Genomic DNA, 67,774 nt, shown 5'->3' on the forward strand with positions numbered 1-67,774 from the left:
ACACCATCAGGTGTGTCCTTGAGTGTGCACACCCACCGTGTAGAGATGCATTTCTGACCTTCATCATTCACCTCTTCAAACACCTCGTTCTGTTTCCAGTTGCTAAGTTCAGCATGTTTGGCTGGCATGAAGGCATCATCATTCACAATCAGTATATCCTCTGTACGGCAGTCTGCACATAGCTCAGCATGCTCTGATGGAACCACCTGAAGATTGTCTACTTGTCCTAGGTCAACTGATCCCGTGGTGCCAGCAATTTCCTCAGGATGTGTGTACTGTAGATTGTACCAGTTTTTATATGTTCCGGTGGCCTTTCCTGCCCGGCTGAGGATTTTTCCAGTGTGTGCTTGGCCACTTTTGCTGTCTGTTTGCTGTATGTTACTAATTGTCCAGTTGTCAGCTTAAGTCCTTCACAAGTAGTGTTTGGGTGTGTTTGTGATGAATTAGATTGTCCATGATTACCATCTCCAGGGTGTGTTGATCTGTGAGGGGGCTCATTGTTAGCCTCAGCCTCTTCCTCACTGTCATGTTCGGTGTTATTGTTATTTTCCTTGGGTCCAGTGGAGGACCATGAACACTTATCCAGCAGTGAATAAAGTGCTTTATTATCTCTTTGGGTTTTTTGGTGGTAATAACACTACCCGCACTGAAGCGTGTGAAGTGGTCAATAGCGTGCAGATACCACACTCCTGGTTCTAGCTCATGTAAGTCCAAAGCTACAGTTTCATTGTAGGTTGAGGCCATGGGTAACCCTACTGCTGGCTTCGGCTTAGGTTTACTGTATCTGATGCATGTCTCACAGTTCTTTACAATGTCTTTCAGGATTGTGGTGTACTCCACATCATTATTACCTGAGCAGGTCAGTAGTTTTTTCAGTCTGTCAACTGAGGCATGTCCAAATTGCTTGTGCAGTTTCAACAGGATCTTTTGTTTTTCCTGTGTTGTCATGCTTTCTGTCACAATGAGGACGTCTTCTTCATTTTGGATGTCCATTCGATCTGGGTTACTCTCATCCCTCAAGTTCACACAATAATGTCCTGACGATGTCAGTTCAAGTTTCACAGGTTGCTTAAACATTGTGGCTTTGTCATTCTCAATGTCCAATACTGCACCTGCTCTTTTGAGTGAAGTTTTGCTTACGGGATATCTGCTGGGACAACTTCTGTCTCAATTTTACATCTAGTTTGTGCTATTACAGCTGGGATTTTCACTTTCTTTGTTGAAAGGACAGTTCTTCCATCGCCAAACTTGAATGGTCTTGTACTTTTTATGTCTTTAATTTTCAGCAACTCATCTTGTGTCAGCTTACTGACATAATGATCAAGCCATTTTTCTCCACACACTGTTCTGGTGCAGGCTGTGTCAGTCACAGCAGATCCAAGGGACTCTACCATGAAAATCTCTGTGTCAGACACTTCTTCTTTTGACAACAAAGTAATGTTGCATTCTTCAACCTCTGACAAACATTCATCTTCTGTTAGTTTTGCATGTTCATTTTTGTGGGGGCAGTCCTTTGCCCAGTGATAAGTGCTTTGGCAGACTGCACATCTTGATCTCCTCCCATATCTATCTAGTGGATTGGTGCCTTGAACAGCTGATTGATTTTGTGGATCTAAACCTTGTGTAGTATGCAGCATCAGTTGCATCTCTGCTCATCTGCAGTCCACTGGCGCCCCCCCTGCGGCCAGACATCGCCAAAGATCCTCTTCAAGGCTGACTTCATGTTATCAAACGTGAGGCTTGCGCAAGCAGTGAGCACCAACTGTTTGTCTTTCACATTAAGTCCTGCGGTATCTAGCAGCTTGAGTGCTAACACCGCATCCGCTAGCTCCATTTTGAACTGTCGAATTCTGTTGTACCTCCGTTCAAACTCAACAATGTAATCTACCATCAAAGCGCCATTTTCCCTCGCGATCCGGTCAAACTCCGTGTACGTCTCGTATTGCCGGTCCGTTTCCTCTTTCAAAAACATAGAGTCCAGTTTTGTGAGAAGTGTAGTCATGCCATCATCTTTGTTTAAATCCACTGCGGCTATTTCCAGCGCGCTGTCCCTCGCTCTTCCCGTTAGCGATAGGGTCACCGCAAGGGCTTGTTTCTTTTTATCCAAGTCGGTAACCAGCCTCCATATACCGACCTCATTTTTCCAGCTTTCATACGATTTCTTCGATTTCCGGTGGAACTTTGTAATTACCGGCGGCCATCCTCTGCTACCAATGTTAGTTCAGTTACGACAACTGAATGGTTTCAAGCTTTTTATTCAACTTCTCTCGGCCATGTCCACAACAACAACAACTACAACTCGAGCCCCTTTCTATTTCACCCCACCACAACATACACAGCGCCACCTCCTGCGCAATGGGAAACATAGCATATAGCATATAACAGTTTGTGCCCAAGATCGTTGTAGGCGTCAGTTTTCAACATGTTCAGGTTTCAAAAAACATTTAATAAGTTCTCATGAAATGGAGTCTTGTCAAAGTGGAGATGCAACAAGGCCAGAGTCATTTCAAACCAATATCCACATGCTCCAAGATACCTCAGAAGTTGCTGGAACAAGTGTGATGCAGAACCCAGAATCTGAGTGTTTTGAGGACAATTGATCAGGTCAAAGAAACAAAGAAAATACAGAAAATATTTGTCCTTCAATTATTGCTAAACTACAAGGAAGTGGCATAGCAAATAGAGTTGTTTCATCAGTTGTTGGTGATTTTGAAGAACTTGCTAGTGGACTGCACTCTCAGGTTAAGCAGCAAGTACTGTCTGCTGTGCCTAAAGATAATCCTGTAAGAGCTACATTGGAAAAAGATCTGGAGACTTTTGAAAACCCATTTATAACTTCAGTACTGAAAGTAAAAGATTGAAGTATTTCAACAAGAAATGGGGTGTTGAGGAGCCAGTCGAAAGATTTCTCGGAATTCGATTTGATGCAAGGCGAAATAAACAAACGGGCACTTATGGTCAAGTCCCAGTGAACGATACATTTGTTTATATACCATTTTTGGAAACGATAAAATTAATGTGCCGAAATGCTGAAATTTGTAAACTTTGGGGAAACTTGTATATCAAAACCTGACAGATACGAAGACTTTTGTGACGGAAGTTATTTTAAGACACATCCATTGTTCTCTAAACACCAGAATTCTTTACAAATCCAGTTGTCCTATGATGACTTAGAGACTGCTAATCCACTGGGTTCAAAACGTGGTGTTCACAAAATAGGTGCTCTGTATTTTGTCCTCAGAAATTTGCCACCAAAGTTTAACTCTGTCTTGATGAATTTTCATTTGGTTGCATTATTTCACACCGAAGACTTGAAAAAATATGGCTTTAATACTATTCTAGAGCCGCTTAATGACATCAAAACACTTGAGAGTTCTGGCCTTGATTTGCCATTTTCTGCTGAAAAAGTCCATGGCACCATATGTCAGATAACTAGGGACAACTTAGGGGAGCATGGAATTCTGGTATTTACAGAGTCTTTCAGTGGACGTTATTTTTGTCATTTATGTTTGATTGAAAAACATGATGCCCACAATGTTTACAATGAGGATGACCCAAAGATAATCTTGCGTGGAAAGGAACTTTTTGAAATGCACTGCAATGAGTTGCAGTCAGACCCACAGAAGTTATCTATGTTTGGTTTAAAAAAGAACTCTACTCTTAACACCACCATGGGGTCCAGAGCCTTCAGCCGTTCTGCTCCACATCTCTGGAACTCCCTCGCCACTGACCTCCGGAACATTGACTGTCTTTCATTGTTCCAAGCCCAGCTCAAAATCCATCTGTTTTAACTGGCATACTGTACCTAAAATATCATATTACAACCCAATTATGTTACTAAAGAAAGAGAGAGAGAGAGAGAGAGAGAAGAAGAGTTTCATGAAAGTGATGAAGATGATGGTGTCACCATATGTGTGAGGAGGGAAGAGACAACAGATTCCAAAATACACAGAAGGGAAAAGGAGGGTGGGACGATGAGGATGTGAGAGAGGTAGATCAGTTACAAGCTGCCAGAGGTGCAGCTATCTGCCGATCTCTGAAGATGGAGGTTGAGGATGGTTGGGTGCACTGTTTCCCAGAATTCCCCAATATCTCCTGCTGGAGGGCATCGTCTTTTGGACTTGAAACATTTTTAATTGACTTTACACTGTACTCCATCTCTGTGCTCACTGCGGCCCTCAACCTGCTCATCATCATCTCAGTCTCCCACTTCAGGCAGAGATTAACATTTTAGGTTCTCTTGTTGCTCCTCTAACACAAGTCTTATCTTCTGTCTCCCTGACTGCACAGTAACGCAAAAATCCACTGTGACCTCTATATTGTAATTTAAAACGTCTACACTTAGATATGTTCACTTTCTATGTTGCTGATCAGAAAGCATCTACATTCATAAATCTGTTTTTATGAATAGTTGTATACATTTTTGGACAGTTAGTTATGAGGACTGTTTTGTAGAATGATGCTTTTCTCTTTTCCTCCAGGCAGCTCCACACACCCACCAACATCCTCCTCCTCTCTCTGGCTGTCTCAGATTTTCTTGTGGGCCTCCTGGTGATGCCAGCCGATGCAATACAAGGAACACATTGCTGGTTGTTTGGTGACCTTTTGTGTTCTCTTTTTAGGTTTGTGTCCTACATAATTTCCTATGTCTCAGTCGTAAACATGGTCCTCATATCAGTTGACCGCTATGTGGCTATTTGTTACCCTCTGCATTACACCACCAGAATCACTGTGAATAGAGTTAAAGTCTGTGTTTGTCTCTTATGGTTTTGTACAGTTGTCTACAATAGTTATTACTTTAATTTACATCTTAATCAACAAGAAGAAAACACTGATTACTGCTATGGAGATTGTCCAGGTGTAATTGATTACACTGCTGCTGATCTTCAACTTGTTTTCAACTTTATTGTTCCTGTTACTGCCATCATAGTTTTATATACAAGAGTCTTTGTTGTGGCTGTGTCTCAAGCTCGAGCCATGCGCTCTCATATTATGGCTGTCACAAAGAAGATTTCAGTGACTAAAACAGCAAAGAAATCTGAGCTGAAAGCAGCCAGGACTCTTGGTGTTGTGGTTGTTGTCTTTCTAATGTGTTTCACGCCAACATACTTTGCAACTATGGGAGGATCTGATTCCATGAGTTATTCAACTACATACTTTATTATGTATCTGTACTATTTTAACTCTTGTCTTAACCCTGTGATTTATTCCTTGTTTTACCCCTGGTTCAGAAAAACAGTTAAAATCATTGTTACTCTTCAGATACTGCAGCCTAGCTCCTGTGAGGCCAACATACTGTAGAGAAGCTGAGGAAGGATGACGTAATGAAATTGGTGGGAGAAAAGAAGTATTTCTGTATTTTTCCTTTCTGCTGCAGATTTTTTTTTACGATTTTACGATTGAGGAAACTGCTCAGAACCCTCTCAGAGGCAGATGTAGATGCTGGATGTGTTGTATCTCTGCAGGTCTGTTTGATAAGAGTCACATGTTTGGGGTGTTTGTAAGACTGAACGTAGCTGTTTGTATTTAATTCAACTGCTTCTCAGCCAGGAGACATCCACTTCTGATGCTGTTTTATTTAAGCTTCACAGACTGATTTTATCTATTTATATTAAGATGCACTCACAAAAACATTTCTGGCTGATACGATAACCGATATTAACATTGCTGCAAATTAATAATAACAGATATTTACCAATGTTAAATTGAGCTGTATGACAATAATTTCTATGATGATCATATTTTCTACATGCTGAAAATCTGAATTGAAAAAATAAATGTCTGTTATTTTCAAAACATTTGAAAGAGTTCCTCTAAAGAAGTTCCCAAATAAAGAAAAGTTGCGAGTGTGTGACACGACAGTCCAGTTTAATCAATCTGTCAATGAATCAATCAGTCAAACTTTCAATTCAAAGGTTATTGTCATATTCACTATAGAAACATGTTACCTTGCACAATGTAAATCTTACTTTGCTGTTTGTCAGATGCCAGAGAAGAGAGAAGTAAGATAAATCGAATTAAAAAAATTAAAATTAAAAAAAGGATAGAAAAAGAACAATATGTGTAATATTTTTAAACTGGCCCCCAATGGGTCATAGGTAGGTAAGTGACATGTGATGTATGTTATGTTATGTTATGTTATGTTATTTCTACATGTATTGACTGTCATTTTTATGTTAAAGCTCTGGTTTTGCAATGCTGTAAAAATTTCTAATAGTAATGCAAAAACACAGTTCAGATCCTTTACTTAAGTAAAATTTCTAATACCACACTCCACAAAATTACTCCAATACAAATAAAAGTCCTGCATTCAAAACACACTTCACTAAAAATACTAGGTATCAGCATCAAAATGTACAAAGAGTATCAAAAGTGAAAGTACTCATTATGCTGAATGGCCCCACTCAGAATGTTTTATTATTCCAAATATATTATTGGATTCATATTACGATGCATCAAGCATCATTTAATATGGTCAAGATAGGTCTCATTTTAACTAGTTAATATACTGTTATGAGATTTAATTTAAAAAAAATAAAAAAAACAATTCAAATCACTTTAAATGTATTCTTTAGGTTAAATCTTGACCTGAAATGTAACTAAAGCTGGCAGCTAAATGTATTGGAGTAGAAGTACAAAGTTACTTTAATTGGAAATACTCAAGTAAAGTACAAGTACCTCAAAATTGTACATGAGTACAGTACTTTAGGAAATGTACTTAGTTAATTTTGACCACTGATAAACACAATGTTGTTTTAAAAGTGTTCAACAACTCAAAGATTTGCATATGGTAGACTTGATATTATAAAGTAATGTTTTCTTTTCACTAAATTACTATCTAGATAATAATTTCCCTTTCATATGAACTTATAGTTTATATTACTCCTCTCTTCAGATATACAAGGCTACACTGTATCACAGTCAAAGCAGACTGCTGTAAGTTCTGCTTTGGTTTTGAGATGAATTTTGTAGTTACTGCAATTTTTATAATATTATTTACCTATAATAAAGCAAAATAGAAATCTGAAACTCGATACACTTGTCACAAGATAAAACAGACATCAAGGAGTTCCTTTTTAGTTATAACTCAATTTCAACCAAAAATGTAATTACTGCAGTTAGGCTTTGTAGGGCAGTAAGCCCCTTTGTCTTGTCTGTGTTGAGGGTGAGGTTATTGTCCTCACACCATGACACCAGGTTGGCTACCTCCCTACTGTAAGCCGCTTCATCCCCACTGATGACACGTCCTATCACTGTGGTGTCATCCACAAACTTGTGATGTTGTCCTTGTGAAAGGTGACACAGTCATGGGTGAAGAGGGTGTGGAGGATAGGGCTGAGGCAAACCCCTGTGGAGTGCCCACATTTGTGATGATGCTGGCTGAAGTCCTGTTGCCAAACCTCACAGTCTGGGCCCTCGGTTTCAGGCCAAGTGTGTACAGTTTATGGCTTAGTTCGTGGGGGATGATGTGTTGAAGGCAGAGGGAGTATTGGAGGGCAGCAGCGACAGTGTCTGAGGTGGATCTGTTGAGGCTGGCAGGCATACTGCAGGGTGTCCGGCATGGTGCTCTGAATTTGCGCCAGCATTACTCTCTCAAAACACTTCATATTGATTGGAGTGAGTGCTACTGGTCTGTAGTCATTTAGGCAGGTGGGTGGGCTCTTCTTGGGGAAGGGAATGATAGTTGTGGGCTTGAAGCAGGAGGGGACGGTGCTCTGGATGAGGGAGAGGTTAGAAGATGGAGGTGAGGGAGTCATGTGGGACCGCAGGGAACCTGGAAGCACAGTAGAAGAGCTCCTCACGACCATCAGCTAATTGTGTAAATTTGGAGACATACACTTCGTTTTTCGTCTGAACATTGAGGCCCTGTGTTAAAGACAAGAATTAATATCAGTTTCTGACCAGAAATTTGTACTTCCCCGGCGAAAAATCAAATCTAACTTTCTCAGAGGTGCGGTGACGAGAAGTAAGCTAGCCTAACAGACCAGCTCAACACCTGAACACACCTCATATTCGCCGATACCTGCATCTGGCAGCGAGTTTGAAATTGAGCGTGCCCACCGCTCTTGGCACCCATACCAGGCCCGAATCCACTGCCCATGACCATACTGATGCGTATCTCATCGGCCCGAGACAAGGTGCTGCAGGTGGCTAAGGAGAGATGTGGGATCGACTGGGAGGACTGTGAGCTGTCCTTCTATGAGGTTGTGTCCAGAGAATTGGACTTTGGACCGGGGACTTTGTGGAGTCAGACGAAGTGTGTGTCAATCTGTCAGAATAAGGTAACTTTGGTGATGGTTTGTGGGAGACAGGAAGAGCTCTGCTGTCACAAGGTGACAGGATGGGCCGCACGGACATTTTATGCCCACATCGCTAACATCATCCGTTCTGCTTTCTTCCATTATCGTAACATTTACTGCCTCCATCATCCCTCACACCCAATAGCACAGCTCAAACTCTAGACAAGATACAGAAGTGTGCTGTTAGCTTTTTTCTTCCACAGGGCGGTGTCCAGGAGCTGTAGCACCAAGAGGCTAGGACTAGCCTGCGTGCCAACAAAATGGGTGGACCGAGTCCAAACCATGGTGCTACCCAACAGTTTTGACCAATTAGATAGTCACACATTCACATTATAAATCTCTCTGTAAAAGTAGGAATAGGCATCCTTTTCTGGGAGGTGCTAACAGCTAACTGCCTAGCAGCCTGTGATTTCTGAACAGAGAAGGTCCATGTACATCACTGACTCTTTCATTATTGTCTCAAATAAATAGTCAAAAGGATATTACTCTCCTCTCATCTGTTCTGCAAAAAAACAAACTAACAATTGATGCGGAAACCCAGGATTGAAGTGCAGTTAAGGACCTGAGAGGAGAATTGGGACATCCGCACTGGACTTTTCTGTCCAGGACTGGACATCATCCTCCGGCGACCCTCCGTTTACTCACGGAGGCGCCTCAAATAAAAGGTAACCTGTTATTCTTAGAATCAAATTCCTGTGAATTGATTATTCTAAATTTTTGTGAGTGGAAAGGAGTTGACAGGAGGATGATACAAATTTTAAGCACACTGAGCGGTGGCCTGGAGGAAACCATACCACTGGCAGAGAAACTACATCAGTACAGTCTTTCCAGTGCCTGGTTTTAATGTTTTAACGTTTTGAAAGCAGAGATCGTTTTAACATTTGATTTTGATGTTTTAACGTTTTATTGCAGAGATCATTTTAACATTTGTTTTTAATGTTTTAACGTTTTAATGCATGATTCGTTTTAACATTTTATTCTGATGTTTCAATGCTTCTGTGCAAAGATCGTTTTAACATTTAACTCGGACTGGAAAAGGATTTTAATCAGCGGACGTCTGGATTTTAATCATCCAAGTAGCGACACAACATAAGTGGCATCATGGGTCCACTCGCTGCGTCGCCTGGCTGTGGCAGCTGTGCCCGTCTGGCTGACAAGATCGCTGAGCTGGAAGGTAGGATCTCTACCCTGTATGAAATCCGGAAGGCAGAGGGGCTGATGGACATAATGACTCTCCTGGCGGCGCTGACCTGCCGCCCCGCTGCTGACGCCCGCTGCTGACGCCCTCTTTCCGTGGCTTTCTCCCGGATAAAGCCCTGGGTACCTCCACTCCAGCCCACTCTGAGCCCTGGACTCTGGCTGGTGCCTGCGGTAGGAGAGGGAGCCGCTCCTCCCGCGTGCCACCGAGCTGTGACACCCTGTTAAAAAACAGGTTTGACTTTTTCTCCCAGCATGACTTCCCTCCGCTGCCCGCTCCATACCAATCTTCAACCCAGCACCGAGAAGCTCATCTCCATCCTGCTCGCCCACCACCTCCTCCATCCCCCCCCCACCACGTCTGTTGAGCGCACGTCCAGCACGAACATCAATCTGGCCGTGCTGAACGTGCGCTCCCTCTCTAACAAAACCTTCATCATCAACGATTTAACTACAGATCATAATCTGGACATCTTTCTACTGACAGAGACATGGCTTGGCACCGATGCACCAGCTGTTCTCACTGAGGTCTGCCCACCCAATTTTAATTTTTTATTTGCCACAAGGGGGGTCAGGAGGGGAGGCGGTACTGCGTCACTTTTAAAAGAAACACTGAACCCGAAAGAGGTTTCTTTTAACAGTTACACATAATTTGAATATCACGCCTTTGTTTTTAGCAGCCCTCCGATTACCTGCATCACAGTTTACAGACCACGCCAATATTCTTCCTGTTTTATCAGTGAATTTTCTGAATTTTTATCAATCATTCACACCACTTACAACAGGGTTTTAATAGCTGGTGATTTTAATCTATTATTTGACAACATCTCGGACACAATGTCCAGAGAATTTTTAAATCTTTTATGCTGCCTAGATTTTAAACAGCACGTTGCACAGCCAACTCACACTCTGTTGTGGACCTGGCTGTGTCTGACCACTACAGTGTGTATTTTAACATCGCCAGTTTTAACCCTCAGGAGGCCCCGGTGAGAACAGTGAGGAAACGTTACCTGACTTCTGAAGTGGCTGCAAATTTTATCGAGATTTTACAGAACACCCCTGCTGAGGTTTTACCTGCACCCTGTGATTTTATTGTTGACAATTTTAATTCCAAACTAAAATCAACACTGGACTTAGTGGCTCCACTTTTAACTAAAACTGCAAAAACAAAACCTGTACCACTGTGGAGAACCGTCAATATCAAAAAACTAAAAAGAAATTGCAGGAGTGCAGAGAGAAGGTGGAGAAAAACTAAATTGACAGTGCACCATGAAATATTACGTGAACAACTCAAAACTTACAACAACGCAGTCAAACAGGCAAGAATTTCCCATTTCTCGAAACTCATCACAGACAATAAAAACAAACCTAGGTTTCTTTTCTCCACCTTCGATCTTTTAACCAACACCAGTTTTAATAAAGCTTGCATACATCATCAGAGGCCCTCTGCAAGGACCACTTCAGAAGTAAGATCGATGGTATCAGATCCAGTCTTTTATCCCAGAATGTAATTTTTTACACACCTGAACCATCGCTCCTATCTGAGGAAACACTGGAGAGTTTTGCCCTGGTTGATGCGACACTTGGTCGAGTTTTCTCCCAAGTAAACCCAACAACCTGCCTTTTAGATCCTATTCCCACATCCCTCTTAAAATCATTTTATGCTTTCTTTGAGGAACAGATTTGAAATGTTGTGAATTGCTCTCTTCAGACGGGTGTCTTCCCCACTGCCTACAAAACGGCAGTGGTGAAGCCCCTTCTGAAGAAGAGTAATTTAGACCCCAACATTTTAAATAAGTACCGGCCTGTATCCAACTTAACATTTTTAGGTAAAATCTTAGAAAAACTGGTTTTCAACCAGTTTAATTATTTTTAAATAGAAACAACATTTTAGAGAAATATCAATCTGGTTTTAGAATGAACCACAGTACCGAGACAGCTCTTTTAAAGATTTTAAATGACTTCAGGTGTCATGTAGATTCACAAAAATAAACAGTCTTGGTTCTACTGGATCTCAGCACCGCCTTTGATACAGTAGACCATCACATTTTATTAAACAGACTCCGAACCCTGGTCGGCCTCTCTGGTACTGTTTTTAACTGGTTCAGTTCATATCTCTCAGATCGAAGTTTTTTTGTAAGTATGGATACATGCTCCTCCCGAACACATGAAATCAAGTATGGGGTTCCCCAAGGGTCAATTTTAGGTCCAATTCTTTTTAATCTCTATATGCTTCCCCTTGGGGACGTCATCAGGAGAGACGGCATCAGCTTCCACAGCTACGCTGATGACACACAGCTGTACATCGCCGTGTCTCCAGATGACACAGAGCCAATTGATTCCCTTTTAAACTGTATTTTAGATATCAAGTAATGGATGGACTTTCTACAGCTCAACCAGGACAAAATAGAGGTTTTAGTCAGTAATTTCAGCTAGAGACTCCATTTAAACTTTAAACAATAGACACAAGTCTTGTGTATTGGTGTATTACTCCACATTTCCATAGGCCATATAGTTTTTTATCAATCCCTGTTCAATGACCATGATCATTTTTGGAGAAATTCTGAGATTATAATGGGTGTGTATTGCACGGAATGTTCGTGTCACAGTGTGTGATGTCATCGCTCAGAGTGTAGAGGGAGAGAAAAAATTGTCAAAAAATAAATTTGAAAACTGCGCTCCAGGCCGCAAATTCCACTCTACACTCGAAATAATTGACACATAGAAATTTAGGAAAATTTGTCTTCTCACTCACAATCCTCTGGTAAAGCTGTCAGAGTTATAGTTTGGCCGTACGATGCAAAGATGCACTACCAACACCACCAACAGCCTCATTGGGTCCCATATTAAAAACGCAGGAAGATTTAAAAAAAAAAGGAAGATGGAACAGTTTTTTTTAGATCGCTCTAACAAAGCTATTTTTTAATTTTTCTTAAAAAAAATCATATGTAGACATTCAGGAAGAACTTGGGACGCTCAAAGTGAAGTCGGATCAATGATAGGTATTACGGTTTTGCCAAAAATGCTTTCTGGTCGAGGCCAGAAATTCGAGTCTGTCCACCTCTGCTGTCACTCTTTCGGAACAGCTGCAGTTAATTCTGTTGATTGCTTTGATCTGATTGCCTTTGATCTTTGATGTGATTACAGTTACAGATACACACACACACACATGCACTAAAGTGCGCACACTCCTCACACATGCATACACATGCTTCAAACACACACACACACACACACACACACGTAACTTTATGTGATTTTAATTACACACACACACACACACACAGGTAACTTTATGCGATTTTCGCTACACACACACACACATTTTGAGGTTAAAGGGCATAGTTTGAAATCTCTGAAGAATATCATCATAGTGTACACACACTGGCAGTAGCCCCTGTGGCCCTTTCAGAATTTCCCCAGGTGAAATTTCCTAGTTTGTCCTGCAACTTTTCAAGTTGTAGGACTAGTAGCAGGACGAAATTGCGTCCGGAAGGGGAAGAAGAAAAAATCCACAGTATAACAGTAGTAACTGCCCAAAATTTTGCATTAAAGTGATTGGGACGGCCGAAAAAATATGAGCAAAAAGGTGGGGGGTCAGGGAAAGTGATGATGGGAAAGTGATGAAGATGATGCTGTCACCACATGTGTGAGGAGGGAAGGGACAACAGATTCCAAAATACACAGAAGGGAAAAGGAGGGTGGGACTATGAGGATGTGAGAGAGGTAAATCAGTTACATGACTCAGTTTTGTTCAGAAAGCTGCCAGAGGTGCAGCTATCTGCAGATCTCTGAAGATGGAGGTTGGGGATGATTGGGTGCCCTGTTTCCCAGTATTCCTCAATATCACCTGCTGGAGGGCACCGTCTATTGGGCCTGAAACATTGTTCATTGACATTGCACTGTACTCCATCTCTGTGCTCACTGTGGTCCTCAACCTGCTCATCATCATCTCAGTTCCCCACTTCAGGCAGAGATTAACATTTTAGGTTCTCTTTAGAGGTTTTGTAACTTAAACATGTGAAGAACAGCTGTAGATTAAGAAGAATTGTCTTGGAACTGCTACTGAGTCATTTTGCTCCTCTAACACTAGTCTTATCCTCTGTCTCCCTGACTGCATGCTAACGCAAAAATGCACTGTGACCTCTATATTGTAATTTAAATCGTCTACACTTAGATATGTTCACTTTCTATGTTGCTGATCAGAAAATGTTTTTATGATTTTATGATTTTTATGAATAGTTGTATACATTTTTGGACATTTTGTTATGAGGACTGTTTTGTAGAATGATGCTTTTTCTCTTTTCCTCCAGGCAGCTCCACACACCCACCAACATCCTCCTCCTCTCTCTGGCTGTCTCAGATTTTCTTGTGGGCCTCCTGGTGATGCCAGCAGAGGCAATACAAAGAACATATTGCTGGTTGTTTGGTGATCTTTTGTGTTCTCTTTTTAGGTTTGTGTCCTACATAATTTCCTGTGTCTCAGTCATAAACATGGTGCTCATATCAGTTGACCGCTATGTGGCTATTTGTGACCCTCTGCATTACACCACCAGAATCACTGTGAATAGAGTTAAAATCTGTGTTTTTCTTCTATGGTTCTTTGCAGTTGTCTACAATAGTTATTACTTTAATTTACATCTTAATCAACAAGAAGAAAACACTGATTACTGCTATGGAGATTGTCCAGGTGTAATTGATTACACTGCTGCTGATCTTCAACTTGTTTTCAACTTTATTGTTCCTGTTACTGCCATCATAGTTTTATATATGAGAGTATTTGTTGTGGCTGTGTCTCAAGCTCGTGCCATGCGCTCTCACATTACAGCTGTCACAAAGCAGATTTCAGTGACTAAAACAGCAAAGAAATCTGAGCTAAAAGCAGCCAGGACTCTTGGTGTTGTGGTTGTTGTGTTTCTAATGTGTTTCACGCCAACTTACTTTGAAACTATGGGAGAATCTATTTCCATGAGTTATTCAACTACATACTTTATTATGTATCTGTACCATTTTAACTCTTGTCTAAACCCTGTGATTTATGCCTTGTTTTACCCCTGGTTCAGAAGAACAGTTAAAATCATTGTTACTCTTCAGATACTGCAGCCTGGCTCCTGTGAGGCCAACATACTGTAGAGAAGCTGTGGAAGGATGACATAATGAAATTGGTGAGAGAAAAGAAGTATTTCTGTAGTTTTCCTTTCTGCTGCTTTTAGGATTTATTCTAAATTGGGTTAACTGTATAATCTGCTCATCTGTCAGAAAAGCTCTTAATCTGTGGAAGGGCATGAAGTCAAGAGATAACCTTTTTGAACTGTTTTGAACTCCTTGTTGAATATCCTCTCTCCCATGCACATGATGTGTGAGGAAACTGCTCTGAACCCTCTCAGAGACAGGTGTAGATGCTGGATGTGTTGTATCTCTGCAGGTCTGTTTGATAAGAGTCACATGTTTGGGGTGTTTGTAAGACTGAACGTAGCTGTTTGTATTTAATTCAACTGCTTCTCAGCCAGGAGACATCCACTTTTGATGCTGTTTTATGTAAGCTTCACAGACTGTGATGTTATCTATTTATATTAAGATGCACTCATAAAAACATTTCTGGCCGATACAATAACCGACATTAACATTGCTGCAAATTAATAATAACATATATTTACCAATGTTAAATTGAGCTGTATAACAATAATTTATATGATAATCATATTTTCTACATGCTGAAAATCTGAAAAGAAAAAAATAAATGTCTTTTTATTTTCAAAACATTTTGAAAAACCCATAAATCAGAGTTCCTCTCAAGAAGTTCCAAAAAAAGAAAAGAAGTAAAAAATAATAATTTTACAATTGTGTGGCAAGTGTGAAACATAATGACAGTCCAGTTAATTCAATCAATCAATCAATCAATCAATCAATCAATCAATCAATCAATCAATCAATCCAAAGGTTATTGTCATATTCACAATAGAAACATGTTGCCTTGCACAATGTAAATTTTAATTTGCTGTCTGTCAGATGCCAGAAAAGACAGAAGTAAGATAAATAGAATTTAAAAAAATAAATTAACAAAAAGGATAGAAAAAGAACAATATGTGTAATATTTTTTAACTGGCCCCAATGGGTCATAGGTAGGTAAGTGATATGACACTTATTTCTACATGTATTGATTTTTATGCTCAAAAATCATGACAATCTATTTGACCTTTGACCCCAAAAATGTAGTTATTGGCTCTGGTTTTGCATTGCTGTAAAATGCTCTAATAGTAATGCAAAAACACAGTGCAGTAACTACCAGTGGTGGAAATAGTCTTCAGATCTCTTACTTAATTACTCCACTACAAATAAAATTCCTGCATTCAAAACACACTTAGTAAAAAGTAAAAAATACAAAAGTATCAGCATCAAAAGGTACTTACAGTATCAAAAGTAAGTACTCATTAAGCTGAATGGCCCCACTCAGATTGTTTTATTATTCCAAATATATTATTGGATTCATATTACGATGCATCAAGCATCATTTAATATGACAAAGATAGGTCTCATTTTAACTAGTTAATATACTGTTATGAGATTTAATTTAAAATAAAACCCAATTCAAATCACTTTAAATGTATTCTTTAGGTTAAATATTGACCTGAAATGTAACTAAAGCTGGCAGCTAAATGTATTGGAGTAGAAGTACAAAGTTGCATTAAATGGTTGTCAAATAATCAGCTGGAAAGAGATGGCGACTTAAAGTTTAACTCCTAGGCCAGCCTTGTCAAATAATTTGTTTATATGGTTCCAACTCCGACACTTTTACCATTTTATGTTTGATAAAGTCAGTTAAAGCAGAATGTCAAACAAAGGCAGACCCCAACACATCGATACTGATGCCATTGCAGAGGCATTGCTGGAGAAGCAGCGTAGCTACCTCGAGCCGTGTCTTGCTCAGATTCAACAGGTGGGGAGCAACAACGACAAGAAGCTAACTGCTATCCATGCACAACTAGCATGTCTTACCGCAAGCCTTGGCTCTATCAGGTCTGATGTGGACAATCTAAAAACTACTGTGGAAAGCAACTCAAGCGTACCGGATAGCCACGGCCACGTTCTCAAGAGCTGGAGGTGAAGCTAGCGGATATGGAGGACAGAAACCGGAGGTGCAATATTCGTGTCATTGGTTTGAAAGAGGGGCTAGAAGGCTCTTAAGCTATTCAATATCTCTCACGCTCCTTGTCTAAGTGGTTCCCGGAAATGGCAGATGTTAAGATCGATATTGTGAGAGCTCACTGGATCTACAGTGATAGACCCAGTCCAAAGAAGAATGTCACTACTAATCGCACGTTGATTTTCAACGTGCTTCGCTACACAATCAGGCAGGCGATTTTACAGGCTGTGCAAAAATCTCCTCTCATCATTGATGGTCGAAAAGTTCGCTTCTCCCCGTATTACAGCAACCACACGGTCAGACGTCGCCAAGCATTTCATCAGCTATGGATTCAGCACGAGCCAAGGCGCTTGATTTTTTCCTGCTCTATCCGGCAACTCTGAAGATCAAGGACGGCACCCAGTACAGAGCATTCACCTCCGCTGAGGATGCTGAGGACTACGTGAACGGAGTTGCTTTTCATCTACCTGCTGCAACAGAGATGACCGATACATTGGACTATACTACGGAAAACGATGTGGAGGAAGGGCAGGATTAAACCATCTGCCTGATGAGCATACCTTCGGTTTGTCTTAAATATCTGTGGAGGGGGCGTGGTGCATCAGCTGCAGGAGAGAGGTGTGGATTAACACAACTGCAGAGCATTAGCTAATCACTCTCTCCCTTTTAAAAACAGTAGCGTGCTGGACCTGGGAGGAAGGATGACTGGAGGACACACTCTGGACCAGGCAGGCTGACGGAGCATGGCAGCATAACGCCTGTGAACGGCTCTGTAATCTGGTTGTAAACGGCCTTTAATAAAAGTAAACCTGAACTGTGATTGTACTCTGTGTCCTACCTGCTGAGGAGAGAACTCACAGTGGCTCAAACTACGCCACATTGGCACCTGAACAGGGACTCAGCAGGTAGAGATGTCGGATCCACAAACGCCAGTGACCGCGCTGGCGCAGATGCTGGTGGAGGTTGCAGCTATGAGCCGGGACCAGGCAGCACTCAACAGGCAACAACTGGCCGCTCTCCAGTTCCAGGCGGAGAAACAAGCTGAGCTGCTGGAGGTGATGGTTAATCGGGTTGGGGGGGCGTCGTCAGCCCCCTCGCTCGCTGATGTCACGCTCCAGAGGATGGCGGCCCATGATGACCCCCAGACATACATGGTCATGTTTGAGGCGACGGCGTGCAACTGGCCGGAGGAGGAGTGGGCTGTGCGCCTGCTTCCCCTGCTGTCGGGAGAGGCGCAGACGGCGGCATTCGGCCTACCCGGATCCTCCCGGTGCCGGTTCGGGGACATCAAGCGGGCAGTCCTGGACCGTTTTGGGTTTTCCACGGAAGACCAGCGGCGCAGGTTCCGGGGGACCAAGCTTGAGGTACATATCTTCACATGTTCTGGGAATGCTCTCCTATTTGTCAGTTTTGGAACAATATTGCATCCAAGTTATCTGCCTTGATAAATGATACTGTACCTGTTACTATTTGTTTTGATTCTAAATGATTTGTCAGCGCTTCAGCTCTCTAAAACTCAAAAGCGTGCTGCATTTGCCGGACTTACAGCTGCTAAAAGGATGATTGCAACCTGTTGGAAACCACCTCATGACTTGTCTACTAGAACATGGACCCTTTCCTTTTTGTCATATATATGGAGCTCTCTACAGCTCGTATAAATGGAGCACCAGAAAAGACTTTGGACACTTGGCTCAAAATTGCTGAGTCTTTGAAAAATATGCTGTAGATGTGTGCTATAGCCTTCTTACTTCTATTTGCACATATGTTTGGCCCCCTGTGTCTTATTTCTTATGTCTGCTCCTTCGTCAATGTTATTTATTTGTTTGTTTGTTGTGTGTGTTTGTTTATGTCTGTTTCTGTATAGCTCATGTTGGGTCTGACCGCCGGTCGGTCAGACCTCTCCCACCGAGTTGTTTGATGCAGCGAGGAAAGACACCAGGGAAGACGGTCAGCAGTGGCGTCATTAGGCCTATTTTAGGGGGGCTTCAGCCCCCCTAAAATATTCTTAAGCCCCCCTAAATAATTTTATGTTCATTTATTAATTCTTTTTTTTTTTTTTTACAAAAAAGTGCAGACAAATTCAATATAATGTGGCCAGAATATGAGTTCAAATAAATAATCATATAACCAGTCATTATCAACTTAAATAAGATCATAAATCTTAGTTTCCCTTCACTTCATAGCGGAGGGTAGAGAGTCCGAGTCAGTGCGTCTTTATCCAATCCATTCCACTTGTTCCTATAGAGCACACCCACATCACAGAAATCCAGTCCACGTTTTCCAGGTTGCACTCTCTACCTGGGTTCCTGCAGCATGTGTGAGCGGAGCATACAGAAGCAACTAGAGTAGCATTAGGAGAACGTGAACGAATGTGGAAGAATGGATATACGATTTTTTTTTCAAGACAGTAAGTATTCATCACTGCTGATAGTAACAATAAGTTAGCTCAAGCCCCCCAGCTAACAGCAGAAAGTCCCATGTAATTACCAAATGCTCCCTGTTTGACACATTTTGAAAACCTTACCTTTGTTGTTTTGCGGTCAAAAGTTACATTTCAGCTCTAAAAGAACACTGCTACTTAGCTAGCTAGTGAGTCTGAAATGCACTGTGAAGGTCCTGGTTGATTATAGAGTTAGGTGTGCACTCTTTTTTACCATATACTTCTCCCTTCTGACTCCCTTCTGGAGCATCAGCTCCAGCATCAGACAGGAGCTGAGCTCATTCACGTATGATTATGTGGATAATAATAATAATAATGACAATAAGAATGATAATAATAATAATGATACACTAATAATAATCACTCCACCACCCCCATTGACCTGTAGGAGTCAGGGCAGAGGAGCAGAGAGAGTGAGAGGGGAGAAACCTCTAGTACTGGAAAGGTGAGTCTAAAGGATTTCACAGGATAGAGTCATTTGTGATGCAGACAGTCTTGTAATTTTATGGAACTCAATATGAATATGAAATATGAAACATTTCAGTCCAAGTGCATCATATAAGACTTATTTAACTTGAGCTTTTATTTAGGAGAGTAATGATTGGAAAGTGGAGATAGCCAACAGAGAGATATATAAGCCAAATTAACCTGGCCCAAATATTTTCAAGAGTACCTTAATATAACTGTAATTTATGTAATTAAGTAATATTTTTCAGGGCTTGAAATCACAACCATTTTAGTCACATATCTGCCGAAAATGTATTCTGGTGTGACTTCAAAATATTTGGGAGTAAACAATTATTGTGTTGTGAGTGAAAGTCACTGATTAGCCTCTTTGTTGATCAGATATTAATTCAATTCATTTTATTTTAATGTATCTTGAAGGGTCAGGCAGAACGAGATGCAGAGGGAGAAAAAGATCAATAGGCAAGGTCAAGGCAGAGAGAGCAAGGGGATCCAGAGATGGATCAAGAGGCAGGGGATGATCAAGATATTACAGAGAGAGAAGGAGAGCAAACAGACCAAGAGAGGGAAATTGATGAAGCAGCTGCAGCATCTCACGCCACTACAGGGTTTGATTTAGGTGACAAAGACACAGGGCCCAGACAGGCAAAGCTGAAGACCTACCCACAAGAAAGTTTTGGTACACAGAAACGAGCATTTCACCACAGCTGGTTTGAAAAGCACAACTGGTTAGAATATTCAGTCAACCAGAATACAGCTTTCTGCTTCCCATGTAGAGTGTTTGGCAAAAACATCAAACATGATAGTTTGGTCAGTAGTGGTTGCAAGAACTGGAAGAAAGCTTTAATCATCTTTGGCAAACATGAGATTGCAAAAACACATAAGGACAGTGTTGTTGCATGGAAAAGCTACCAGGCAACTAGAAAACAGGGAGACGTTGCACAGATGATAGCATCTGTGCAACGTGCAATCTGTGCAACAGCATTACGTTAATTTTGACCACTGATAACCACAATGTTGTTTTAACGCAAAGATTTGCATATGTTAGACTTTATATTATAAAAGGTTTTTTTTTTCACTAAATCATTATCTAGATAATAATTTTCCTTTGATATAAACTTATAATTTCTATTATTCCTCTTTTCACATATACAAGCCTACACTGTATCACAGTCAAAGCAGACTGCTATAAGTTCTGTTTTGGTTTTGAGATTAATTTTGTAGTTACTGCAATTTTTCATTATTATTTATCTGTAATAATGCAAAATAGAAATCTGAAACTTGATACACTTGTCACAAGATAAAACAGAAATCAAGGAGTTCCTTTTTAGTTATAACTCAATTTCAGCCAAAAATGTAATTACTGCAGTTAGGCTTTGTAGGGCAGTAAGCCCCTTTTTCTTGTTTGTGTTGAGGGTGAGGTTATTGTCCTCACACCATGACACCAGGTTGGCTACCTCCCTACTGTAAGCCGCTTCATCCCCACTGATGACACGTCCTATCGTGTCATCAGTGGGGATGTCATCCGCAAACTTGTGATGTTGTCCTTGTGGGAGGCGACACAATATGGGTGAAGAGGGTGTGGAGGATAGGGCTGAGGCAAACCCCTGTGGAGTGCCCACATTTGTGGTGATGCTGGTTGAAGTCCTATTGCCAAACCTCACAGTCTGGGCCCTCGGTTTCAGGCCAAGTGTGTACAGTTTATGGCTTAGTTCGTGGGGGATGATGTGTTGAAGGCGGAGCTGTGGTCCATGAAGAGCACCCTGATGTAGGAGTCTTTGTTTTCTCAGTGGGAGAGGGAGTATTGGAGGGCAGCAGCGACAGCGTCTAAGGTGGATCTGTTGAGGCCGGCAGGCATACTGCAGGGTGTCCGGCATGGTGCTCTGAATTTGGGCCAGCATCACTCTCTCAAAACACTTCATATTGATTGGAGTTAGTGCTACTGGTGTGTAGTCATTTAGGCAGGTGGGTGGGCTCTTCTTGGGGAAGGGGATGATGGTTGTGGGCTTGAAGCAGGAGGGGACGGTGCTCTGGATGAGGGAGAGGTTAGAAGATGGAGGTGAGGGAGTCATGTGGGACCGCAGGGAAGGTGGAAGCACAGTAGAAGAGCTCCTCACGACCATCAGCTAATTGTGTAAATTTTCATCTGAACATTGAGGCCCTGTGTTAAAGACAAGAATACTAGTTTCTGACCAAAAATTTGTACTTCCCCGGCGAAATGTCGAACAACAGCAAATCGTAAAATTGTAGCGTTCAGTTATCAAGCTCCTCTCCTCTCTATTTAAGAGTGAACTTAAAACTTTCCTCTTTGACAAAGCCTGTAGTTAGGGCTGGCTGAGGCCTGCCTTGGACCAGCCACTTGTTATGCCGCTATAGACCCAATGTGTCAGGGGACATGATACAGCGGGCCTGCTGTTGTGGAAATTTTCCTTTGCTGCTGGTGAAGAATGAAATAGAGACTTCTGCCGGCCGACAAATGTTTTATTTCTTTGCAAAGAAAGGTCGATCAACATGCGAGCGGTCAAAGTGGAGAAAGACCCTGAACAGAGGAGAGATAGCCCAATTTATACCTGGAGAACGCCCACTAGGGTGTGGGGCGCACCTATATGCAAACCAGGGGTCTGGCTACGATATCCTGCCCCCCTCCCAGGGTGTGGGACATATGACAATTTACAACATAAAGAGGACCTTGCTAGGTGTGAGAGCTTCGTCTGGACATCCCATTTGAAATACAAAAGGGGACCCTTTCAGGTGTAAAATCTCATCTGCATATCAAATTTGAGACACAAAGGGGAAGTCAAAGTGTTGGCAGGAAAGGGGGAAGGGAGTATTGCATTTCAAATGGGCTGAGATGAAAATTACTATTACACCTGCCTTTTCTTTTCTCTCTCTGATATCACAATAATACATGTCACAAGCTTGTATTTGCACTTTTCTTTGCTCTCTGTCATGAATCAGGCAGGATTGAAATGCAGTACAACAAAGATTGAGAGTGAGGTCTCTTTTATTGTTCCACACACACAACAGGAAACACAGGAAACAATAAAAACAAACACAGTATTGAAACCAGAGTCTTTGAATGACGCAGAAATACCAGAGTCCTGAGCAAAGCTCTGAAGCAGGGAAGGCGACCGGCGAGTAATCCTGTTCAGAAAAACGGAGCAGCAGACAACAACACAGGAAGGGAAAAATCCAACCAGGAAACACACAGGCTGGAATCAGAGTTGGGGACAGAAGGCAGGCAGGTTTACCAGGGCAGAGATAAGGAGACAGAGTCAGGAACAGACGGGATCAGAACCAGGAAATCAAACCAAGAGAAATCGCTGGAAACTTCTGCATGACATTAGAGACAATCTGGAGCTTGATGAGCTCTGAATGAGCTCCAGCTGAGCTCTGCAGGTGCAGTTGATCTCCTCTGATGAGCGGGAGTGGAGTGCTGCTCCAGAGCCCACAACACTCTCTCTTTCACAGGGTGTCAAGCTGTGGTCCTGCTCGGCTGTCACTCCTGCTGGACTCACTGCTATGGATCTTGGTCCGCTCCACATTGGAATGCTCCTCTCCTGCGGCCCACTCTACACTCCACGCAACACTACTGGCCAATGGTGGCACTTCATTACCTGCTGCTATGCCCCTCACAGAACCTCCTGCTGTTCTCTGACTCTCTCTATTCATATTGAGTAGTGGTGGAAGGAATTTAGAAATATTTGCATAGAAGATCTATCATTCGTAGTGTACAACATTAGATAGACAGCATGCAGATAGGCATAGGGAATTTATTTTAAATAAAAAAGTAAAGCGAACAAAACACGATCTAAAGAGCATAGAGAGCTTCACAGTCTAACCGAAGATTATTTAAAGTATAAGGGTGTAAGAGAGGAAGAGAGAGAGAGAGTGTGTGTGTGTGTGTGTGTGTGTGTGTCATAAAACCATAAAGATGGTTGTGGGGGAACGTGAAATTGACTTGATTTTTTGCACTTTGCATTAAGTGTTGTTTCTGCTGTGAATATTAGCATATTTAATTTGTCATAAAACCACGCCAGGTTTTTCAGATTTATGATCCTAAATTATGGATTCATATCAAAGGTTTTTCACAAATGTAAGTTAAACTAGACTGCCATTAAGTTATACACTTGTTACAAAATAGTAGCAGAAAAATACAGTTTTTTTTTTACTTGTGTTTTTCTTTGTGGCCTTGTAACTTCTTGAGAGGAACTATCATCTATGGGCTTTTCCAAATGTTTTGAAAATAAAAAAGACATTTATTTTTCAAATGTACACATGATTGTCAGTATGAAGGAAATATGATTATCATAGGAATTATTTTTCTACAGCTCATATCCACATCGGTAAATATTAGTTATTATTGATTAACAGCAATGTTAATATATTAATATAATTACATTAAGTGACAGAAACCAGATCATTTGGACCAGAAAGGCAGACCTGTGATACATAAAAAAACAAACATTTGCAGATCTCGAACAGGAAAAAGGCCACAGTTTTTCAAGGTTAAATAAAACAGCATCAGAAGTGGAAATCTCCTGACTGAGAAGTAGTTGGATTCAATACAAACAGCTACGTTCACCCCATGCCCTTCTACAGATTAAGAATATTTCTGATAGATGAGCAGATTATATTTATTTAATAAATCTAAAAATATGACATCCAAAACTAAAAATGAAAAACGATCTGTAGCAAAGGAATAAAACACAGAAATAGTATTTTGTTCTCACCAATTTCATTACGTCATCCTTCCACAGCTTCTCTACAGTATGTTGGCCTCACAGGAGCCAGGCTGCAGTATCTGAAGAGTAACAATCAAATGAACAGTTTTTCTGAACCAGGGGTAAAACAAGGCATAAATCACAGGGTTTAGACAAGAGTTAAAATAGAACAGATACATAATAAAGAATAGAGTTGAATGACTCATGGAATGATATGCTCCTCCCAAAGTTACAAAGTAAGTTGGCGTGAAACACATTAAAAACACAACTACCAAAACACCAAGAGTCCTGGCTGCTTTCAGCTCAGATTTCTTTGCTGTTTTAGTCACTGAAATCTGCTTTGTGACAGCTGTAATGTGAGAGCGCATGGCACGAGCTTGAGACACAGCCACAACAAATACTCTCGCATATAAAACTATGATGGCAGAAACAGGAGCAATAAAGTTTAAAACAAGTTGAAGATCAGCAGCAGTGTAATCAATTACAGGTGGACAATCTCCATTGCAGGAAAAAGGGTTTTCTTCGTGTTGATTTAGATGTAAACTAAAGTAGTAACTATTGTAGGCAACAGTACAAAACCATAAAAGACAAACACAGACTTTAACTCTATTCACAGTGATTCTGGTGGTGTAATGCAGAGGGTCACAAATAGCAAAATAGCGGTCAACTGATATGAGCACCATGTTTGCGACTGAGACAGTAGAAATGATGTAGGACACAAACCTAAAAAGAGAACACAAAAGGTCACCGAACAACCAGCAATGTGTTTTTTGTAATGTTTGTAATGGCATCAGCAGGAGGCCCACAAGAAAATCTGAGACAACCAGAGAGAGGAGGAGGATGTTGGTGGGTGTGTGGAGCTGCCTGGAGGAAAAGAGAAAAGCATCATTCTACAAAACAGTTATCCAACATGCAGTCAGGAAGACAGATGATGAGACTAGTGTTAGAGGAGTAACATTATTCAGTACCAGTTCTAAGACAATTCTTCTTAATCTACAGTAGTTCATCACATGGTTAAGGTACAAAACCTGAAAAGAGAAACTAAAAAGTTAATCTCTGCCTGAAGTGGGAGACTGAGATGATGATGATGAGCAGGTTGAGGACCGCAGTGAGCACAGAGATGGAGTACAGTGCAATGTTAATGAGCAATGTTTCAGCCCAAGTAGACGATGGGATCCAGCAAGAACTATTGGGGAATTCTGGGAAACAGATCACCCAATCAACTTCATCCTTCATCTTCAGAGATCTGCAGATAGCTGCAGCTCTGGCAGCTTTCTGAACAAAACTGAGTCATGTAACTAATTTACCTCTCTCACATTCTCATTATTCCACCCCTCCTTTTCCCCTCTGTGTATTTTCGACTCTGGTGTCCCTTCGCTCCTCCCTTTGTACATCACACCATCATTCATTACTTTCCCTGAAATTCCTCAAAGCTATATGTCAGAATGCATCTTTTAGTAATTCTCCACAGCATGCATCTGTAAACTCAGCACACTTGATACTTAGTTATGTGGTATTTCAGGAACAGACTTTGTGTGTACTGTACATTTGAGTAAGATATTGATCTGCTGACAAAGCACTGACCACTTCATGCAGCTATTATAGTCCGACCATATAAGCTGTGACCAATCTGACCAGTTTGACTCCCCCTGACACACACATGTTTTATCTGTATGACAAATTGACTATGTATTTAATGTTCAGTAACCTGCAATGTCCAAGAATAACTGCCATGACAACAATATAAGCTGTCCAGTCTTTGTCACATTCAGTCATCTACTGTAAGGATGTCAGAGATGAGTCAGACGTGGTTGGAATAAATGTGCTTTAAAGAAACACTTCTCCACTTGTTCTCTAGCTCTATCAAACCACAAAATGCATACTATCACGATATTTTGTTTTCAAATCAAACTAATGTGCAAATACACTTTGCACTGTATACTCAGTGGGCAATTAGCGATGTCGGCTCGTTTACAATAAGCGCAGACACTATGCACAGTTAGCGACAGCAGCCGCAGTTGTTGTGCATGCTGCTGAGCAGTGATTTGATGACGGTCAGACCAAGTGGGAGGCGTGGGTTAGACGTCACATGTGAGGTCAAATATTCCGACTTGCTGAGATGGCCCTTTCATAGTGATCCCACTTCCAACAGTCCCACTAATTTTCCACCTTTGTGACTAAAATTGGTGCGATCACTTGATCCTGGCATCCTGCCTCTGATGCGTTCAGATGTTACAGAGCAGTAAATGTCCCAGCATGAAATGGCACTATGAAAGGGGCAAAAATTGCAATCTGATATTAACTTGTTTACTAATAAAGCTTTAGATGATAGAGATCTGGGGCCTCATGTATCAATCCTGCGTATGCACAAAAACATTGCATACACTGTTTTTCCTGCACACGCCACATATATGAAAAGCGAATGTGCGGTGGCACCACAAACTTTTGTTTGGAAACAGCGTACACAATGTTTTTGTGCGTACACAGCATTGATACATGAGGCCCCTGATGTTTAAGAGTCCACATTTAATTATATTGTGTTGTTTAATTGCAGTGGAAGTTTCAATTTTTATCAGGTTATTGTGAATAGCTCCTCTTCTGTTTTGAACTGGTTTAAGTAACTTAGCTGTAGGTGGGTGACTGCTCTAATGAAGCGCAGAGAGGTGTTTTACACTGCAACTCTGCCTCCTGGTCTCAACTCTGGGTTGTCATGGTTCTGGACCTCAAATAAACTTGGTCAGCTTGCTAGATATGAGAGCGGCTCCACCCAAAGTGGGATGTACACCATCTCTCCTAATAAGACCAGGGGCCTGTTGCACAAAACTAGGATAAGGGATTAAGCCGGGATATGTTGGTTATCCTGGCTCAACTTATCCGCGATCCGGCTGCACAAAAGCAGGATAGGGGGCAGTAGGATATGTTATGGTATAAGTTACCATGGAGATTTATTCTGTGGAGCAAGCCTGCCCCAGACCAGGCTATGTTCCAGGATCTATTTAATCTCATCCCTTATCTCAGTCAGCAGTCACCACAAACGGACACCAATAGTTATTCCACTGCCCTATACACATTGTTATCACATAGAACTAGGCCCACTGTCATTATTTAAACGTTTGTGATCATTCATTTCAATCATTTTGGATAATTACTTATTTTAGATGATGTTGCAATCATTAGATCATTTACAGTTTCCCATAGACTTGTTTTAGAGGAGGAGAGTTGTTAAAATGAGGGCCGTGGAGCTTTTTTATGGAATTGTACTTCAGAATAGGTGTCACCAACAAGGAGATACTTAATCTTTTGGCACATCAGCCAGCATCACATTGTCAGAAGTATAAGGACTTTAAAAAGATGCAAGACAATACATCTTTTCCACAGAAAGAACCAGTCTCATAAATGTATGACTTTTGTTGTCTTCCTCAGTGTGGCCCTAAAACTCAGTCGTATAAAATGCACATTCCATATAAATAAATACACAAAGTATAACATTATGTTCCTTTATTGAATAAGGATAAATCAAAACAGGTAAACCATCGGCTCCTTTCAAAACTGAAGTCACAGTGACTCTACAAGATAGAAATCAAAGTATATTATACAACACAAGGATAAATACACATTCAAAGGTCTGAATATAATACACCCTGCATGTCTGCACACTGAAATAAATGCAGGACAAATCCATACACATCGAATGAACAGATGAATGATGCAGTAGCCTCCCTGCAAGCTTGTATACACACAGTATACAGCACAATCATCACAAGAGGCCAAATCAATTAAAAAAAAATAATCAGAAATTCCTCTGCCACTGCAGGACATATTTAACTTAAATTTAAAGCATGCATATTAACTAAAATAATTTAACACATATTGGTCCCACACCATCCGACCACTGTCGTCATCAGAGAAGTGTCTCAGTCCATGGATTGTGGCCCTCTGGGGGCCCTCTCCTTCCTCAGGCAGGCCACATTGTGGAGGACAGTGAAGACACTGAAAGCGTGCCTTCAGGAGGCCAAAGGTCATTTCAACTCTGGGCCTGGTCCTAGCATGGTCCTGGCTGTAGGCCTGCTGTGTGTCCTGGGGGTCTGTGAATGGTGTCAGGAGAAAAGGCTGGCAGGCAGACCCTCTGTCTCCCAGCAACACACCAGAGAATTCACCTGTCAACACAAAATCTCATCATTACAACCTCATAAACAGAGTGACATTCTTGACACAGCCATGATGTAAAAAGTGGTTATTAATGGTTGTGTGGCTCACCTTGTGATAGGCGCTGACAGATTTCAGAGGTCCCAAAGACTCTGGTTTCATGGACTGAGCCAGGCCATTCTGCAACAACATTGTTGATCAGACAGTCAGCATTGCAGACCATCTGAAATCATAAGATGAGGACTATTAAACCAATCAATGCACATCACAAGCAATGAACAGTGTTCATCAATTGACAATTTCAAAAAGTTATGTTCACCTGAACATTAATGCTGTGAAAGGATTTCCTATTCACAAAATCCAGGGGGGGGGGGGGGGGGGGGGGGGGTTTATCCTGAGGTGTGTGCAGTCCAGTGCACCAGTGACATTGGGGAAACCTGTAACACAAAGTAATGAGTATCCTACTATGACTGGTAACAGTTGTTCTGTCATTTGTAGATTTTCTCACCTGTAATCCTATAGAACTCCTCTTTGATGTCACAGAGTCTTCTGTGGCCAGAGAAGGAGATGAAGACACATACACACTAAATATAAGAAAAGAGAAACTTTATTTATCCCAAAAGGAAATCCAATTAAGTCAGTGAGCGACCGTGGGTCCTTTGAAAGGCGCTATATAAAATAAAGTTATTACTATTATTAGCTCATCTATTTATCAAATAATTATACAGTCTGTTGGAGTTAAATTTAAACAATTTCACTCATATTTGCAGTCGATTTCAATTAAAAATTCAACTGACTCATTATCAGAGTACAACTGCGTTTTTTAAATTGTGAAATAAATATTTGGATTGTAATTGTGATGTTTCAGCGGAGCAGTGAGTGTGTAGTTGTGCACTACTTACGCATTCAGACGGTCAGCAACACTTTGCCACGCTTTCTCTCTTTGTTTAATTACTGTGGTGCTGTTTCCTTTCTTTTTAATAATGTCTTTCACCTCCTCGTACGCCTCCATCAGGATTTCTCCCTCGACGGGGAAAAGTAAACCACTCTACTCGCCATGGTGAATCAGTGAATCTGTGATCGGTGGCGGGGTCTATCTGAGGGAGCCGCGAGCGCGCACTTATCCAGGATAGGTTTCACCTGGCTTGATGAATCCGTGTCTGCTCATCCTGGATTGGTCTTTGTGCAACCAACTGAGCCTGGACGCTCTTGTTTTAGATTCTTTGAGCCCAGCTCAGTCACTTATCCTGAATGTCTTAATCTTACTTTTGTGCAACGGGCCCCTGGTCTTACCCAAAATGTTTGCCAATGATCAACAAAGCCCATGTTGTTTTCAGGACACCACCTAGACAACCAGTGCTGGAGCGGTGAAATGCTGCTACACATATCATCGCTGGTCATATTTGGCAGAGGACCAGAGAAAACTACTGAGTCTGACATTGATTTTGCATAGGTACACATCAATTCCACATTAATTTTAGTGACCTCCGATTGATGTAACCGCAAGTAAACATTTGAAACACTGGGCACCGGCATTGTATCTCTCTCCTCCTTGTAGCGACTTTACTGCTAATCTTGTCTGTTACGTTACTCAGTTGTGTTAGCTCCTTAACTTAAGTGCTAGCCATGACTTCTCCCCCTCACTCTTCTGTTATCTCTTGCCTGGCGTGTATGCATGTAAAATGTAGTGTTTTAGCTGTGGTGGAAGCGAGGCTTAGAGAACTGGAAGTGCAGCTCCGCACCATGGAAACCAATTCGGTTAGCTGCAGCAGTTAGCCAGTCGCCCTTAGCTGGTGCGAGCCGACATTGTCTTGCTAGCTATTCCCAGACTTCTCCCGTATGGCTAGAACAGTGGGTGGCTGTCTGAAGGAAGAATAGTCGCAAACCGGAGAAAATCCAGAGAAAGGGAGATGTGATGCGGGTCAGTGCACTGCAGCACGAGAGTCCGCCAACAAGTCTGCAAGCAAACTAGATGTGGAAGGTGTTGAAGTTGCTGTCTGCCGTCATGGGATTTTTTGCTGAAGGGACTGAATATGTTCAGCTAACTCACAGATAGTCCAGTTTTTTTGCTGTGGTCTGATGTGGTCTGCAAATATTGGCCATATCTGCAGAGAGTTGTGGACCACTGTCCAGAGTTGGAGGACTTGCTGAACATGAGCCAATTTCTCTCCATCATGCATGCAAAATGGCATTAATTGATGTGTGAGGTAATAATGACAAATTGATGTATTTCTTACCATTAGTACCACACATTATGATTTTCTATCCTCTGCCCCCACTTTTCCTTTTCCAAATGACTTTCCAAGTACATGTCAAAAGTCAGTAAGCACTTTTCAAGTATAGTTGTGTCCAAATTGAGACCACAAGCCGACATATCCTTCTCCACATAGACCAAACCAGAAGGTGTAGCACCTCTCTACAATAGAGTGCTTCCTTGTGGTCAGGTGTCAAATCTCTGCAGGCATCCAACCCCAGAGAAAACAAACAGCACCTGTCTTAAATATTTCCCATATTCCCCTTCTTAGAAGGGGATTGAACACTGATGCACGGCTTTGCATTTTAAAGTTCCATGCAAAGGTGCACCCTTTGAAAACTGAAAACAGTTGTCTGTTTATTAAGTGTATGATTCTTTTCAGGTTTATGTGACAATATTAGAGAATGATCAATGTAGTGATCTTTGGTCCTAACTGTAAACCTTAATTAAGGCACATTGATTGTGTGTCAAGTTCGCACAGACATGCCAACAATCCAGGCAAGTGGGTGGAACAAGCAAAAGACAGAAAACCTTGACCGGACACTGGCCAAAAGATACATCAAGGTACTAACTAGGCAAATATGTTTAATAACATTTTTTGTTTTTATATTGTGTCTCAGTATTTGTTAACTCAGATATTTACTTTGGACAGACTGTAAAAGGATTATAGGTGCAACAAAGTACCTGGAGAAACGTACAGCTGAGTTATCTCTACAGCAAGACAGAGTCCAGCAGTGGGTGTCTTATGTTCAGCAGTGGACCTCAGGTATTTGAAAAAAATATTGATGGCATATTTTAAAGAATCTTTTAGCTCTGCTCTTGTATAGTGGATTTGAAAAGAGGGTGATTGTAAACTAAGATGGGCATGAAGTAATTTGTTTGTTGTCAATCCAAAATGACCTGCAGAGGACCATTGAGTGCTATATTTGGGCATCAAACAGCAAAAATTTCAGCAGAATCGTTAGTTTGGGGAGAGCAGAAAATGTCACTAGTAATGCAGATTTGGGGAAAAAAGAGAAGAGAATTCAGTACTGATTTATACATAGTAAAATTAGTGAAGCAATTTATATAAAAAAACAAAAACAAAGATCAATAAACTAAAAAATGTTCCTCTTTGACAAAGCCTAAAAGCCTGGCTTAAGCCTGCCTTGGACCAGCCCCTAGTTATCCTGCTATAGGCCCAATGTGTCCAGGGACATGATACACCGGGCCCTTCTTTTTCTCTCTTTCTCTTCATCTCTTCACATTGATGTCCCAATAATATATGTCACAAACTTGTATTTTTCTTCTTCTATTTCCTGTTAAAAGGTAGCCTGGCTAATGCCAGACTAATCACAAATGAGGCTCTTAGCGAGATCACTGGCGTTACAGCAGCGAGCGGTAGTGGGGCTAATTGGTAGATTAGGCTTTTGCCAAATCCTGTCGGAAGCAAGGCTAAAACATCCTTTTTGGTGGTGATAAAGGAGTGTAAAGTCAAACGTTGTTCTTCTTTTAAAATAAACTTTGGCTCTAAACTATTGAAAACGACGTCTACAGCTAAAGAGAGTTTCGCGTATGCTACAGCCATGTTGGATCCATAAGAAAACTACAAAACTACAAGCTTCCGTCTGCCGAGTAGTACGCGTCATCGTCTTGCCGTCCCTCCCCATTCTGTGATTGGATCCCTAAAACAGGGCTAAGAAACGGCCATTGTTGCCAGACTGCCTGGAGGTTCGAAATGAAATCGAGCAGTATGGGTATACCCAGGCTAGTTAAAAGGGTTTTTTGAGGAGTTTTTCCCTGGCCGATGTGAGGGTCTAAGGACAGAGGGTGTCGTACCATGTACAGTCTGTAAAGCCCTTTGAGGCTGTGACGGAAATTTGGTGTTTCCTGTCATGGTAGGGCATGAAGTAGGAGGCGACCTACTTGAAACTCGAGACGAAAGGCCTTGTGGGAACTCAAACTGTGAACTTAATTCTGGTGACACCATGTGAGAGTGCAACGTGTAAAGAAGTCAGGTCTGTCCTGATGTGATGTATAGGGCAGAAGATAGGGCCACATTGAGTCTTGATGAAGAATCAATGCTGGGAAATACAGGTATACAGGACTTTGTTGTACTGTAAAGAGCCATTCGGAATTGTGCTGTGTGTGTAAAGTTTTACGCAATAAAACTTGCTGAACAGAGTATTGTGTGTCTCGTGTTTGGCCAGCTCACCCATTAACTTAGTGCAGTTGCCAAAACTGCCACAACAAGACAAATCTGTAATTTGTGATTTTGGGCTATATAAATGAAATTGACTTGCCTAGCTGGGGCACCACTGTGTAAAACAGGAAAGTTTCATAAAGATACTAAACTATCAATTTGGAACACTGATTAATAATCAACTTAAAAAATATTCATATCTAGTAGTGGTGGGAGGAATTTGGAATTATTTTCATAGAAGAGGCTAATATATCATTCGTAGAATACAACATTAAATAGACAGCATGTATATAGGTATAGGGTATTATTTAAAAAATAAAGTAAAGCAAACAAAACACACAATCTTAAGAGTATAGAGAGCTACACAGTCTAACCTTAGATTATTTAAAATATAAGGTATATGTGAGAGAGGAAGTGTGTGTGTGTGTGTGTGTGTGTGTGTGTGTGTGTGTGTGTGTGTGTGTGTGTGTGGTTAGATCACAGTAGCACATTGCTCTGGAAAAATAGCCATAAAACCATAAAGATGATTGTGGGCCAGGTGTGTTGGGATTCTGAAACACCCATTAATGTTCCATGCCTCGCAACGGGGCACTGAAAATGTTGGGGTGTCTGGTTGGCTCATTTATGAATAAATGAAGACCTTGCACAGGGCGTCAAATGTGTTAATAAAAGGGCTTTATCATAAATTCCATCCCTCCCATAAGGATACCAAATATGTAGGGATGAACCTGAGCAACACTTTTGTGAATCTCACTGTTCAAAAGCGTGGTTAGATGGCTATAAGAATTATTAATAATTATCATAAATAATTATTAATAATAAGAAATGATATGACTTGATTTGCTTTAAGTCATAGCTCGTTGGGGCACCATCTGTAAAACAGAAAAACATAGCCAATTCACCTAAATCAGTCTCATAAAGCTACTAAACTATCAATTTGGAACAGTGATTATTAATTATGAACATAATTATAATCAGGGCTACACGGTGGTGTAGTGGTTAGCACTCTTGCCTCACAGCTTCTGTGTGGAGTTTGCATGTTCTCCCCGTATCAGCGTGGGTTCTCTCCGGGTACTCCGGCTTCCTCCCACAGTCCAAAAACATGCACTTAGGTTTAATTGGTGACTCTAAATTGCCCATAGGTGTGAATGAGAGTGTGATTGTCTGTCTCTATGTGTCAGCCCTGTGATAGTCTGGCAACGTGTCCAGGGTGTACCCTGCCTCTCGCCCAATGTCAGCTGGGATCGGCTCCAGCCCCCCGCGACCCGAATACGGATAAGCGGTTAATGGCAATGAATTAATGGTAATGAATAATTATAATCAAATTACCTTATTTGTATTTAGAAATGGTTGAAGGAATCTTGAATTCTTGTCACAGCAGAGGCAAGCATATCGTTCAGAATGTACAACATTAAATAAACAGCATTTGTAATCAAAAGGTATTTATTCTAAAAACAAGTAAAGCAAATAAAGGTACACATCTATAAAGTATAGAGAACTACATTACAAAAGAGAAGAAACGTGTTTGTGTGTGTGTGTGTGTGTGTGAGTGGGGTTGAAGCTTCTCACACAAAAGACTCCTAGGCCTCGTGGCCGTGTGGCAGTGTGAGCTGTTACAAACTGTATCTTGTTACAGCTAACTTAAATTATATTATGTGTAAATCAGTGTATAAGCAGGTCAAGGGTTAGTATAGTTAGTTGCATATGAGACTGACTGTCTGTATAAAGCAAGATTAACATACAACTTTGATTGTAACACGAATATCACATAATATACTTAAAACACACATATAAACCCAAAATAATAATTACAGGTCAAATCCTTCATACTAAAGTCCTTGCTAATTGCTTATCTAAGTCCAGTTACATTTCTCACGAATCCAGTTGAAAAGGGGGGAAATCTCTTTTTCAGTGGCGGGCGTGGAAAGAAAGAAGTTGAGCTCAATAATTTGCCATCCTGCAAATTAAGTTGCTGGTTGTCCTTGTTGTTGAGGTAAAGCTTTCTCTGGCATTTGCAATGAACTTTGTGTTCATTAATGCAACTTTAGTGCGCAGAGAAGGTCAGAGTTACAGTTGTTTCAGAATTCTCTATGGAAAGGAGATTCTGAATGAAGAAGGGGGAGGGGGGCTGGTGGATCCAGGCCTCTGGGACGCCTCCTAAAGGAGGTGTTTCTGCTCCGGGACAGTGGAGAAAGAGAGAGAAGGGAGGGAGGACTGGCTCCCTTAGCAGACCAGGGGAATCACCTGTAGTGTCAAAGGTCCCTTGACCAATGAGTTGGTCTGTGGGTCGTAAACGTCGACCATTCTGGGAAGGAATTTTTCAGAGGACACAAAATGGCGGTGACCTGCCATTTTGTGAGTTGACTCAGAAAGCTGTTGCATTTAGCCCATGAATATTAAAGTCCACAAATGAACCCAAGATTCACCTGTGGTATGATCCCAACAGGTGGAAACATTGTTTCAGTGCTTGGGACATTTGCTTTAGATCATCAGATTTTGTATGTTCAGACTACACTACCTTTTTATAAATATTCTTAAGTTTGATAAATGAGGAAATAGTCAGGAATCAGGACATGTTTTTATATTTTTATTGACCCTAGAGTTTAAAATTACTTAAATTTAAAACATGTTTGGTACTTTTATATACACTACTGCCATGAATATTAGCAGATTTAATTTGTCATAAAACCATGCCAGGTTATTCCAAATGATTATCCCTAAATCATGGATTCATATCAAAGGTTTTTCACAGATGTAAGTTAACCTGGACTAACAGAGCTGGACTCAAACGACTTAAAAAAACAAAACAAACAAAAAAAAAGTTTTTATTTAATATATTTTTTGTGATGATGGTGGAGGAATAACCTTTAGGGAGTCTATGGGAGAGAGGTGGAAAGATGGTGTAAAGTGTTCTTCTTGTTCGTGTGATTGACCAGCCAGTGGATAGTGGACAAGACACAACAAGACAGAAGTATAATTTAAATGAGTCCTTTATTATTCCTATGCATAAATATTTAAAAGTTAGTTTGAGTCCAAAAGGGAATTAATTTAAAAAGACTAAAGGGGGATAGCTGAAGGGGTGGGATCCGTGTGGCCTGGTGAGTGGCCGGGCTTCACTGTCACCAGGCTGGCAGGCTGGAGCTGGCTGGTCTACTGCTGCGGACGCCGCATGCTGTGCTGCTGTGGACTGCTGCACCCCACTGTGTGGCTGCAAGGCGCTGCTGCTGCTGTTCAGCCGTTGCAGTTGCTTTCAGTCTGACCTGCCGTCCTTGCGCTACTCCAGCCCACGTCACACGCCACACCACTGTCACAGCAAAGAGCAGAGGGAGAACTCAATACAAGATAAAACATTCAATTTACAATTTGTTAGGTAGAGAGACCTTAGAGCACATGCACACAGTACCTGTCACAGCAAAGAGCCATAGACTGTATAAAATATGGACGTAGTCTCCGTGACGTCACCCATAGGGTTCTGAAGAGCTGAAATGAAGCTTTGTGGGCGTTCCCACAGTCGCCATTTTGGCAAAGTTGACTCCGCTCAACTCCCCCGGATAATCCATAAATGGACATAGAACTGCAGCTGAGGCGGCCGAAACACGCCCACTTAGCTTGAAGCTACCAAGCTAGCGGAGGCTACCGGAGCTAACAAGCTAGGCTACATGCTACACCGGGACGGACAGCAGCCGGCCGGCTCGCTGACTAATACTGCCGTGATGTTCCCGTCTGTTGGTGTCCCAGCTTACACTGCTTAACTCACGGTAAGTTACTCTAAAACTTTACCACAGCAACTTCAACTTGTTTTAGGTATATAATTAGGGTAATTTGAAATACCGGTTTTGTCGAAACTTGTAGTAATGTCGCCAATGTTACCTTGAATAAACACGTTTACGGATACTTACATGAGGCAAACATGTTAACCTGAATTTTAATTTAATTTTACTTTAGCTAGAAGTTGTTTATTTTGGATGACCCTTGATTAAACTTTATGAGCTGAGTGATATGTAATTGGGTTAGTATTCTTACCGTAGATGTTGGATTGATACTGGCACACAATTATATATTTTTTGCTTATTAATAACTTCTACTCAGGTATGATTAAAACAAACTTATTACATTAGTTGTTTCTCAGTGTAGATGTGTCAGGGCGTATCAGTTAACGTGTAAAATGATAATCCCCCACAGCGCTATTAAACAGTATGCATTTACCTTTATGATGTGACACTGACAGACTGTCTGGGATTATTATCTGGAATATCAGTTAAAACAGAAAGGCCATTTTATATTTATATTTACTTATTTCAGTACATTTGTCAATAAATTTAACTTCCAGTCTTGGTAATTTGACTTTAGACGGCTGACATTATGATCACATTATCTGTCTTCAAAGGACTAAAAAATTAATTAATTTGAATAATGTTTTATATTTTTGAGGTGTGGATCCCTTCTTCCATTTTATCCTTCAAATCCTAGTGTTTTCAACATTATTTAGACACTCTTCATAGCTTTTTGTTATATATATTGTTTTACCTGAAGCATTTAATACTCTCATTTATTTTCCTCCCATAGTCAGTTTGAAGCATTGGTGACAGCTCTGTGTCCAGTGAGCTGCCGGACATTAGTGTCTGCTGGTGGACTGTGGTGGAAAGACCTTCTCCTCTTCTTTGAGGAAGAGCTGCCCAGATGTCTTCTTCTTCCACTGTGACGGCAGCAGCAGCATGGGGGAGGTCAGCAGGTCAAGCTGCTCACCATCATGGAGAACTTTTCTAGACTTAAATATTGTCCACCTTTTTGTTTTTTATGCATTTCAATAAATTACATTTGCATTTGAGCTAGCGTTGTCTTTATTGCTGTGTGAAAATGTTAGATTTAAAATATCTGATATAATACAACACAGATAAAACATTAAGCATTTATGTTCAACTCTTATTCCAGGTGATGTATGTCTAATTTTAAAAATGTGAGAATACAATCAGGAAGCTGATAAATGGGTGCTTTTAATAATATGATTTAATGCAATAACGTAAAAACACTACAGCAGCAAAAGATTTAAGTCAAACTACACATACATAAAAACATCAATATGTAACCTCAGATATTGACAAGTTGTTGATGTGTTTGAGTCCAGTTGTGTCTTCTCATGTGGAGCATCAGAGGTCCACCTTGTCTGCATCACCTGCAGAGGAAAACTTTACACAGACAAATAGAGATGTAAGTAAAATATGTGTTACAACGGACAGGCTGTATTTTCATTTCAGTTTTAATATACTGATTATTGTTCAGGATAACGAAACACATTCAACAGTATTAACTACTCTCAATATAGCCTGTTAGTAAACGTTATCATGCTTTGCACAGTTCCTCCTGAAATTCAGACTTAACGTTATGTGTTAACTAAAGTCGATCACAATCAGTCGGTTTCTGGAGTGTTTTCATATTAAAATGCCTGCTTTGATACTGATATTAAATAAAAAAGATAAAGTCTGGGGTCCTGTGCCGTCAAATTTTACGTTAACGAATATTTCACAGTCCGAGTCTTTATAACAAACTCCGTTATTTCTGAACCATGCTTAAATGTGATGCTTTTTAATTACACAGATATTATTGTAATTACACACAGACGAACACGTTAAATTGGGCCGAGTGTAGCGTTAACTTGATGCAATGGTAAGTTTAGTCATCATTTCATAACATCGCATGTTACCATACTAACATGGTGAAGCTTTATTTTCCAAACACACAGACGCTGTGTTTGATTCCACGTATTACAAAAATAAATTATAACACTTCTGTATTACTTATGACTTCAGTCACCATACCGGTTTAATAATATCTTCTTTACTTCACTCCCGTTAGCATCGAAGGCAGCATTAGCTGGCTAACAAACTACTGTAAACGCTAATAAATGATCATTTATAAATAAAATAAAACGAGAATAACACTCACCAACAACTGGAGCTGGCTTCTTGTGGAGCAGTGGTACAGCTCACCACACAGCAGGTGGTGTTATTAGTCCGACGTTTGCCTGTAAAACTCTCCGACAGCCGACAGGGAAAGTTTCCAGTGAATTAGCCACGGCGCTAGTAGCTACAGACAGCTAGCGGCTAGTGCCGTCCGCTACGTCACCTGTCACTCAGAGCGGGGACTGCTTTATTATGCAGAATTTTCGAAACTTAAACTAGTGAGATATAAAATAATTCACCCCCCTCAGAGTTGACAGGAAATCTTCTTTTGAGAGTAGAGCCATCGTTTGAACCAGGCTGTAAACATGTTTATTTCAACTGTGAAATCGGACATTTTAACATGACAGTCAATCTAACTTGCTCCCTTCTGCAGCCTGCCTCAAGCGGCGAGTCGAGGAATTGCAGTTTTTGGTACTTCCGCATAGGCTTCTCAGCTCTGGACCGGAGCTTGCCGCTTGCAAAGAGCAGAGGGAGACTGAAGGAGAGTGGGGGTAGTTAAGCTGGCTGAAGCCATGCCAGCACATCTGTTTCAGGTTAGCCCATCACCAGGAAATCACTGCACACACACTCACTCTGTGAAGCCACACCCACAACATGCAACACAAAATTCACCACCAGTGTCACACAAAATGCACCAAATCTAGTGCTGATACAGTCTACCCTGTTACAATGGCAGCACCTGGCAACATGCGGTAAGAAGCAATAAATATTTCTCTGCCTGGCTCAAATATCATGAAGTCAGGTTAATAACTTTATTTTGTTAGCTTGCTAACTGTTTGAACACGGTGTAGTTTGCTTGCTACATCATCAATGTATCGTGTATAGACGGTGTCTTGTTTACAAACAGTAACAGGTGTGCACACAGCCAGGGGGCAAGAGCAGGAAGAGAGGGAAGTTTCTGCTGCCTCCACTATGTTTGGCACGTCTGAACTTTTAATGAAGTTTAACAGTTATGGACTTTAACTTAATGACTTAATTGGTTGAAGTTCATTGACTGGCTCAGCAATATGCTAGGCAAGCTATTGTTACCAGTTTAACATGCTAGGCTAGCTGTTGTTACCAGTTGAACATTAGTGCCTCGTTGTCATAATTTCATGTTGGTCAGTTATATTAGTGTTGTGTAGTCTCTGTGTTAGGCTGATTTGCTGTTGTCTGTGCTAGCTTGATCAGTTGTTGATAGATTTGGAGTTGATAAACAGACGAGCAGTTGGACGTGAAAATTATGATTTTAGTGTGACAGTGTTAAATTTGCTAGTAGGACATTTCTGTCTCTGCAGGCTAATTTGCTCACCCATGGGGATCTTTTTAGATATGTAAACATTTGTTTCTTGAGCATTAGTAGAACACCATTTTAAACCAAATAACATGTATCTCAACAACATGTCCATCTGTTTTCAGTCTCCTCTGATTTGTGAGCTCTAGATAAGTGTGAACGCAAGCCACTCCAAGTTTTAAAGGAACACGGACATTTCAAATGAATACAAGGCAGAAAATGTCCACGGCCAAAATGTCCATGTTTCAGTAGATCGTGTTTAAGATGTCCCCCCTTTGATGATGCCACAAATTTGCAGAGCTTGCACTGCCATTCCATACACTGTTACCTTACTGTGGGTTAAATGGGGGGCACCAGTAGCTCACAACAGGGCAAAGATCATACAACAAGGTGGTGGCGGTGGTGATCTGGGTTCAAGTGTGTCCTGCTGCTATTCGTCCTCCCTCTCTTTATTCTTTATATGTGCATTTCTATGGCTCCGACACTCATTCTGTAACGTACGGGGAAAAAATCAAAGAGTGAGCACAATAAAAATCTCAGACAGCAAGTTGAGAGACTATAGTCAATATTTATAACATCTATAACTTAGAATAAATATAGGTTATGCTTTGCTACTTTTACATCAAAACAATGTACCTCGCCACTCTTTTTCAACAGTTGTTTCTGATGCTGAAAATCAGATTTTGAAAATATAAACCCATGGCATTTCATTCCATAACAACCAAACATACAAGTCACTATGAATTGCATACTTATATATCTCAGTGAATATAAACCAGGCTTGGCTGGATAGCGAATTATTTAGTTGACATTCAAAATCTCTCTTTTCTTGTGAACTTTTAAAAAAAGCCTACTGTACATTCTGTCACTCCAGTGTCAGGAGAATTGAAAATTAAGACAGAGCGCAGCCTGTGACTTTCAGGTACATGAGAGACAACGACGATAAACAAACACAAGCACATGCGGCAACTTATCTTTGGCATTACCTTCCTTGTGTTTAATCTGTATTACTTATAACTCAATTTTATCATATTATTTTCACCTAGAAATATTGTTTACCTTTGTTGCATGCCTGTTAAGCATATGAAATTAAAAAAAAGAGAAAAAGAGACGTGAGCTGAGACCATAGACTGTATATAAATAATGGACGTAGTCACCGTGACGTCACCCATTGGTTTGTGGACTGCCTGTTGAAAGCCTTGAGTTCAGTATTATACTCGCCGCCATCTTGCGTCGCCATCTTGTTTCCGATACGCAGAGCAGACCATAATTGGACTGTGGCGGAGCGCGAGGGATCTGACGACACTGACTACACGCCTCTCTACACCGGCAACCCAACTGAGAGAAGCCGCTGCTAATTCATGTTAGCATTAATTGGAGCATTAACTGAGATGTTAGTTTTGGCTCGCAAAAAAAACAAAACAAAATGTATCTTTCTTACCTCAGAAAACTGAGCAGCGACAACTTGGAGTGTCTGTTAGTCCAACCAAACACTGAACAAGACATTTTTACTGAACAAAACGTTCAAATAAACTGTCATTAAGTGAAAATACAGTGTGAAAGGGTCAAAGTTATGAGACCAAATCGGTAAACGTCCTCTTTTCTATCTATATAACGTTATATATAACTTTATTGACACGTTGCCGTGGATACGCATTGCTCTGCTTCTCTCCTGGTGACGGCTCGCCTTGTCAGTGACCTGTAGCCACACCCATTCATATGCTAATTAGCTTTGGTGAGGGATGGCCTTGTTGTGATAATGTTTGTCAACTGATATTTCATGCTCCTGTCTGGCTTCCGTAACGAAGGAGGGTTATCGGAAAAACTCCCATATCTCCCTGATAATTATCAGGTAAATATCAGGGTTATATCGGAGTTTTACAGAGTAGTTACCTTGTAAGAGAGGTGGAATTGTACTGTAAAAGGAAGCGTGGTTTGTTTCAATGATATTACCACGTACTTTCCTGGTAATTGTACATAATAATCATCTACCACCCATCAGGGTGTGTAGTTTTGAACATGTTATCTGGCAAAAACTCCCATATCTCCCTGATAATTATCGGGGTGATATCGGAGTTTTACAGAGTAGTTACCTTGTAAGAAAGGTGGAACTGTACTGTAAAAGGAAGCGTGGTTTGTTTCAATGATATTGCCATGTACTTTCCTTTACATAGAGATACAATGCATTTTGTTACACTCCTTCACACAACCTGTGACAAATATGCAAAAACAGGTGAACTGTCAAAGAGACTAATTTTAATCCTCTTAATCTGCAAAATACAATCCGCAATACTCAATACATAAAGTGCAAAACAGTTTCTTACAAAACAAGTTGGACATGTTAGAAAAAAGTGCAGTTGCATCTTACATGGAAATCTAACACCAAAAAAAGTGTCACGGTCAGAAGAGGTAGAAATAATCATAACAAAATAAAACTTTGCTGATCCAACGTGCAAACTGACAATGCCTACTACTACTATACCTAAATAAAACAAGTGAGGCTGACAACATCCTAGTGGAAATGGCAGGGAGTGGCTAGTCAACGGTTATTAAACGATATCAAACTCTAGGGGCAAAGATAAAAGACCTTTGGAGAAAAGAAACCAGGGTCCAACTACCCACTAAAAGGTTTTTGGATACAAGAAATGTGGTTGAATCCCCACCAGATAGTGGGGAGTGCAGTAATACATTAAAATAAATGTTTTGTTTTTTTAATGACATGAAATTACTGCACTTTAGAGCTTGATCCCTCACTTTGGCATTTTATATTTGATAGGGAGCAGCTCTGTGGCCTTCCTCATTTTTTCGATTTTTCCTGCAGGGGTTTGTTGGCATCTAGAAATGCCTTGCATAATTTTGCGTAGTTCGCTAAAGTCTGTTTTTCTTTGAAGAGCAGCAGATCCCCAAAGTCTGCGCCTTCTGTGGCTATCATGACTTCGGCAATGACCGCAGTCCCTGCAATGGTATTCCTGTCCACTCCAAGTTCTTCACAGGTGTTGGTCATGCTGCGGTTTCGCCTGAAGACTTTTAGGACCGCTTTGTAGTGGTGGACAACGTCCTCTGGGCTCAGAACTACAAAACAGATCATCAAAAAAATATATAGATTAACACTGTGTAATAATTCCAAATATATTTATAATCCTGACATGACATGAAGATCAGGGGTTAAACCAGTCATCTTGTGTCTGCAGTGCACTACTCTTCTTCACTCCATGGTTAAATTGATACAGCTGTGGATACTCTCTACATAGCTGTTTCGTAATTGGGCCAGCCTTGACTCTGGTAAATATAGCCTATATAAGATTGTGTTTGGGTGGAGGAGAGAGTGTTACCTTAGTATTATGCCACATCAAAAAAACAACAACAATACATGAACATGCTACACTGAAATTACGATGGAAATGTGACTGCAGTGTCATAATATAAGATGCTTCCACTAACATGAACATCTTCGCTAGACCTTGGTAGGTCCATGTGACAGGAGTCTGAAAGCCCTATGCAAAAAGCCATCAGCCACCAGGTCATCTAGCTTCAATGTAATGTAATCAAAATAAATAAAACAAATTCAACTTTTGCCTTTAATGTATAAAACGGGGTGCATTTACCAAATTTTGGGGGCATTTAAAAAAATAAAAATAAATGGTGCACAATATTGCTGAAGTGTAATGTAAACAACATCGCTGTTTGTGTGTGCGTTGTTCCAGAGGCAATAGAAATGTGAGCCATCTTTGTCCAGATGATGGGTTACCTCTCTTTCCAAATGATGAGGGTTTTTTGGATTTGCTCTTCTTCCAGTCATCATCAGAGGAGTCTGAAGACCCATGCTTTTTGTGTTTCTTCTTCTTCCTCCTCTTCCGATCCTCATAAGAGTCATCTTAGTCAGAAGAGTCAGAGGAATCCCCATCCCTCATTTTGCAGTTGCAGAGATGCGTCAGCCCTGCTTCCAGGACTACAGAAGAGAAATGGCGGACAGCGAGGGTTTGGGGATTTCAAGTCACTGACTAAACACTCTTTCAGTGATTGCTGTCAGAATATAGAGCCATTTCAAACTTATTTTAACACGAAAACATTGTTGGATGTTCCTTTAACTAATCAAGACTCCTTTAGATTGTATTTACAGCCTTTTTGGAGGAACAGTATAGATACCTTTTGAAGTTGTGTGGCCGACCTCTGTGTGGAGAGCCTTCTCTCGGTTGAAGTCACGCTGCTGTTTCAGGAGTCGGTTCTCTTCTTTCAAGAGACGGATTTCTTCCTCCAGTAGCTGGTTCTCCCCTTTTAATTTTTGAAAGTCACCCTTTAACTTTGGTTGGTGCCTTTGTTGGTGCATTTTGTTGAATCTCTTCAAATAAAAATAGTGCATAAAGATGTATTAAATACGTATTATGTTAGGATTATCTTATTATTTCACCATGTTCACTCCGAAATTTGTGTTCAGTCATAAGCTGTTCTATTTAATTTACACTTCTAAGCTTTGTAGGTCCCTGAATACCCAGGTATTTGAACTAAAATTAAGATAAAAATCATTTCGGGGGTTTAGCTCGTCTTTAAGAAAAGAGTTCCTGACAGCCTGGCGCCATGCAAGACCACTGTATGTACAACAAAGATTGAATAAAAAACCATTAATTTATGGTTACGACTGGCTATGGGGAAAACTTAAAATGGTTTATCTTACCATCTTTGTCAGACTGGATCAACATTGCAGGGTTCTCCTCTGGTGCAGTGTGCTACTTTCTTTTGGTTTTGCGTGTGTTCGGCATGACTATAAGGGGTAAAGGAAATACATTAAGATGCATTTTTCAGAAAGTAAAAAGACATTTGGAAACATTGTCAAGAGAATTTCATAAAAAAAACTCCACTTTTAAGTAGTAGTGAAAATAGCCAATCTACAAGTTCACAACGCATGTGTGTATTTAATGTCTCTTCTGTATGAATAGAAAATTCTCAGTTATGATTTAAAAAAAGTCTCTGTGAGAAGTCATAGGCTTAATGTATCTCTAGAATGTAATAATATACATAAATAATAGTGTTCTATCATGGTAGTTCTCAAGACCCCCAGGGGTCCTTGGGGGGGTTCCAGCCTGGGAGTCCAGAGCAAAATTAGTTAATAATTAGGCGAGTTTATATAGCATCAAAATTAGTTTAAACACTAACTTAGCTAAACTGGAATATTTTCTAAACATGTTAACACAGGTCTTGTATGGGGGTCACTGGCACAAACATCTTTCAGATAGGTATGTATTGTAAATACTGTACTAATTTTAGGATTTTTTAAAATTATTGTTTGTAAAATGATCAAATTAGTGAATAAAGTGGAGAGGACAAATAGTCAAAGTGCTGCTATGTATTCTCCAATAAACTACATTCATCATCTAATCTTTTAATAAGCAGTACATTAAGCCTATATATTATTATACTGTTAATACTCAGTTATATTAAAGCTTTTCATCATGTTCTGTTTAGCTGATGCTATTATATTGGTTACATTTCACAGAATTGAATCTCATTATAGTTGATTTTACCTCAGGTAACATCCCCTGGACCAGTGGCGAACTCAGAGGGGGGGCAGGAGGGGTGACCGCCCCCCCCTCGTGCCTCCATGGTTGAAAAAGCAGACAGTGGCTTATCTGGTTCACGTTGGCAAGCAAAGAGGTTTGATTGCTCCACCATATTCTCAATGCAGGCATTAATCAGCAGGCCCCTGAAGTATTCAATGGGAGACTTCACTTCTGTGGCTTGGGGTAGACTGCCTTTCCATTGTGGGACTGGAAGAATGCTCCTGCTCTTCTTCCACACCAGCCCTTTAGCCTTTTTCCTGCTTTCTGTGGATGAGGTGGACCTAGAAAAACAAGCAAATATCCTTAGTATGTTATGAAAATACCAGTTTAATCCAATACATAAATAAAGGCTGGAAAATAATTAGCAATGCATTTTACACTCACTGTCCTCACTGTCTCCACTGTCCTCATTCTCTGGCTCATAGTCTTCATCACTCTCACTGCCTTCATCACTCTCACTCTCTCCTTGCTGTGTTGCCAGCTGCTAGTTTTCTTCATCACTGAATCCTAATTCATCTTCACTACCATCTACTGGGAGGGCTAGATTTGCTTTCTTCAGTGAGGAACCATAAAATATTGTTGTATTCATTCTGTAAATGGAAGAAAGATGTGTCAAATATCATCATATGCAATGCGGAAAGGACTCACAAAGTGCATTATTATAGTAGACTATAGAAGATCAGTGTACACCAATGCAATAACTATTAACTTTACTACAACTAACAGTCAAATATGTATCTGTCAAATTGATGGACCTGAAAAAATAACTAAATGATTCTACATGGTTGTGGAGTCCATAAAGTTTACAATATGCTTTTGAACAATAGGCCTATAACTAAATACAAAATGTTATCAACATGCCAGGCTAACAATTCATAATGGTACAGTGTTGCCATATGGCAACATACACATTTTTAACACTTTCTATGATTTAATGATCAAGTAAAGTGCAATAAACTACAGAATAATGAACTTAACTCACCTATTATGGAGTATATTTTTTTCCCTGTTGAAAACACTTTTTTAGTTGATTTTTGAGGAGTCAAATGCTGAGGCTCCTCCCTGTGAAAACGTCTGCAGAAAAGGGGTTCAAAATGGCCTCCAGAAAGTCATGTGACAAAAATTTAAACACCGCTATAGGTTTAATTAGAATCCCACTCTGTTAATGCATTGCATCATAACTGGGGATGTATTGTCTTTATGTAGAAGGCTTAGAATGGGTTGTACCATAGAGGGTTAATATTGGTTATCGTTATCGACCAAAACGTTTATATTGGTGCATCCCCTTCTATAAATATCTAAAATGACAGAAACCATCATGGGGGAATGATTTATTTACTTTGTACTTTGAGGTTTTAGTGTGTCCCAGACAGGCAGACCTGTATTCAGATATCTGCTGAATGAGAAGTAGTTGAACTCACTTGGAAAATCAAGTACATGGGAGAGAGAATAGACAACAAAGAGTCAGCAGTTCAAAAAACTGTTACCGGTTTTCACTGAACTTCATGCCTTTCTACAGAGCATTTCTGATAGAAGAGTAGATTATTCCAATGTTTTAAATGTTTCAACTATAAGATGCTGAATTTTTTGTGTGAAAAACTCACAATGCCCCGAGACTTTCAATATGGTCTAATTATAGTCTGTTTATACATGTAGTTGTGTGGCTTTTCCGGAAATAACATATTTTGAGATGTCGAATTTAAAAAAAAAAAATTAAATTTGAAAAAAAAAAATCATACTATGGGATCCTGAAATTTTTTCTGAAACAGTAATTACATTTTTAAATGTCCTGATACTCTCAAAATGGGCTTATTATAGTCTGTTGATACACATAGTAGGGTGGCTTTTTTTTTTATTACAGAAAATCACTATGTTTTGACAGGTCCAAAATTTGGTAAAAATGTCTAAGTCAAAAGTATAAACCTGGATGAACAGCAACTTTCTCAAACTCAACTGCAGCAAATCAGAAATCATCGTCGTTGGCCCCAAATCCCGCCTCCCCTCTTCCCAGGACTTCTCACTGAACATTGATGGACACACAGTTACCCCCTCCCCCTCTGTCCGAAACGTCGGCGTCACCATGGATCCAACTCTCTCCTTCAAATCACACATCAAGAACATCACCAAAACATCCTTCTTCCACCTCCGCAACATCTCACGTCTCCGCCCAATCCTGTAATTCATGCTTTCACAACCTCCAGACTGGACAGCATTCTCTACGGCCTCCCCTCCACCAACCTTCAAAAACTACAATATGTCCAAAGATCAGCTGCCCGATTGCTCACCCACTCCCGCTCCAGAGAACACATCACGCCCATCCTTCAGCACCTTCACTGGCTCCCAATCCAGCACAGAATCCACCCCCATCATCAGGCCCAAGCACCGCACCGTTGGCGACAGAGCCTTCTCCACTGCTGCCCCAACCCTCTGGAACTCCCTCCCTACTCACATCCACAATTCAGACTCACTCCACGCCTTCAAAAATCAACTCAAAACCCACCTTTTCAAAATAGCTTACAAGACCTGAACTCTTATCTCTCATCTCTGTTTAGTTCTGTTTTCTTCTGCATTTTGTGTTTGTGTGTGTCTAATTCCTGTTATGTTAAGCGACTTTGAGTACCTTTAAAAGCGCTATAAAAATTGAATATATTATTATTATTATTATTATTATCTTGTCAAATTTTTTTCAGGAAAAGTTCATAGAATTTCCAAAAGCTCTGATACTCTCAAAATGGTCTTATTATAGTCAGTTGATACATGTAATAGGGTGCCTTTTCCAGAAATTACAAAAAAAACCCCACCGTATTTAAAGATAAAATTTGAAATAAAAGAGTCATACAAATGTCAGAATAATTTATGATTTATTCTATATTGTAAAATACCTGATTACTTTAAGATTCAGTTGTGTATGTTCACCAACTTCTAGTCACACCTGTGGGATTATGGACCTCATATTGTAGATATCATCACATTGTTCGTTTTTCAACAACATTTTGCGCATCCCATTATTATTTGACTACTCCTTTTTAATATAAAAATCAGCATTGAGGGAGAAACACAAAAATGTTATCTTGTTCTCACCAATTTCATTATGCCATCGTTTTTACAACTTCTCTACAGTATGTTGGCCTCACAGGAGCCAGGCTGCAGGATCTGAAGAGTAACAATGAGTTTAACTGTTTTTCTGAACCAGGGGTAAAAAAAGGCATAAATCAAAGGGTTTAGACAAGAGTTAAAAAAGAACAAATACGTCACAAAAAATGCAGTTGAATAATCAAAGGAACTGTGCCCAACAAGGTTTATACAATAAAAAGGGGAAAAACACATTAGAAACACAACAACCAAAACACCAAGAGTCCTGGCTGCTTTCAGCTCAGATTTCTTTGCTGTTTTAGTCACTGAAATCTGCTTTGTGACAGCTGTAAAGTGAGAGCGCATGGCACGAGCTTGAGACACAGCCACAACAAATACTCTTGTGTACAAAACTATGATGACAGTAATGGGAGTAATAAAGTTTAAAACAAGATCAACGTTAGCCGCTGATGAGTCTGATAAAGCCTCACACACGCCATCACAAAAAACAAAGATTTCTTTTTCAATCAGATCCAAATTTAAAAATAAACTATTGTATGCAAAAGAGCAGAGCCATACCAGACAAACACATACTTTAACTCTATTCACAGTGATTCTGGTGGTGTAATGCAGAGGGTCACAAATAGCCACATGGCGGTCAACTGATATGAGCACCATGTCTCCAACTGAGGCAGAGAGAATAATGTAGGACACATAATAATACAGGGAACACATAAGGTCACCAAGAAACCAGCAAGATGATATTTGAAATATTTCAACTGGCATCACCAGGAGGCCCACAAGCAAGTCTGAGACAGCCAGAGAGAGGAGGAGGATGTTGGTGGGTGTGTGGAGCTGCCTGGAGGAAAAGAGAAAAGCATCATTCCACAAAACAAATCTTCATGACAAAATAGCCCAACAACTCCTGCAACATTTCATAAAGAGTGACTTATGAATTTGAATGCTTTCTGATTAGACATAAAGTTTGCATGTATATATATATATATATATATATATATTTTTTTTTAATTGACTACACTTCATATATATATATATATATATATATATATATATATATATATATGAAGTGTAGTCAATTAAAAATAAGCCTACTACAGGACATCAACCATATGGTGCTGTGTCGAAGTCAGACATTTCAGTGTTATTGTGCAGTCAGTAAGACAGAAGATAAGACTAGTGTTAGAGGAGCAACATTATTCACTACCAATTCAAAGTTCAAATTATTCTATCTACAGCAGTTATTCACATGTTTAAAGTACAAAACCTGTGAAGAGAAACTAAAAAGTTCATCTCTGCCTGAAGTGGGAGACTGAGATGATGATGAGCAGGTTGAGGACCGCAGTGAGAACAGAGATGGAGTACAGCACAACAGTGAGCAATGTTTCAGGCCAAATAGACTGTGGCTTCCAGCAGGAGATATTGCCGAGTTCTGGGAAACAGAGCTCCCAATCATCCCCAACCTCCATCTTCAGAGATCTGCAGATAGCTGCAGCTCTGGCAGCTTTCTGAACAAAACTGAGTCATGTAACTGATTTACCTCTCTCACATTCTCATAATTCCACCCCTCCTTTTCCCCTCTGTGTATTTGGAACCCTCACCCTCTCTCCTATCACATATGTTTTTATGTACTCTTTTGTCCCTTTTTTCATATTATTGGCCTGCAAATTACTTTTCAGTTACTGAAAAGACCAAAGCAATCTTAAGGAAAATTAGGCTTTTTCATTCACTCAATTGAGTCCACCCGAAACAGCAGGATGTCAACTCAAAAGGCTTCAAGGGGAAATAATAGGTTTTTCCAGAGATTTGCAATTCAGTTGTTGTGGCAACACAACACACAATCACAATTGTTTACAAATATGTATACAACTACTCTGTACTATGAAAATCATAGTACGTCTTTTTTACTTGTCAATCTTTGGACCAAATAATTGTTGCTGGGAAAACTAAAATCCTTTTTATTAAGTTGTTAGTTGTTGTGAAGTGTTTTGGTGTATTAAATGCCTTTGACTTTGGCATCTGAACCTTTCCAGACCAAAGTACATAATCTCACCAGTAGCTGAAGTAACACATCCATGCAGAGCCTGGTGCAGGATTTTCATTTTCTTGTTTTACAAAGTAACTAACCCTAACCCTAGCAGGGGAAGGCTAGAAGACCTGGGCCTTAAACATAATTAAATTAATTTTAAAATAAATCCTGAATTTCTCTGGTAACCAGTGAAGGTAAGCCAGGATTACAGTAATGTTTGCATGACAGTTTGTTGTCCAAGGCAAGAAACAGACCTTCCCCCGCTCCCCCATCTTCATTTCTGGTTTAACGACCCATGTGCCTGCTTTGACCTAACTCAGGTAGCCATTTTGCCACACACACACACACACACACACACAGTAAATAGTCTGTTTGGATTAGACACAGTGTTTGTTAGCTGTACTTTGTTTTTTTAAGAAGAAATACTTGGACTATATATGCAGACCATTTAATGTTCTACATGTAGAAGTGATGTACTGACCTCTTCTATGAAAATAATTCAAAATTCCTTTCAACCATTACTATCAATATTGTGATATGATTACAATTATCAAGTTAATTATTAATTGAGAGTTCCAAATTGATAGTTTAGTAACTTTGTGAGACTGAATTAGGTGAATCTTTTCTCTTTTTTTCCAGTGGTGCCACATGACTTAGAGTAAATCAAGTCATATCATTTATTATAATTAATAATTATAGGCATCTAAATATACTTTTAAACCATGAGACCAACACTAATGGTGCTTAGGCTTATGAAACCCCCCGCACAGGGAATAAAAGAAGCAGTAAAGTCAAAGATAGGCAGGGTCGGCAACAGGAAATCAGGCATGAATGCAATGAACGATCTGGCAGTGAATGTGGGCAAGCAGAAGTTTTTATACTTGCTTGATAAGTGATCTGAAGCACCCGAATGAACAGGTGAGTGGAGTTGGGCTGATGAAGTGAGAGTGGATAAGGGGAGTTGGTCTAATGAGGTGAGAGTGAGTGGCAGGTAGGGATGTGAACGATAAACCAGAGTCATGGATCGGGTATCGCAAGACTTGGAATTGGTTGGCGGCCTCACACACTTACAGTTTGCGTCAGCAAATCTAAAACAACGCGAGAGCTGAAGCTGCCTGCGAAACAGTTCTTGCGCAACTCCATGGGTCTCTCCAGTCTCCAAAGCGTCATGTGAAACAACAGTGGCGGACTCGGACTGTTTGAAGGGCAGGGGTGAAAAAATAAAAAATCCATTTTAAATTGACCCTATACAAAAATGAAGCACTATAGCTAACCATGAAATTACTTGGCATACCTTTATCCTTATCTCAAATCCTCACTGTTGCAGCTCTGGACCCAACCTTTCAAATAACAGCTACCTCTTGCAGCATTTTTCAGTTCCTTCTTTATGTCTTTCAGGTTTCTTTCTGTCTTTGGCATTCTGCAATAATAGGGTAGCCCATTGCTAACCCCAAGTTAAGTTAGCTTAAGTTAGCTAGCTCCTTAGCTATGCATCTAGACAATGTGATACAGCTATCCTATAAAAGCACTGTACATACTACACACTACATAAAGCATTATGTAGTGTACATACTTGTACACTGTACAAGCACTAATGCTTGTACAGTGTACAAGTACTAATGCTTGTACAGTGTACAAGCATTAGTATTTAGTAATGTATCCAGTGTTTCCCTCAGGATTTTATGAGACTCTGGGTGCACTTTGAGAGCTAAATGAGAACAAACATGTCACATAACATTTTTCACAGTTGGGTGATACTGTATCATAAAATCTTTATTGATATCCTACTGTGACATTTTCGATTTCGGATTCGAACCTGGGCCGCCTACTCTTGAGGACAAGGCCTCTATGTTATACACTCTACCAGGTGTGCCACCGGGAACGCCCCAGTTAATGTCAGTTATCAGTTAATGTCACAGTAGACACACAATACTCGTAGAATCAAATCAAATTGTGTCATAATCAAATCAAATTGTGTCATTCTTACACTGTCTCGATTTGTATCAAATTGGTCTGTAATAAAAGTATATAATTTTTGAATCGTATCATAACCTGTGTATTGAATCGTTGAATGTGCAACCCTACTGGCAGGTAGTGGTTATTTGGGTGAGTTTTGCCTCTCTATCATCTCGAACCAGACTGACCATTCTCCTCTTACCTCTGGCATCAACAATACATTTTGGCATTGGTTGTGCATGCAAATTCCAGTAGATCAACAGTTTCTGAAATACTCAGACCAGCCCGTCTAGTCTTGCAAAAATAAGTTTGATGAGTCCATGGCCTCAGTTGCTATCTTCAAGTCTTTTTCAACAAAGCATGATGTTCATTTTGTAAGTTATGGTCGGATTTAGAGTAAAACTGAAAAGAATGCAAGGTGTGCTTAAGAGCGTTGCCACCACAGTGTTGAACAGTTTGAGTGTTGTGTATTTTTCATTTTAGTATTTGGTAGCTTTCACAATGTGCTGTCAGTTCATGGAAGTGAATTATAACATTAGCTTCCCCCCAAAAAACACCACAAGGAAAAATACACCAGAGCCCTATATTAAGAAGCTGGATTTGAGGTTGAGGTTGAGCAAGGTAACTTCAGGTTTTACCCTGGGTTTCCGGTATCACCAAGGTGGTTGTCTATTAACCCCGCTAGATCACCATGGTGCGTAACTCGTGCTGCGAAGCTAACCTGATAGGGAACAGGTTTTGTTCTCAGTTTTGGCTTGAAATTGGTTAGAAAGCCTCTAACTCCATTAGGAACAGCATCAAGAGGCTCCAGAGGATGGTTAACCTTGATAACAAGGTCTGAATTGATTAAATTATGGTCAGAACCTGAATCGATAAAGGCTTGAATGGGAACAGAACTGTGATTAAACCAAATGAAAGCAAGATGGGTAATACTTAAACTAGAGAGTGAGGAGGTCTAGGTCACCAGTTTCCTCTTGTTTACTGGTGAGCCAGCTCTTTTTTGCATCAAGGGACAAAAAGACAGGAAATGACTGGCCTGGCAACAGTAGATACACTAGTCACTGGGAGTCAAATGTGCCTGACCCAGCATCATAGGCTCCTGGACAAAGGGTAGGACAAACTGATCACTAGAAGGTGGGGGGCCAAGTTTGAGACGGAACATGCAGGTCAGGCTCAGGGTAACATGAAAGGAGCTAATTTGCGGGTTCTAAATATCCTCTCTGTGTCCCTCCCTCAACCAATTGTCAATAATGATGGCAAGGGAAATGAACCGCTCTAAATTCTTATGCTCATCATGAGAAACCAACTCAACTTTTAACGCCTCAGACAGGCCCTTCAAATTCTCCCCCATAATGGCTAGCTCATCACACCCACTCTCAGCAGCTAAAATGCAAATAATCTATGAAATAGGTGGATACGTAAGAGGAGCCCTTAGCAACCTCTGAACTGCCTCTTGGACCTCCGAGCAATAGTAAAGACTTAATCTCCCATAGAGCCGTAGCCAACTGCCCTGCTTTGCCATGAAGTAGATTCACCACATAAGCTATCTTAGCTCTGTCAGAAGAAAAGCGAGAGGGTTCATGAACACTAATGAACACTGAAGTATCAGGAACCAAAAACACCACTGAGCAAATCTGCTATCAATTGCACTAGCTGTGGCAGCCCCTGTTTGTGAGCCTGGAACCTTTTGTGCATGCAACACAGCTCTCGTCATGTCAAAGTTATCATTGAATTGATACATTGAAACACTACTTTAGTAGCAGCTATCTGCAGACCTCTGAAGATGCAGGTTGGGGACGATTGGTGGCTCTGTTACCCAGAATCCCTCAATATCTCCTGCTGGAAGCAATCGTCTACTTGGGCTGTTTGTATCAGTCCAATAAAGTCCAGGCTACTGATTGATTATTCTACAAAACAGCAGGTGACCTGAACTCTTTTAAAGATCTGTGGTGTTACTAAAACAGTGAGAGATTGTCTATGCAGATTACCGTTGTAAATTATTAATTTATTTTTATATATATATTTTAAATAACATATTAGGCAATAGGGTGTACACTGTGTACAGTTAAAAATACTGTCAAAAAATCTCTATCTTGTTTGTTATCTACCTTTGTTTAATATTCCTCTTCATATCATTGGCCTGTATAATACTTTTTAAGTCGGGAGATGGCTACAAAAAAATTTAAACTCACTGGACATCCCACAGAGTTCAGTTAAACCATCCTTAAGAAATGAAAGAAGTATGGCACTTGTTTAAATCTGCCTGGAGCTGGCCGTCCTCACAATCTGAGTGACTGGACAAGTGCCATACTGCTTCCATTTCTTAATGATGGTTTAACTGAACTCTGTGGGATGTCCAGTGAGCTGGACATGTTTTTGTAGCCATCTCCTGACTTATACTGTTCAATGATCTTTTCACTGAGTTACTAGAAGTGTTCTTTTGTCTTCATGGTACAATTGTAGCAGGAATAGTGATTAACCAGAGACTGGACCTCCCAGACACATGTTTTTTTATACTACGATCACTTGACACACATCAACTACACTAACTGTGACACTGCTGGCATCAACAAGCTGGAACTTTGTTGAAGTAGTTCAGTTACTTTCAAGCATATGAATACTTATGCAATCATTTATTTTACCTTATATAATTTAATTAATTTATAGTATTTTGTAAAAGTCTTTTTTCACTTTCATATTAAAGAGGGGTTGTTTTTTTTGCAAATTCTTTTTTAAAAAGCCCAAAATATATTGACCATGATTTCATGTGTAAAAGCAGCAAAAGGACTTATACATTTAAAGATCCAACCTGCTGCTGGATAACAGTTAAAAATATAATGCTTTTGTGACCAAATCACGGAAATAACATAGGATATCCCCATATGTGGTGTCATGACACCTTTTCCTAACTTAAGAAACGCCGAAACTCAAGGTAGTGATCACGGTGAAACCTCATATGGAAGTAAAAAGAAAAAGAAAAACAGATGACAAAATAGTCTTCAGCAAGTTTAATGAGACAAAATTAATGTAACTTCTGTCGTGAACATAATGAGCAGAGCTAAAAGTAAAGTGTAGAAACTCATCTCCCAATAGATCAGTGTTTGTCGGGATGAATGGTCATTTACTTAATTTACCTGTGTATTGCTGCCATTGGCAGACCAATAACAAACAAGCACATTTGCCCACACGCACGCACACACACACACACACACACACACACACACACACTCTTAGGTCCCATCCGATTTAATCTGCCTCTTTGTGGACAATGTTTTTCAGCCCATTAGTTGCTCCTGGTGGCGGTGTACTGAACCCCTGTAGACAAAGACTTCACACCTGCATGGATTAGTCACATGACAACAATTCAACCTCTGAGGTATCACTGCCATCAGAGGTGTGAAGAAAAACAAGCTTCACCAACAACACCTTATGCAATTATTTCTTTAGAGTCATGTTTTTTTTTCTACTTGATTTCTATTTCTTATTTGTGTCTGTCATCACTTTTAGTTATTGTTTGTTCAGAGTTCAATATTTATACAAAAAAATGTGTTTTGGATAACAGTGAATTCAATTACCACGTGTAATGTTTGAGGGGCTTTGGGGGCTTTGTTTTGGCTTTAGGGCCCACAACTTTTATGTTTTCAGTCCACTCACAGCTCTCATCAGCATCTTTTTCATGACTCAAACATCCCACCACACCATACCTACCATACAGACACGATTTATAGATGAGCTGGTAAATGTAGTGGATAATCTAAAGAGCATATTTTCTTTCTTAAAAATAAGACATAGGCCAAAGTCTAGAAAACGGGAAAGTATGTCTGAGGCTGCAGTCACACATTGGCAATACTCACTTCCCATTCACTTCCATTCCAGCAGGCAAAAATTGAATTGAACTGAAAATTGAATCTGACTTCTGGTTGCAGATAGTGAAATCGCCCCCTGCTGACCAATAGAGAGAATGCAGCAGAGTGTTCTAAAATAGCACACACGTCGTTATACATACACTTACGGTTCACAGTGTAACGTGAGCTGGTATAGGCGGAGAGGCTAACGGGATCAGCAGTTAGCATAGGCTCTGGAATGGAAGTTAGCTCGGACAGTCGCCAGGATTTCCGCACGGCAGCTTTATTCTACCGTAATAAACATCGACCATACAAAGCCTGATGTCCACGGTGTACGTTCACTCATCATACATGAGCAGTAAGAAGTAGACAGTACAATCAACACCAACTTGTCACTGAGAGTAATCTTATTGGGGATGTCAACGGAGCAAGAGGCATGACAAACAACAAGGCAGATCTGTATACACACCCATACAAAAAGGAGGCGTCATAAAAGACAGTTTAAACAGTAAAATTTTTTTACATAAATGATGGAAGTGTTACAAGGGTCACGTGAAGTTACATTCAAAAATGTGATTCACGTAACTTATGAAAACAAGGTGACGTTCAAAATGTTTTACTTTTGTTTCCACATGGGGCACGAACCCCGCTCTTAAGTTCGTCATTTGTTCAATCCATCCACCATGCCTGCCTCACTCCCTGCTACCAAAATCTTGACTACGCAATTTAAGCTTTGCTTCACCGTCAATCCTACTACATCAGCAAGATGGCCGTGGACACATTGCAGCAGACGGTGTAATACATACACTGTATGGACAACAGTACACCTGTTATTTAATGATTAATTTAATTATTTAATGAATTCAGGTTTTTCAATCACATCCCTTGCCACAGGTGTATAAAGTCAAGCACCCAGCCATGCAGTCTCCATTTGCAAACATTTGTGATGCAAAACGGGTTGTTTTGAAGAGCTCATCAACTTCAGTTGTGGTATTATAATGGGATGCTACCTCTGCAATAAGATGGTTTAGGAAATTTCATCCATGCTGGATATTCAGCCGTCAACTGTTAGTGATATTATTAGAAAGTGGAAGCATTTAGGATCAAAAGCAACTCAGCTACGAAGCAGAAGACCACATAAAAATCACACAGCAGGGTCAATGAATACTAAGGTGCACGGTGCATTAAAGTCGCTATGCTGATTACATCACCAAGTCCATAGCCAAGCGTTGGATGGAGTGGTGTAAAGCGTATTGTCACTGGACAAGTGGAAACGTGTTCTGTGGAGTGACGAATCATGTTTCTCTGTTTGGATTCAGATGGTCGAGTCTGGGTTTGGTGGATGCTGGGAGAACGCTACCTGCCTGACTGCATTGTGCCAACAGTGAGGTTTGGTGGAGGAGGAAAAATGGGATGGGGCTGTTTTTCAGGGTTTGGGCTAGGCCCCTTATCTCCAGTGAAGGACCATGCTAATGCTTTGACATACTGAAACATTTTGGACAATGCTATGCTTCCAACTTTGTTGCAACAGTTTGGGTTAGGCCCTTCTCTGTTCCAACATGACTGTGCCCAAAAGCACAAGGCAAGGTCTTTAAAGACATGGTTTGATGAGTTCAGTGTGGAAGAACTTGACTGGCCTGCACAGAGCCCTGACCTCAACCCCACTGAGCACCTTTGGGGTGAACTGGAACGAAGATTGCGATCCAGGCTATAGCTGCAAAAGGGGGACTAACTCCATATTAAAGTTAATGTATGTGAATATAATGTCATTACAGTCCCTGTTGGTATCATGGTCAGGCGTCCAAATACTTTTGCCCATATAGTGTAAATATAGCTCATATTTCGCTGCCTGTACTTACGACCTATATTGACGTTTTTGGGGGGAGACCAGTCTGTGCTATGACACCTCAACAGCTGCCTCTTGGTTGTGTGGTTGATTTACACAAGTTAAAACATGGGCTGGCTACTTCAAGTTCTCCTATATGTATGTTTCTGCTGCTAAATGTATGAGGTGAGGACATGTTGCCTGGTTGTATGTCTCATGCAGTGCTTGGTTCTGTCTGTGAGAGCATCATCCAGTTCATGCGTAAACACTGGCAAGTAAACACCTTGAAATCATTGTTGTGTTCCTCAAACCAGTCCTGAACCATTTTTGCATTGGGTCTCATTATCCTGCTAACAGAGGCCACTGCCATTAGGGAATAGGGTTTCTATGAAGGATTGTACTTGGTCTGTAAAAATGCTTAGTTAGGTGGTACATGTACATGTACATGGACCCAAGGGTTCCAGCAGATCATTCCCTAAAGCATCACACTGCCTCCACCAGCTTGTCTTTTTCCTGTAGTCCATTTAGTGCCATCTCTTCCAAGAAACATGGTCCAGTTCTGATGCTCAGGTGCCCATTGTAGGCCCTTTCTGTGGTGGACAGCAGTCAGCGTGGGCACTCTGACTGCTCTGCAATTGCTTAGCACTGTGTGTTCTGACACCATTCCATCAGAAACAGCTTTGATTTTTTTCAGCAATTTGTGCTTTAGTAGCTCTTCTCTGAGTTTGAAGAAAATGACATAACCTTTCATTACCCATATGCATCAATGAGCCTTTGGTGCCTATGACCCTGTCATCAGTTTACCGTTCGTCCTTCCCTTAGACCACTTTCCGTTGGTACTACCCACTGCTTCTTATGCTTGTGTATTTTTCCTGCTTCCAACACATCACATCATACACTGATCTGGACTGAGGATTCAGACTTATATACTAATGTTCAATAAACAACAATAGAAAAAATAATACATTTAGTTATACTGTATGTAGGTCTTGCAACAAAAAAAAAAGGACAGGAAACAGATGGTTTGGTATGTAAGGATGTTATGGGGATGCTAAGTCCATTCTTGTTGGTCCTGAATCCAGCAGCACCAATGTACATGCTGGTGGAGACAGTGAAGTAACCTGGGGCCTGCTAAATTTTTTTCTGTCTTTTGTCAGGTGATGTACCTCAAGGAGATAGCCATGATACTAAACCCCCTTAGCGACTATTTTTCCAAAAAGCGACTTGTGAGAAATCCAGCGACTTTTTCTGGTATTATTGGAGACTCCTTCTTTTTTTTTTTTTAAACATATATTTATTGGTTTTTGTGTTAATATAACAACATCCAACAACCAAAACTTCACAAACATATGGCAGCAAGGAAATAATAATCAAAATATCAATAATACTGAAAAGGATAAAAACAAATGAATAATCAAATAAATGTAGATAACAAAAAATAAATAACAAAAACATATAAATAAAATGAAAAAAATAAAAAAATAATTAAACTGTGACGAGTATTCTTACATTCTTACAGGTTACATTCCCAACAACAAATTAGATATTTTTCATTATCTTACTGTCCCACCGCCTCCTCCATATCTCCATTCCTCAGCAGTTCCAGAAATATTTTCCGAATATTATAAAATTCAGAAGCCCTCTTTCTAACAATATAGGTCAGTTTTTCAAGAGCCAAACTCGATGTTAAGTTATTTAACCAGTGTTTAAAAGAGGGACAACCAACATTCTTCCAACACAATGCAATACAGCGTTTGGCCTGTAGTAAACAAAGGTCAACCATTTTTCTTTCATTACAAGATAAAGTACATTGATCTGGATAAATACCTAAAATACATAACTTAGGGCAAAAAGGTACAGGGGAAGTTGTGATCTGAGAAATATACTTTAACACTGAGCTCCAAAATTTTTGAATCTCTTCACATTTCCATAAACAGTGATATAATGTACCCTGGTAACTGTTACATTTAAAACATTTATCAAGTATATTAGGATCAAATTTATTTAATTGTACAGGGGAGATGTATGTTCGCATTATCCAATTAAATTGTACCATTCTCAATCGAGTGTTAATGGTTTGAGTGTGTGTTTTTAAACATATTTTACTCCATTCAGAGGGGGAAATATCTTCTTGTATGTCTTGTATCCACTCCTGTCTTTTACTATCAGAGTTTTCCTTATGGTTTTCAACCAACATGTTATAAAACCGGGAGACCAGTCCTTTACCAAAACAATTTTTTGTAACATGTGTTTCTAAGATGGAGAATGGAGGTTGTCGCACCGAGTTGTTTAAGTGTGTGAGAATAAAACTTCTAAGTTGTAAATACTTAAAGAAGTGTTTCTGTGGTATATCAAACTTTGCCTTTAACTCATTAAAAGACAATAGAGTACAATCCTCATATACATCCTGTAGTTTTACTATGCCCTTGTTCAACCATGCTTTAAAACCCATGTCATTCTTTGCCGGGGCGAAGTAATCGTTACCCCAGATTGGAGAAAAACATGACAACCCTGGGGAGTCATCCAACATTTTTTGTACTACATGCCAAACAACAATAGTGTTTTTTACAAAAGGATTAGTAGTACTTTTCTTTAATGTCTTAAAAGATGCTGAGTATAGATAGCTATTCAGTGACAAACCTTTTGAGGACAGTTTTTCAATTTCTAACCAGGGCATGAAAACATCTGTCGAAAACCAAAACATTGTGGTCCTCAATTGAGCAGCCCAATAATACCATTCTAGATTTGGCAATTGTAGCCCTCCCCTATCATAAGGTAGATATAAGAGGGAGAGTCTGAGTCTTGGCTTCCTATTATTCCAGATGAAATTAGAAAGAAGCTTTCTGGTCTTAGGAAAAAAAGACGGAGGAGGGACTAGTGGAATTGACTGAAAGATATATAAAAATTTAGGTAGTATAGTCTTCTTTACTATGTTTATTCTTCCCAGTATAGAGAGAGGCAGTGTTGTCCATCTAGTGATCTCTTCTGACAACTCTACTACCATGGGCTCATAATTGGCTGAACTAAGATTGCTTATCTTTGGGGATATTCTGATGCCCAAATATTTAAATCCCTCTGTGGCGTTCACAAATGGATGTGATACCACTGGTTTCTTTCTCTCGTTTACATTTAAAAACATAATAGATGACTTTTCTTTGTTCACTTTGAACCCAGAGATACTACCAAATTGACTGAACAACTCCAAGAGAGATGGTATAGATTCTGCAAGATGTGTTAAAAACACAATAGTATCATCAGCACACATTGCTGTATTGTGTACCATGTCACCAGTCTTAATACCATGAATTGAGGGGTGTGCTCTAATCGCTATTGCTAATGGTTCCATGGCAATTACAAAAAGTAAAGGCGAAATTGGTGACCCTTGTCTTGTGCCATGAAATAACTCAAAAGGCTGAGATATGAGGTTATTAGTAGATACCATTGCAGAAGAATCAACAAGTAAAATTTCGATCCATCTACGAAAGTAATCACCAAATCCAAAACGCTTAAGCACCTCGAGCAGATAGGGCCATTCGACTCGGTCGAACGCCTTTTCTGCGTCGAGTGATAGTATTGCGGTATCAGGGGACTCTTCACACTCGTGGATTATATTAAGAACTCTCCTCACATTGTGGAACCCCTGACGATTTTGCACAAAACCATTCTGGTCTCCATGTATAATGGCTGGTAGAACCCTCTCTAGTCTCATAGCTAGAACCTTAGCTATAATCTTTGCATCTGAATTTAAAAGTGATATGGGTCTGTAAGAACCACGTTCGGTTGATATTTTGCGTGGTTTTAGAATAAGAGTGATCAGAGCACTACGTAATGAAGCAGGGAGGCAACCTGTTTTAAAGGATTCCAAATAAACATCTAATAATGGAGCTATTAGTTTCACTTTAAATAATTTATAAATATCTATTGGTAGCCCGTCTGGACCCGAAGCCTTACCACCTCTCATGTCTCATGTTCATTGAATAAGCTGGAACAGTTTATCCTGACTTCTGATAACCAGTTTGGTTTTAAACCTAAACATGGCACAGATACGTGCATTTTTGCTCTTAAAGAGATCTTAGATTTGTATAACAGACATAATATCACAATGTTTATGTGTTTTATTGATGCCTCTAAGGCCTTTGATCAGGTGAACCATGAAAAATTATTTTATAAGTTGCAAAATAGAGGGGTCCCCACATCTCTTATAAGAATCCTGGTTTTTTGGTATTCACATCAGTGTATGTATGTTAAATGGGGTGATTCTACATCTGCTCCTTTTAAAGTATGCAATGGAGTTAGGCAGGGGAGCATCCTATCTCCCTTCCTTTTTAATATTTACATGGACGAGCTATCCAACCAGCTAAATAGCTGCAGAACAGGATGTATGGTTGGTGACACCATTGTAAACCATCTGATGTATGCGGATGATCTGGTTATCCTGTGTCCATGTAGTGCTGGCCTCCAGCAGTTACTCAGAGTATGTTCGCAATATGGCTCTGACTTTGATATTAAATACAATGGTAAAAAGAGCAATATTATGATAGTCAGAAGAAAGGAAGACAATAAATTGTCATTTCCTGTCTTCTCTCTCTCAGGCACTGTCCTTAAAACATGTGAAGAGGTCAAATACTTAGGACATCATTTGACTGATGACCTGTCTGATGATAGGGACATTCAAAGACAGTGCCGCATGATGTATGCACATGCCAACATGTTGAAACGTAAATTCTGTATGTGCTCATTGTCTGTGAAGATCACTCTTTTTAAAACTTTCTGCACCCCAATGTGTGCTGCTCACTTGTGGCGGCACTACAAAAATAGCAGTATCCAGAGTCAAGGTGGCATTTAATGATGGCTTGAGGATGCTGCTTAATGTACCAAGAGGGAGCAGTGCTAGCCAAATGTTTGTGAGTGCTGGTGTGTCCACATGTCCTGCTGTACTCAGGAAAATCATGTTCAGCTTCATGTGTAGACTTTCTCAGTCACCAAATAGCATCATTTCTGTGCTGGCAAACCCTGCCATGAGTACGGTCAGGCTCACCTCAAGGCTTTGGAAGCACTGGCGTTTTAGCCTATATGTAAATATTTGATCTTGAATATCTGTCTGTCTCTCTATCCTTTTTGTTTCTGTCTTGTTGATTTTTATTTATTTATTTATTTATTTTTTATCATTGTGTTTTATTCTATTGTTATATGGACCGCCCCTGTGTCCGAAATAAAGTGTTGATTGATTGATTGATTGGAATTAGTTATACTGGGTAGTAGAGATGAGGAAATTAAAAAATAATCTATTCGGGAGTGGGTCTTAAATACTGCTGAATAGCATGAGAGTTCCCTTTTGTTGGGGTTTTGAGTCCTCCACGGATCACAGAGATTCAGGTCTTTCATATATTGTAGTATTTTCTTTCTAGTTTGAGAATGGGATGTATCCATCCCTGATGAGCGATCAAGCTTCGGATCTAAAGTACAATTTAAGTCACCTGCCAATATTATCTTACCGGGGAGGATGGCTATCAACAGAAATAAATTCTCATAAAATGACGGGTTATCATCATTGGGGTCATACACATTAACCAAATTAATATTTTCTTTCAAGAGAGTTCCTTGAACCACCAAAAATCTACCAGCTTTATCATACGTAGTGTTGTTTACTTGGAAAGGTACCGAATTATGAATTAAGACCATAACTCCTCTCGAATGAGAAGGGAAACAGGATGCTAGCACTTTGCCTGGCCATCTCCTACGTACTTTCACCAGGTCCTCTCTGAGTAAATGAGTCTCCTGGATAAATACTATTGATGACTTAAGTTGTTTAAGCCGGGTAATAACCTGTTTTAGTTTAGTCAGCTTTACCATTCCTCTAACATTCCAAGAAGTAAATTTAAAATTCTTATTTGAAGTCATCTAATCTTAATAATACAATCCAATCTTATAGTTATTGAATAAACCTATTGAGTATCTCTATGTGTTGTATTGGGAGTGCACCAGCAAAATGCAACATGTTGTGAAAAGTACAGGAAAAAAATAAAATAAAATAAAAAAATAAACTTAAAATATGCCATAAACGAACCCCCTTAGCTGTCAACTTGAACAGGACAGCTCCTCGCTCTTCCCCACCCTCCCACTGACCTTGGGGTGCAGTTAAGTGCACACACTGATCCAGTGTAAACAAGGGAGCAGCTAGACCAAACCGAACAGTCATTATAACATACAAAACTAATCAAACAGGACAATTGTGTCCCCTGGCAATCAACATAAACAAGTGTATATAAAATGTTCATCATAGACTTTCTTGCAGCTTAACTCTCATCAAGGAAAGCCGACAGTGTAATGAATAACCATTTCTCCAATAAACAAATTAAATGCCATTTAAAATGGGCTCGTGATAGATTATATCTAAAGAATAAATGAAAAACCCATCACATCTGAGGAGATTGAAGGAATGTTAAAATGATAAACAAAACAGAAAAATCTCACAAAAAAGAAGAAAAAAAAGAAAAGCATTACCATTTCACTTGTGTGTTACTGGCCCATGAAGCCAGCACAATCCAACTATAGTTGTTATGGGCGGATAATAAAGGATTCGGCAGTTCACCTTAGTTAATATGCGAGTCCTCCGTGTTCTGTAAACCTTGGATGAATTTTTCAGCATCCGCTGGGGATTCAAACTCGCGTGTTTGTCCATCCGACGATACTCGTAGCTTAGAAGGGTAAATTATTCCGTAGCGTATGTTCATCGATCTCAGCTGTTGTTTTACCTGGTCAAAACCCCTCCTTCGTCGGTGGAGCTCCGCCGAAAGGTCCGGGAAGAACCGGGAAGAATAGCGTATGAACATATGCTATTCCGTAGCGTATGTTCATTGATCTCAGCTGTTGTTTTACCCGGTCAAAACCCCTCCTTCGTCGGTGGAGCTCCGCCGAAAGGTCCGGGAAGAACATGACCTCTTGACCCCCGCAGATCACTTTACCTTTGGCCCTGGCTGCTCGCATCACTCGGACTTTGTCCTGGAAGTTTAAAAACTTCACGATGAGGACCCTCGGTGTGGTTGATCGATTAGGTTGCGTCCGGCCGTGCAACCTGTGCGCTCTTTCGATGAGAGGTGGTCTCGGGAATGTCGCTGGTCCCAGCGCTTCAGGGAGCCACTTCTCCAGGAAAGCCACCGCATCGTTTCCCTCCATCTTCTCCGGCACGTTAATTAGTCGCAGGTTGGATCGACGAGAGCGGTTTTCAAGCTCGTCGAGTTTGTTAGTGAGGAGAGTCACTTGTTTAACTAGCTCCTCAGTCCTGCCTTTCTCTGAGTGAACTGTGTCCTCTACACTGCTAATGTGCCCTTCTGCTTCATCCATTCGCGCCGAGAAGTCTTGCACATCCCTCTTAACATCTTGAATCGCTTTCAGGACCACGTCAATCTTTGTGGAAAAGTCCTTTCTGATCCCGTCGAGTATCTGAACAACATCCATGTTGTGGGACATTCCAGTATCTACGTCCACGGGAAGCACGGGGCTAGCATCACCTGTTGAGTTAGCTAGGTTGATAGCATCTGAGCCGTCGTCTTCATCACTCGGAGAAGAGTGTGCTTTAGGTTTGTTTTGTGCTTTCTTCGCCGGCATATTGTCGCGGGTATACAGTAATAAGTCGCCGCAAACAATAGTTATCACTGTTCATGCAGTTAAAGGAGAATTTACAGGGTTTTACTAAAATATCGCCAGGAGCTCACAAAACTACGTGTGTCTACGCCCCCGGAGACTCCTCCTTACTCGGCGGTTCGTGAACAACTGGGGATTTCCACCGGGCGCAGAACGGCTACGCCGGGGTTTTGCTCCGTCCACTGCCCGGCGTCAATTCCCACTGGGTGCGTAACGGCAGTGTAGCGAGCCAGTCTTACATGCGGCTGTTCCGCGGCCGGTGGAAATTCCAAGTAAAAGCGGCACAGTCCTCCTACAACAGTCTTTCCCAGCTTCAGAGCTGGAGGGGATGTTTACCCCTCAGCGTCCAGTCTGCAAATTGCTAATCGGCTGTGTAGCAGTACAGTGTTTATGTGCTGCTGCTGCAGGAGGTGTTCATTTAGCGATCTCTGTTTGATTACAACAAGCACCGGGCACTCTGTTCACACACTAAAAAAAACTGTTCCTATTGTTTGTTTAAAAGTAGTGCAATAAAAATACAGATGTTTTCCTTAACATGATGAATAATCGTGATTACAATATTGATCAAAATAATCGTGATTATAATTTTAGCCATATTCAAGCATCCCTATTCAAATCCCTTATAATAATTAGCACTTATTTTATGAAGTTACTAATCGGGAGGAATATGTATTGTGTTTTTCCAATGTTGGCAGTCATTAGAATTTGTTTTTGCATACACAGGGTAGCCAGACATTGGTCCACAAACTTAATGATCGGCAGCTTGAGCTGTTCCTGGCCTACTTGCCTTGCTTTGTGAAGGCCGAACATATTACTGAGGTAATTAACTCCTCCTTACACCTACTCTGCCTACATCAGTTGAGTGTTTCCTTTTTTGTTAAGCAACCTGGGGTCTTTTGAAAGTCATTTAAGTCATTACTCCCATTAATTTCTTCCCTTACACAGCTATCTCCCAGGGCTGTGGTCCTGGAGGATCATATCCTGCTGCCCTCCAAGGAAGTATATGTGGGACAGGAGGCTGACACGTTCAGGAGCTAGAATTCAAAACACGCTGTAAGTACCCTGCATCACCTGCATGACTTTTTTTCCTCAATTGTTTTTGAGACTTCAAATAATGGTCTTTGGTGTTTTGTGTCAGTTGTTGGTGCAATTCCTAGCAAACGTCAGGAAAGCCTACATCACCACTGCTGTGTACCTCCAGAAGAAACTCCCCTTGGCCAGTCCAACTCTGACAGCCCTGTCTGCTATGGACCCACTTCTGAGAGGCCAATCACAGGCAACCATCTGGTTGAAGAGGTAAGAATAACATTTAAAGGTTTTTTTTGCCATATTACCAGGTGCTTTGGGATTTTTGTTACTCATGTTCTTGCACTGATTTCAAATTCTCATCCATTTCTTGGCAGGCTGAGTGATATGCCGAGGCACCTCTTGCCAGTAGACCAGGACACCCAGAGAGAACTTGTGTGGTTCAATGTTGACCTGACCATCCCCAGTTTCAAGGAGGGAAAGAGCATCGTGGAGGGATGGGGTCATGTCTTTGACAAGCCAAATACCCCTCCCTGAGTGCGTTGGTTAAATGTTGGCTCTCAATCTTTCATGGACCAAGAGTTGAGTCTTATGAATGATATGATTGACCAAAGGAGTGGCAACATGAATGTAGAAACATTTAATGACATCCAGACAATCAAGTTCACCCTGCAGTACAGGGGGAAGACAGCCATGCATCTCTTTAGAAGGGAGGACGT

The 67,774-nt window shown here is 40.5% G+C and overlaps 1 protein-coding gene and 1 pseudogene across 1 annotated transcript; both read right to left on the minus strand.

The window, feature by feature from the left end:
* Positions 1 to 42,882: 42,882 nt before the first annotated feature.
* On the minus strand, positions 42,883 to 44,782 carry LOC131979318 (uncharacterized; annotated as a pseudogene).
* Positions 44,783 to 48,754: 3,972 nt separating this feature from the next.
* Positions 48,755 to 50,199, minus strand: LOC131978713 (trace amine-associated receptor 13c-like). Its single transcript, XM_059342434.1, has 2 exons — positions 50,030 to 50,199; positions 48,755 to 49,571 (listed from the first exon to the last, which is right to left on the minus strand). Exons 1-2 carry the CDS (start codon positions 50,197 to 50,199, stop codon positions 48,755 to 48,757), a joined length of 987 nt encoding a protein of 328 aa, XP_059198417.1.
* Positions 50,200 to 67,774: the final 17,575 nt, after the last annotated feature.

Source organism: Centropristis striata, chromosome 10 (genome assembly GCF_030273125.1).
Source record: "Centropristis striata isolate RG_2023a ecotype Rhode Island chromosome 10, C.striata_1.0, whole genome shotgun sequence".
NCBI classification, from domain to species: domain Eukaryota; kingdom Metazoa; phylum Chordata; class Actinopteri; order Perciformes; family Serranidae; genus Centropristis; species Centropristis striata.

What these genes read in the sequence shown, in the direction of transcription:
- LOC131978713 (XM_059342434.1), bottom strand. Translation starts at nt 50,199, where the DNA reads ATGGAGGTTGGGGATGATTGGGAGCTCTGTTTCCCAGAACTCGGCAAT. An exon ending in ATCTCAGTCTCCCACTTCAG is followed by an intron (nt 49,572 to 50,029) that starts GCAGAGATGAAC and finishes CTTTTCCTCCAG; the next exon opens with GCAGCTCCACACACCCACCA.